General features: G+C 47.5%; 1 protein-coding gene, 3 non-coding genes and 1 pseudogene across 4 annotated transcripts; 1 reads left to right on the top strand and 4 right to left on the bottom strand.

Annotated features, from left to right (window-relative positions):
• The first annotated feature begins 4,174 nt into the window (after nt 1-4,174).
• Nucleotides 4,175-43,474, top strand: LOC140197402 (zinc-binding protein A33-like). The gene is made up of 6 exons (XM_072257359.1): nt 4,175-4,590; nt 33,816-33,911; nt 35,685-35,918; nt 40,742-40,764; nt 41,719-41,831; nt 42,788-43,474. Exons 1-6 carry the CDS (start codon nt 4,192-4,194, stop codon nt 43,333-43,335), a joined length of 1,413 nt encoding a protein of 470 aa, XP_072113460.1. The 5' UTR covers nt 4,175-4,191; the 3' UTR covers nt 43,336-43,474.
• Nucleotides 43,475-47,142: 3,668 nt separating this feature from the next.
• LOC140198497 (U1 spliceosomal RNA) lies at nt 47,143-47,306 on the bottom strand. Its single transcript, XR_011886165.1, has one exon. It is a non-coding gene; the product is annotated as a U1 spliceosomal RNA (small nuclear RNA).
• A 2,816-nt stretch (nt 47,307-50,122) lies between these two features.
• On the bottom strand, nt 50,123-50,286 carry LOC140198508 (U1 spliceosomal RNA). Its single transcript, XR_011886176.1, has one exon. It is a non-coding gene; the product is annotated as a U1 spliceosomal RNA (small nuclear RNA).
• Nucleotides 50,287-55,468: 5,182 nt separating this feature from the next.
• Nucleotides 55,469-55,632, bottom strand: LOC140198509 (U1 spliceosomal RNA). The gene has a single exon (XR_011886177.1). It is a non-coding gene; the product is annotated as a U1 spliceosomal RNA (small nuclear RNA).
• A 5,195-nt stretch (nt 55,633-60,827) lies between these two features.
• LOC140198518 (U1 spliceosomal RNA) lies at nt 60,828-60,965 on the bottom strand (annotated as a pseudogene).
• Nucleotides 60,966-71,832: the final 10,867 nt, after the last annotated feature.

Below are 71,832 nucleotides of genomic sequence, written 5' to 3' on the forward strand. Positions count from 1 at the left end.
GCTGGGGGGGGGGGGGGGGGCTGGGGGCATTGACATTGGATTCGTTGTCTTTTCAGGGAATTTGGAGGATTTTGTGGAGACAGCGTCGGCGAGATGCTTCTCAGATCAGCACTACAGTACCTAGAGTTAGTTTAGTACTGGATATTCAACAGTTAATAAACCCAACGCCTGAAGCTCCACCCCCATCTCAGCTCCCTACTTTCTCACTGCTGCCCTCTGGTGAGAAGACAGTGAATAACAAGGAACGAGCCCTGAATACAACTCAGCTTCCGATACTGTTCAACCAAGACCTTAAGCATTCCTTTGATAGGGTCTTTCCTGTGCATTATCCAATCCTTTCTGTGGCTTTAACTGAGTACCGCATTTCCCAAGCAGAATGGTACCTCAGACGTACAATCCAGTTCACAAAGACAACCAAGACATCCAGAAAATATAAAACACTCTTATTCATTCAACTTCACCACTATTAACTAAAATGGGAAGAGAGTTACAGAACAAGTCTATTTTAAATAAATAAGTGATATATTTAACTCAAATCAAGCTATACCTCTATCTCAGCTGAAGTCTCTGCCTTGCCTGAAGAGAATCAATCCATCGCCATTCTTACTCCTTCACTGTGCCTTTACATGTGCTTCTAGCTGCTGTAATGCTTCTATTTAAGATCCACAGAGGAAGGCAGGAGAGCCTGGGTAACAGAGGAGCAGTGGCCTATGTGACTATCAGTGCTCTCCCTACGGGTATTTAGTCTCACAGGCCTGTGCTATTGGCTCTGTACACTGACAACTCCTTTTGCAAGTGGAAATTCTCCCAGTTCAAAATATTGTTTCCCACAAACGAATTTCCATCAAATGTCTTGGTTTGTAATTTTACTTTTTATTTCAAAATATCATAAGATTTGTGCAATGCAGAACCTTCAAGCCAATGAAGCCTGAAAGCACACACTCAACAATTCAGGAACAGCTTCTTTCTCCTCTGCCACCCGACTTCTGAATGGCCATTGAACCCATGAACTACTACTACTACCAGGTCGATTCAGGCCTAGGGGTCCGGCGTCGGGCACGATGACCCATTAACCCACGAATACTACCTCACTACTTCTTTTTCTCTTTTTGCACGACTTAGTTAATTTAACTTTTTATATATATATACTTACAGTAATTTACAAATTGTATTATTATGTATTGGATTCTACTGCCGCTTCATAACAACAAGTTTCATGACACCAGTTTCCTCAGTGCTTTTCAATGGATGTGTTTACTGCTGAGGTTGAAAGGTTTGTTGATTAGTAAGGGGGGAAGGCAGGAGAATAGAGCTGAGACGGACAATCGATCAGCCATGATGGAATGGCAGAGTGGACAGTGAACCGAATAGCCTAATTCTGCTCCTATGTCCTCCCACATCCCAATGATTCAAAGGATTCAGAGTATGCTTAGATTCATCCAAATTTGCTCTTGGTTTAGTTGCACTCTGGAGGTTCCATTTTACTACATTAAATGTAAACATTACGTTAAACCATTACCTTCCATATCCAGGATGCACACCAGCCCCTGAGGACCTACTGGTCCTAGAAGGCCTCCAATGTACCAACAGACACTCTCTCACTCTCTCCAGGGACACTGGGGCATGGACATACCTTAGGAAATGACACGAGATGAGATGAGGTCTCTGTTGGTCATGGTCAACCATGGACGTTGCATCTTAGCTGTCTAGATATGCAAGCCTGGGCAGTACAATATGGAGAGCAAGCTGTTGCCCATGTAGCAAGCTCCCCCTCTCCAGGCATCTGATGAACCCAAAGGAACAGCAGAGACCAATACGGTTTGGCACCAGTAGCATCACAGGAGTTGTCAGTCAGCATTGAGCTCAACACAGGACTGCCTTAGAGACTCCAGCTCCAGATGTTTCCCTGGGGTTTACTCCTGAAGCCTTCCCCATAAGTGGGTATGGCCGCAAGCCAGCGGAGGTTTGAGATCCGAGTTTTCCTTCTCCTAGATCTGCTGCCAACCACAGCTAACAAGCCCCATCTGCCCGAAGCCACTGGCTTTAAGACGCTTTTACCCCTTCTCCTGTCAGTAGAAATGGCTCCACCGTCTTAGTAGCTAAGCCACATGTGAAGGTCAGGAGCTGGACTTGGTTGTCAGAGGCTATTGGGTCGTACACCATTGGGATCATTTAATAGGCAGTGGGAGCTTGTCCCCACTACCACTCCCGGCTGTAACAACCTTAAGGAACCATACATCCTCGGCAGAGAGGGAGGAAGTGCTGTCCCTGTTCCAGGAGAGTGTGGTGGGACGGTGTAGAAGGAACTTCACTCTTTGTTCAGCCTGTGCTGTCCCTGCTCTGAGAGTGTGTGATGAGGCAGTGAGAAAGGAGCTTCAGTCTGTGCCTCTCCCTGCCCCAGCAGAGCTTAATGGGACTGTATAGAGCAGGGGTTCCCAAACTGTGGTCTATGGACGCCTTGGTTAATGGTGAGGCTCCAAAGCATAAAAATGTGGTTGGGAACCCCCGGTGTGGAGGGAATTTATGACCATGTGAGTTTCCTCTGAGTGTTCTGGTTTCCTCCCACAGTCCAAAGATGTACAGTCAGGGAACAATGAGTTGTGGGCAGGCCGCATTGATGTCAGAAGCATGGTGACACTTGAGGGCTGCCAGTAAATCCTCACTGATTTCATGTGATGCAAACAATGTATTTTGCTGTATGTTACAATGTGAAAAATAAAGTTAATCTTATAATCTTACCTTCTTGTATCTTATCATACACTGTTCTTCATTTCTAACCCATGTTGTCTCTATCCAGGGAGAGAGTGACAGGAAAGTGCAGAAGGAACTTCACTCTGTGTCTAACCCGTACCGTCTCTGCCCTGGGAGTGTGTGAGGGACAGTGTGGAGGGAACTTCACTCTGTGTCTAACCCGTACCGTCTCTGCCCTGGGAATGTGTGATGGGACAGTGTGGAGGGAGCTTCACTCTGTGTCTAACCCGTACTGTCTCTGCCCTGGGAGTGTGTGATGGGACAGTGTGGAGGGAGCTTCACTCTGTGTCCAACCCATGCAGTCCCTGCCCTGGGAGTGTGTGATGGGACAGTGTGGAGGGAGCTTCACTCTGTGTCTAACCCATGCAGTCCCTGCCCTGGGAGTGTGTGATGGGACAGTGTGGAGGGAGCTTCACTCTGTGTTTAACCTGTACCGTCTCTGCCCTGGGAGTGTGTGAGGGACAGTGTGGAGGGAGCTTCACCCTGTGTCTAACCCGTCTCGTCTCTGCCCTGGGAGTGTGTGATGGGACAGTGTGGAGGGAGCTTCACACTGTGTCTAACCCGTACCGTCTCTGCCCTGGGAGTGTGTGATGGGACAGTGTGGAGGGAGCTTCACTCTGTGTTTAACCCGTACCGTCTCTGCCCTGGGAGTGTGTGATGGGACAATGTGGAGGGAGCTTCACTCTGTGTCCAACCCATGCAGTCCCTGCCCTGGGAGTGTGTGATGGGACAGTGTGGAGGGAGCTTCACTCTGTGTTTAACCTGTACCGTCTCTGCCCTGGGAGTGTGTGAGGGACAGTGTGGAGGGAGCTTCACCCTGTGTCTAACCCGTCTCGTCTCTGCCCTGGGAGTGTGTGATGGGACAGTGTGGAGGGAGCTTCACACTGTGTCTAACCCGTACCGTCTCTGCCCTGGGAGTGTGTGATGGGACAGTGTGGAGGGAGCTTCACCCTGTGTCTAACCCATGCAGTCCCTGCCCTGGGAGTGTGTGATGGGACAGTGTGGAGGGAGCTTCACCCTGTGTCTAACCCATGCAGTCCCTGCCCTGGGAGTGTGTGATGGGACAGTGTGGAGGGAGCTTCACCCTGTGTCTAACCCATACCGTCTCTGCCCTGGGAGTGTGTGAGGGACAGTGTGGAGGGAGCTTCACTCTGTGTTTAACCTGTGCTGTCCTTGCCCTGGGAGTGTGTGACGGGATAGTACTGAAGGATCCTCCGTGTGCTGGGTGCTTTGACCAGATGTGCATTTTGTTCCCCAGCTTACTGCCCTCAGCTGAAACACTTGCTAACTGATTGGCCCAGAGGGTTCCCTTTGCGCGCTGTATCACTGACCACCCCGTTGAACTGTAATACTGAAAGCAGGAAGTGAAGCATCTAAAAATACAGTCCTGGACGAGTGCAGTGTGGTTAAATTGAACAGGAGCTGCAGCAAGAGGGGCAAATGGCTGAGAGACTGAGCCAGAGCTTGTGCTGTGGTGTCTGCATGCAGACCTACATTGAGCCCGTGACCCTGGACTGCGGACACAACTTCTGCAGACCCTGTGTCCTGGGGCTGTGGGCCGGCCAGGAGGGCACCGTCCCGTGCCCTCAGTGCAGCCAGACGTTCCCCAGGAGGGAGCTGAAGACTAACCAGCTGCTGGCCACCTTGGTGACCAGCCTGGATGTCCTGCGACTGGACCTGGAACCTGCAATGACTGGACAGAGGTGCCCTTCCCACTGGGCACAGCCAATGCTCTTCTGCCCCAAGGATCTTGCGCTGGTGTGTCCCAGCTGCTTGGCACAGGATCCGGATGGAAGGAAATCCCTAATGCCTCCGGAGGAAGCCTACACCTTCTGCCAGGTAGGGAGACTTGGATCTCAGAGGTAGCTTGCCAAAGCTTCGGGGTTACTCCGGAACCAGAAGGAGCTTGTGCTTTTGTTTGTTGTCAGGGACATGGGGGTCACTGGCAAGGCTAGTATTTGATCCACGTCCCTGACTGTGCCTAAGAAGGTGGAGGTAGTGAGGGGAAAAGAAAAGGGCTGAGTGGCCTTCACAGTATTGTTCGGGAGGGAGCTCCAGACTGAGAACTCAGTGTTGGTGATCTTTTCCCGAAGCAGTGTGGTATGCGTATGGAGACAGTGGTGTACCCCCTGTGGCTGTTGCCATGGAGACAGAGGTGTGGGGATTTCCTGTCTGTTACCAGTGACCAGCTGTAAAGTGCCCACGTTTGCCGAACGACACGAAACTAGATGAGAGGGCATGCAGAGCTGAGGACATTTGGACTCTGAAATCCCAGGGCCCTGCACTTTGACAAGAGGAATCCGTATTCATATTGGGATTTTATTTATCATAGAAACCAACAGAAATGAAACCGCTTGCACCAAGAACCAACACAATCTAATGCTGCGCTGGGGGAAGCTCACAAGTGTCACCACAGGTTTGGGCGCCAACATAGCAGACCCACAATGTTCAGCAGAACAGCAGCAACAAAAGAAACCCCTTTCCTCCCTCCCACCCAGCCCTGTCCTTTAACCCCAAGACAGGCCACCTGTGGGCCTGCTGCCTGTTAGGCTCATGGACACACGGATATCTAAAGGCAGCTTATTTCTAAAAGGAGAGATTATTGCAAATACATGAAGTGCAGAGGGATCCAGGTGATCGTGTGCACACACTGGAAGAGGTTAGAGGGCAGGTATTGTCACAAGTGGCCAACAAAATCAGACCTGTATTTTTTGGAGTTTTATCAGATGAGGAGCGAACTTATTCAGTTGCATAAGATCCAAATGGGGCTTGAGAAGGAAGGAAGCAAGATGTGTCCACAGTGAAAGTGGTTCAAACGGGGGTGGGTTGGGGGGGGGGGTTGGGACAAGGTTCGTGGATTTTCATTTAAAGCTGAGATGAAGGTAGTGAATCTCTGGAACTGTCTGCCCCAGTGGGGTGTGGAAGGTAAACCTTTGTGAAAGTTCAAAAAGAAAAGAGATGAGTATTGGAAAGATTGGGGAATTGCGAGCTATGGAGAAATGGCACAAAGAAGGAGGTGAGGAAGGGGCAGGTCAACAAAGATAATTTTGCTACGTGGACTTGATGTTGGTTTATTATTGTCACATGGGCATCAGGTTTAATATCACTGGCATATGTTGGTGAAATTTGTCAACTTTGTGGCAACAATACCATGCAATACAAACAAGAAAAAAAGCGTAATTACGGTAAGTATATGTATATTGAATAGTTAAATTAAGTAAGTAGTGCGAAAGTGGAAATAGTAAGTAGTGAGGTAGTGTTCATTTAGAGAACAGATGGCGGAGGGGAAGGAGCTGTTCCTGAATCGCTGTGTGTGAGCCTTCAGGCTTCCTAACCTCCTTCCTGACAGTAACAATGAGAGGAGGCCATGTCCTGGGTGGTGAATTGAATCGATTGTGAGGGTACGCATGGACAGAGGTACAGTGAAAAACTTGCCTTGCACACTGCTCACGCCGATCAGATCATTACACGGCGTATTGAGGTAGCACAAGCTAAAACAATAGCAGAATGCAGGATGAAGTGTAACAAGGACAGAGAAAATGCGCTCCAGGTGGACAATAAGGTGCAAGGTAGATTGTGAGGTCAAGACTCCAACCTATCATACTAGGGAAATATTTAATAGCCTTTTAAGAGTGGGAAGGAGTTGTCCTTGAGCATAGTGGTATGTGCTTTCAGACTTCTGTATTTTCTGCCCAATGGAAGAGGAGAGAAGTGAAAATGTCACAGGGTGGGTGGGGACCTTGACTATGCTGGCTGCCTTACCAAGGCAGTGAGAAGTGTAGACAAGAGTCCATGGAGGGGAGGCTGGTTTCTGAGGCTGATTTTTGTTTAGAGCTGTGTCTACACCTCTCTGCTCAGCATGAGGACAGGTGAGAATGTGAGAGCCACTGCCTCTTAGAAAAGAGGATGAGAGGTGACCTGATACAGGTGTATAAGATGATGAGAGGCATTGATCGTGTGGATAGTCAGAGGCTTTTTCCCAGGTCTGAAATAGTTTCCACAAGAGGACACAGGTTTAAGATGCTAGGGAGTAGGTACAGAGGAGATGTCGGGTAAGTTTTTTACTCGTAGAGTGGTGAGTGCGTGGAATGGGCTGCCAGCAATGGTGGTGGAGGCGGATATGACAGGGTCTTTTAAGAGACTTTTGGATAGGTACATGGAGCTTAGAAAAATAGAGGGCTATAGGTAAGCCTGGTGATTTCTAAGGTAAGGACATGTTTGGCACAACTTTGTGGGTTGAAGGGCCTGTATTGTGCTGTAGGTTTTCTATGTCTATGCTTCTGAACAATGAGGCTGAATTTTAGAAGAGATATCCTACCAGTGCAGGATCAGCCCTGACCACTGTGTGACATCAGCAGTGACCAGGGCGTGGGTTAATCAGCCACTGCTAATCATGGGAGGGAGGAGAATCAGGGTGGGAGTTGAGTGGGAGCCTTTAGGGGAAATAAGTTGCAGGGGTATTGGTCAGTGATTGGGGTGGTTGGAATTGCCCTTCCGGGAGCTGGCATGGACAGGATGGGTTGAATGGCCTCTCGCTTCAGAGCAGGTGCAAGAGACAGTGAGGAGTGGGAGGAGGGATCAGTGGGACTGGACAACGTGCAAGGTTTGAGGCAGCTGGAGGGAAGGCGAGAAACCAGGACTGGTCTGCTGTGGTGGAACTGGAAGACCAACAGGAAATACATGACAGGCAATGCCTAGCACAGGAAATCCTTTAACTGATGACTATATTTTACCATTGAGGAGTTATTGAAAAGGCGATGCCTCAATAAGGAGCACCCGTGATTAAGGACCCCACCATACAGGGCGTGCCTTTCTCTCACTGCTACCATCAGGGAGGAAATACAGGAGCCTGAGGACACACACTTAACTTTTTAGTAACAGCTTCTTCCCCTCTGCTATCGGATTCCGGAATGCCCGTTAACCCACGAACACTGCTTTACTATTTTGCAGATCACAAACGCAAGAGATTCTGCAGTTGCTGGAAATCACACTTTTTGCACTACTTTTTAAAAAATATTTCTTATTGTAACTTACAGTAACTCTTTAGACACTCAAAGTGCTGGAAGAACTCAGCAGGTCAGGCAGTATCAATGCAAAGGAATAAAGAGTCGACGTTTTGGGCCGAGACCCTTCATCGGGACTCCTGTCTCAAGGGTTTCAGACCAAAACGTCGACTCTTTATTCCTTTCCATCGATGCTGCCTGACCTGCAGAGTTCTTCCAGCATTTTATGTGTGTTACTCTGTAGTTCCAGCATCTGCAGAATCTTGTGTTTATAGCAGTCTTTTTACGTCTCGCACTGTATTGCTGCTGTAAATTTTCACAATATATAGTCTACCCGATTCTGATCTGTACCACATTTAGTCAAAGCTCCATAGGGGTGTTGAACATGAAAGTGAGCCCTTCAGCTTATTGAGTCCTTGTTGAGCATCAAGTATCTGTTTTTATGTTAATCCCATTTCATTCTCCCCATATTCCCACTAACTGACCCCCAAACAATCTAGGTGCTAAGGGACAATTTACAGCAGCCAATCAACCGACTGACTAACATCTCAGAGGGAACTGGAGCAACTGGGGGGAAGTCCCAGTGGTCACAGGGAGAATGTGCAGACTCCACACCCAGAGGCTGGGATTGAACCAGCATTGCCAGGACCGTGAGGCATTGGCTCCTCCTCTTCTGCCACCCTGCTTGCCAAGCAAGAGGCGCTGCTCCCTGTGACACTGCAGCCTAGTATGTAGCTCCCTCACTGTGTCATGGACCCCATTCCTCAATTCACAGACTGGGTCATGTACCAGCACGGTGCCTACATCTGGGCTAACTGCCCCTCGAACTCAGTCTGCGACTGGAACGAGGGTTCGTCCTGCCAACTGTGGCTCACCCATCACACCACATAAACCAGTATTCCCTCTATGGGTGCTGTCTCGATGCTTCTTGCTGCCTCAGTAAAGAATCCAGCATAATCAAAGACCCCATCCACCATGGACATTCTCCCTTCTGCCCTCTCCCAAGGCTTGTTCTACCTCAATGCATTGTGTAATGATTTGATCTGTATGAACAGAATGCATGACAACCTTTTCTCTGTATCTTGGTACGTGTGACAATAATAACCCAATACGACTAACCAGTGCCCAGCAGGTAGGGGAAGTTTCCCAGATGTGTTCCAGTGTCCAAAACTCAGACTCCAACTCACCACCTCAGGCTGCGGACACTTTTGGTTGATATCACACAAGAGTATTGCACTGAGTTCTGGTTACGCCATTTCCACTGAAATGCAGCACAGAGCGTCATAGGAAGTCATTCCTGCTTGTGGCCATCAAACTTTATTATTTTTGTGGCCAATAGGCTGGTCCTGGACTTATTTCCTGGTATAATTTTACATATTACTATTTAATTATTTATGGTTTTATTACCATTTATTATTTATGGTGCAACTGTAACAAAAACCAGTTTCCCCCGGGATCAATAAAGTATGACTATGAAATGAATTGTGGGCTTTGGAGGGGGGGGCAGAAGAGACTTACCAGGATGTTTCCTGGATTAGAGGTTGGACAAATTGTTGCCATTTTTCTCTGAAATGAGAATCAGGTTTCTCAACACTGATATGTCATGAGATTTGTTGTTTTGCAGCAGCAATACAATGCAATACATGAAATACTGTAAGTTACATTAAGATATACATAAATATAATGCAAACACAGCAAAATTGTGAGGTGCTGTTCATGGGTTCATGAACTGTTCATAAATCTGATGGCAGAGGAGAAGAAGCTGTTCCTACAATGTCCTTTCGGGCTCCTGTACCACCTTCCTGACAGTAAAATGAGAAGAAGGCATTTCCCAGGTGGTGAGCGACCTTAATGATGGACGTTGCTTTTTTGAGACATCACCTTTTGAAGATGTCCTTGACAGAAGAAGTCCATCGCACCCACAATGGAGCTGGCTCACTTTACAACTCTCTGCAGCTTTGAAGCCCGAGGGGAGAACCTGTCAGATTATGAGAGGCATTTATGGAGACAAATGTCAAATTCTAGAGGGCACAGTCTTAAGGTAAGGGGGGGGAATAATTAAAGAAGATATGCAGGTCAAGTTTTCTTTGTATCATCAAGCTTTATATCAGTCAGGTTCAGGAAGACGTGGAGTATTGCATTCGAACCTGGATGCCCTATTAAAGCTCAATGAGGAAGCTTGGATTAAAGGTGATGAGCTGTAAGAGGAAGTTGGACAAACTTGCGTCGCTTTCTCTGGTATGCCAGTGGCTAAGGGGATAGAGACAGAGATTTATAAGATCATCAGAGGCATAGATAGAGTGGGCAGCCGGTATCCAAGGTCAACACGTCTAACACGACAGGGCATGCATTTAAGGCGAGTGTGGTAGATGGGGCAAGGATTTTTATGTAGGCCGAGTGGTGCCTTGAACCTGCTGCCAGGGATGGTGATGGAGGCAGATGCTACAGAGATGTTTAAGGGGTCTTACAAAGACGCATGAATGTGCAAAAATGAAGGAGTATGGACAGTGTGTAGCCACAAAGGATTGGCTTAGTTCAATGTCTAATTACTAACTTAATTAGTTCAGCTTATCACCACTCACTACAGAGCCTTTCCTGTGCTGTACTGTTCTATGTTCTAGATAGGATCACCATGCAGTACAATGCTTTCCATCAGCTCCCCACATACTCAAGTTACAAAAAGTACCACCTGTTCTGTTAACAAGTTATTTAAACTCAATAACAAACGATCTTCTGTTACGAATCGAGCTTCAGGATATCTGCTTCAGCTAAACGTCTGTGATAGCTTACAAATTTAGAGCAAAGCCCTTCGAATGGAGAAGAGCATGACCTCTCCAAACACATCGTCTCAGACCTTTCATCAAGTCAAAAATAAACAAGTATATTTATTCCTGTGGTATTTCAGTTGAACATTAAGCCATACTAACGCTCTTGCTTTTGCTTCTGCAAATTGCCTTTCTCACAGTCCATATACTGTAGACACTCAAGTGTGTGGTAGAAGAAGCTCTGCTGAAACTTCAGATTACATTCCCACAGGAACACACACACAGTGCTGAGGAACGCAGCAGGTTAGGTATCTTCTGGAGAGGAATAGTCAATGCTTCAGGCCGAGGCTCTGCATCAGGACTGGAAGACCCTCTGAGATCTCTGCTGCTCTCTGAACGTTCAGTCATGTGCTCCTTCACCAATCACCTTCCAGCATGTATTTTCACACCCCCACCAACAACATTCTGATTCTGGCTTCTTCCCCTTCTCCAGTCCTTATGAAAGGTCTTGGCCTGAGACATCGACTGTTCATAGATGCTGCCTGACCTGCTAAGTTCCTCCGGCATTTTCTGCGTGTTAGTCTGGATCTCCTGATCTGCAGAAGCTGTTGTGCTTTAGCTTACAGTCCCAGGTAGGACTGTGGAATTGTGGAATGGCGACAACACGAAAGACCATAGTACCCATTTAGTGCTGGCTGGCTCCTTTAGCACAGCATCTCACCTGTTACCTTCTGGCTCCTTGCAAACTTCTGAAAGAAGAGTAGACGTAAGTTATGAGACCACTGACAGTAACTCCAGTTACCAGTTCTGGCTGGTTTCCGAATTAACCAGGAACAGGTGGTGGAGAGGAACCGAGGCCTGGGGCAGATCAGCCATTATCAGACAGGGCAGTGGGGCAAGCTTGAGGGGCTGACTAGCCTTTTCTTGCACCTTGCATATTTGTTTGCCATTGCGAGTGGAATCAATGAGATGAGAAAAAATAAATATAGCAGCAGAGAAATAAATACTTGCAATGAAATCGCTGCAGTATATGGCAAGGATTATTGCGTAGCACTTTTCATGAGCTCAGGATCTCAAAGCTAGTGATTTTTTTTGTGTAGTCACCCTGTGACACAGTAGATATATTGTGCACCCTTGCACTGCGCCGTTCTGACTTATGAAAGACTATTTAATGTAACATTTTCCAGGAAGACTTCCCTTCCATAAACTAGGGAATTGCAGAAGACCTATGGAGAATGCTGGAAGCACTCAGCAGGTCAGGGGCGTCTACGGTGAGGAAAACTGGATCTAGGTTTCGTAGCCTCATGGAGACTGTAATGCTATCACAGTGCTAGCAATCTTTAATCAGAGTTTGATTCCTGCCACAGTCACGGGGAGTTTGTATGTTCTCCCCATGGCTGCAGGGGTTTCCTCCTCGTTCTCCAGTCTCCCTAACGTATGGTTAACGTTCGTGAGCTGTGGGCATGCTACGCTGGTGCCAGAATCACTGTGAAGCTTGCAGTCTCTCCCCAGTACAATCCTCAGAGAACATTGGTCATTGACATAGAGCAATGCATTTTACAGAATGTCTCAATGTACATCTAACATGTAAAGCTCACCTTTGAACATTTAATCTCTTTGATCTTCTTCTCCAAATAGTAGCTGTAGCTCATTCTTGCCTGTGTCCAGACCCACAGATTCCAGAGCCCAGAGCTCTGACAGGACTGACAATGAACGTACAGGGCGTTTTTGACCACATCCAAAAGGGGTGAAGAGAACATGGTCTCCCATTACACTGATTGCTTGACTTTTCTCTTGGGAGAAGTTCAAAGTCCAAAGTAAATTTATTATCAAAGTCCACATCTGTCAGCCTGCGATTTGTTTTCTTGCGGTAACACTCTGTAAGTCCAAGAACAATAAAAGAGTCAATGAAAGACCACACCCAACAGGGCAGACAAACAACCAATGTGCAAAAAACTGTGCAAGTACAAAAGAGAGAAAATAATAATAATAAATAATTAAACAATAAATATGGAGAACATGAGATGAAGTTAATTCCTCCTGCATCTTTTATCCTCTCCTGCCCTTCTATCATTCAAATTCAAAGTGGAATATGTACAGGTACATGCATGACATTGATAAACTTGTCTGCATCGGCATTACAGACATTGTATAACTATCATTCACAAAAAATAAATGAATTAACCACAATTTTTACGAGAAAGGACATAATTAGAATTCTAAAAATCCCCATGTTAGTGCAAAGTGATCAAAGTCAGCGTGTTGCTAAACTGTAGTGATTATGGTTTTCTCAGCTGGTTCAAGAACCAAATTGTTGAAGGGAACTGTCTGTTCTTGATCCTGCTGGTGACCATGTTGGCACCATCCCTCTCCTTCTCTCCGCCATTGCAACAGAACGTTAATTCCACTCTCAACTCTTCCCCAATCCAGAAAAAGTAGACAGCTGTTGTGCATCCTGCTGGGTGTATCAGACATTTGCTGATGTCAGAGCAAAAGGAATCTCATTTGGAGGAAGTTTTTGGGTAGCATTTCCTGTTCTCAGTTCCTTTCCTGACAGCTGTGCCTCAGTCGTGGTTGCCAGGGACGGTTCAGATGGCTGTTCATTCTCATCCCACTCCAGATAGACCCTTTAAGTTGAGCAGTGCACCACAGGCTGAATTGCAAAGGATTCAGTAGGTACATTTAATGTCAGAGAAATGTATACAATATACATCCTAAAATGCTTTTTCTTCGCAACCGTCCACGAAAACAGAGGAGTGTCCCTAAAGAATGAATGACAGTTAAATGTTAAAACCCCAAAGACCCCCAGCACCCCTTCCTCTCATGCGTAAGTGGCAGCGAGCAACAATCCCCCCCTCCCTCCGCTGCCAAAAAAACAAACATCGGCACCTGCCACTGCAGAGGCGTATCTACGGAAAATAGCACCTATGGCAAGCACTGAAATTGTGCCCCTGTCCAACATCTGACACCCATCTTTTAGATAACTTTACCATAATATTAGCTCAAAAATACAAGTCAAGCTCATTAATCTTTTAATTAACAAATTATGGCACTACATGAAAATTATTACTGCACCTTCCTTGCTTTCACTGATGCAAATTGCTCTATGATGTGACCAAAGTCAGTTTTTTCGGTTTCTTCTCCTTCTACACTCAGCAGAGCAAGATCACAGAGTCTGCCTTGACCCATGGAGGCTCTCAAATATGAAAGTATTAGTTTTAACTTGCTGAATGATCCCTCACAGCTGGCGATGGAAACTGCGATGGTTAGCACTATCTGAATAGCAATGCGAAGATTGGGGAAGATGCTCTCATCTCCATACTGAACAATAAATTCAAGAAGTTCTTCAGGTCTTGATATTTTCATGTTGACCTGCCTTGATACAAACATTCTGCAATCCAAAATTTCTTCATATAGCTGCTGTCCATCAACATCAGAGCTGTACAATTCACCCAAATTTTTGCACTTCTTCTTTAGGTCTTTACTGTTGATGCCGTAACACAGTCCCTCGACATCAAGAAGGAACCCAAACTTGGCATCAGTGTCATGCAAAGGAGCAAATCTTTCATCCATTTCTCTGTGAAGATGGTCGAGTGTTCCCTTCATGACTCTTTCCATTTCCTCCTTAGCTGTTAACCCAGCGTCTCTCGAGTTCTCATCAGCCATTCGTTTCTTTCGTCTCTGATGTCTTTCAACTTCAATATTCTATTCTTGACAGAGACCAACTCCTTCTTTGAGTGACTTACTGTCCAACACTTCTCTTTCATCATAAAAATGATCTCGGAGGGCTTCTAAATCCAGGGCAGCATCATGGAGGTTCACCCTAGGATCCTGCAGCCTCTTTTGAATACGGTCGATGCGAATGAGTACTTTGTTCCAAAATCCAAGCAAAATCAGAAAATCGTAACTCAACATGCGTTTGTACAGCTGCCTTGTGTCACTTCTTGTTTCACTGGTCTCGTTTTCATTGTCTATCATGTCCTGGAGAACCTGAAGTATCTCCTCAAGGTACTTGTTGATGGGCTTCACTGCTTCTGTCCTTGCACTCCACCCGGTTTCCGACTCCGACTTAACAACCACAGGCACGGCGTTTTTGAGTTTTTCCCAGTGTTGTTTTGAACGAGAGTAAAACACGTAGAGAGCTTCATGGTTCCAAAAAACATGACCATCATTGTATCCTGCTTGGCTGCATGCACACCCACCAAGTTCAGTGAGTGACTGTTGCAATTCACAAACACTGCCAGGTTGTTTTTCTCACTTATTCTTTGATGAACACCACTCCTGTGTCCAGCCATCACAGCAGTGTTGTCATAGCACTGTGACCGACAATCTTGTAGCTCCATTTCATCCATTTCATCCTTCTCTAGCTGTCTCAAGATGTCTTCAACCAAGCTCTCAGCATCCTTCTGGCTCATCTGGATAAAACCAAGGAAGGACTCTAACACGGACTGTTTTCCTCTCAAAATCAACTTCCACATACTTCACTACTTCTGACATCTGCTTACTGTGTGCCTGATCAGGAGTCGAGTCGACATGAGACCATAGTACTTGGCTTTACGAATGCTTCTCAGTAAACTCTGGCGAACAGTGGATGCCATCATGTGGATGAATTCGTTCTGGACACCTGGTGGAAGATCAGATGTGGATCCAGGATGACTTTTCAAATGAGTGAGGTGTTCTAAACACAAAATACTCTGCAGATGCTGGGGTCAAAGCATTACGCACAACACGCTGGAGGAACTCAGCAGGTTGGGCAGTATCCGTGGAAACGATCAGTCAATGTTTCGGGCCGAGACCTTCATCAGGACTGAAGAGGGAGGGGGCAGGGGCCCTGTAAAGAAGGTGAGGGGAGGGTCGGAAGGAGAAGGCTGGTAGGTTCCAGGTGAAAAACCAGTAAGGGGAAAGATCAAGGGGTGGGGGAGGGGAGGCAGGGAGGTGGGAGGCAGGAAAGGTGAAGAAGGAATAGGGGAAAACACAATGGGTAGTAGAAGGAGGCGGGACCATGAGGGAGGTGATAGGCAGCTGGGGGAGGGGGCAGAGTGAAACTGGGATGGGGGAAGGGAGGGGGAGGGAATTACCGGAAGTTGGAGAATTCAATGTTCATACCAAGGGGCTGGAGACTACCCAGACGGTATATGAGGTGTTGCTCCTCCAACCTGAGTTTGGCCTCATCATGGTAATAGAGGAGGCCATGTACGGACGTATCCGAATGGGAATGTGAAGCAGAGTTGAAGTGGGTGGCTACTGGGAGACCCTGTTTGTTGTGGCGGACGGAGCGGAGGTGCTCAATGAAGCAGTCCCCCAATCTGCGTTGGGTTTCACCGATGTAGGGGAGGCCGCACCAGGAGCACCAGATGCAATAGATGACCCCAACAGTCTCACAAGTGCAGTGTTGCCTCACCTGGAAGGACTGTTTGGGGCCCTGAATGGTGGCAAGAGAGGAGGTGTAGGGACAGGTGTAGCACTTCCGCTTACAGGGATAAGTGCCGGGTGGGAGATCCATGGGGAGGGTCGTGTGGACCAGGGTATCACGGAGGGGACGATCCCTGCGGAAGGCGGAGAAGGGTGGAGAGGGAAAGATGTGCTTAGTGGTGGGGTCCTGTTGAAGGTGGCGGAAGTTGCAGAGGATAATGTGCTGGATCCAGAGGCTGGTGGGGTGGTAGGTGAGGACAAGGGGAACTCCGTCCCTGTTGTGGTGACGGGAGGATTGGGTGAGGGACGAAGTGCGGGAAATGGAGGAGATGCGGGTGAGGGCATCATTGATGATGGCAGAAGGGAGACCACGATCCTTAAAGAAAGGGAACATTTGAGATGTCCTGGAATGGAAAGCCTCATCCTGGGAGCAGATACAGCAGAGACGGAGGAACTGGGAATAGGGAATAGCATTTTTAAGTGAGGTGTCCTTTTATGACAGGGTCAAAGATGGCCATTAGTTTCAGTAAGCCAAGGAAGTTTCCCAGATTGGAGTCATCGTCTAGCTGAAATGACTCCCTGTGTCCTCGCAAAGCCAGGTTCTGAGTCGCAAGGAATTTTATGCAGGAAGGATTCTCGTCAAGATATCACACCACTTCTGCTTTTCCTTCTCAATCTGTGACTGAAATACCGCATCAATAACTCCTCTGTTTTCAGCTAAATTTCTTTCCATTTCTTTCCACTGTGTGAAGCATTCCCGATGATTCTTGGCATTTTCATGAACACTAATCCTTTCAGGTGCTTTCCACTGGTTGAATCCACTTTCCTGCTCCAGTGAGGATTGATGGTCTGACCGGGAATAGAGAAGACAACAGATACAAAATGCAGACTTTTTAGAAGGGGAATAGACCAGCCATGAGCGAGTCACTTCCTCACCACAACTATTTCCCAATTTCCTCTTGAACTAAGTTTTGTTCATTGAGCAGTTATTTATTGGTAGAAAAGGCCCCTCCCTGTTCTGGAAATACTTCGAACCCAGATTTATTATTTCTGTTCTCAATGCGTCAGGCAGAATTGCTTTTCCAGTATTCTTGTCGAACTTCAGAAGTCCAATGTCATGCTGTTCAATCACTTCTGGTATGATAGTTCGAGGCTCTTTGACACCGTCCAGTTCACTAAGTTCAGTGTCATCAAGTTCAATTTCATCAGGTAAAATCTCGTCAATAAACTGAACATTATCATCACCACCATCGTCTTCCCCTCCTGTCATGTCCACGTTCTCTGTGGCTGCCTCATTCTTAATCTCGTCATACTCGAATTTATCTGACTTGACTCCCTCCTCGACTTGTGACACATTTGTACTTGATCCACCTTCAGATTCTAACAAACTTGTAGCTGGTGCAGGCGACTCCATGGATCGTGTCAAACTACTTGTTCCGGGCTTTTCAAAGAAGGGCATGAAGAACTTGCTTGACTTCTTGGCTTCCTCCGCCTCCAACTTTCGTCTCTTCCGTCCTTCAGCTCCACTTTCCTTCTTCTTCGTGAAGAAAGGTTTCATGGTCTTCTTACACAGTGCTCTGAAATAAGGCCATCCTAGTGCTTCTCACCATGATAATCAAAGACAGATCATTCATCTGAAGAAAATTCTTTTTTCACTATCCGAGGATGGCTTGTCTTACTTTAATAGAAACTGCTCAGTGGCTCCCCCTTCAAGTGGCACCCAGGGCACGTGCCATACCTGCCGTACCTTAGATACGCCACTGCACTACAGAGCACTCAAGCGTGAGCAAAGCAACAGCAAAGACACAGACTTGCAGATATCCCAAAGACTATTTGTTCACCCGGCATTCGACATACCAGAGGTTTCCCCGGGTGCTCGTTTCCACCCACATCCTAAAGGCATGCTGGGTGGTGAATTGAGGGCACAAGATATCCTGCAGATGCTGGAAATCTTGTGCAATGCACACAAAATGCTGGAGCAACTCATCAAGGCGACTCCATCGACTGCTTATTCCCCTCTACAGATGCTACTTGACCTTCTGGTTGCTGGGTTAATTGGCCACTGCAAATTTCCCCTAGCGTGTGGGTGGGTGGAAGAGAAATCAGGGAACACTTGATGGGGAAATAGCTTGGCAGGATCTAAGTAGGGGAATGGGCTTTTACCAAGAGCCAGCATAGACTCAATGGGCCGAATAGTTTCCTTATCAGTTGCAAGGAAGTATGGGTTGTGTAAGTTGTTCCAAGGGGTTGAGAGGATCAGTAACACATACAGGAAGCTAAGGGGAGAATGCAACTGATAGGATTGATCAGAGTCAGCAGCAAGTCAATGGGCTGAATGGCCCCGTTTTATATCATAAGGGAAAATGTCTGGTGAACACCCCTTTCCCTGTGTTTGGACATGAAAGGATCTCCTGACTTTCAGAGCAGGGATCTCCCTGGACATTCATTCCAGCAACAGGTTAGGCTGCACCTGCAGTATTGCATTCAATTCTGGTTGCCCTATTATCGGACGCATGTGGAGGATCTGGAGAGGGTGCTGAAGAGGTTTAGCGGGATGCAGCCTGGATTGGATAGAATAAGTTATAAGGAGAGGTGGAACAAGCTTGGGTTGTTTTCTTTGGTGTGGTGGACACTGAGGGGAATCCTGACAGAGGTTTGTAAGATTATGAGAAGCATAGATAGACAGCCAGCATCCAAATATCTAATACTAGAGGGCATTCATTTAAGGTCAGGGGAGGGGGCAAGTTCAAAGGAGGTGTGTGGGACAAGTATTTTTTTTACACAGGTAGTGGTGGTTGCCTGGAATGTACTGCCAGGGTAATGGTAGAGGTATGTATATAAGCAAGAGGCACATGAACGTCCAGAAGATGGAGGGGTATGGACATTGTGTAGGAGGAAGGGATTAGTTCAGTTAGGTAGTTAATTTTTAGATTGCCACAATATCATGGGCCAATGGGCTTATTCTTGTTCTAACCTACTCTAGGTTCTTATCAAATCAACCTTCCCAGAAAGAAGAGTAAACCCTCACTCCTCCCTAACACAGGAGGTGCTGATCTCTATCCAGCACTTGCCATTTTTTGGTCTGGAGATCCAGCGGGGTCCTCAGGAATCTCACTGTGTCTTGGCCAGGTTTCCTACAGCACCACCAATGACACTGTTATGGGATAAGTTAGGGCAGCGGCGAAGTTTTAAGAACAAAATTCACAGAAAACCGTGGATGGGAGATTAAAAACGGGCTTCTGATGAACGTTCACATTCATTACTTCTCTCTCTGCAGATGCTGACTAACCTCCTGAGTGATTCAGGTATCAACATAAGAAATTCTGTAGATGCTGGAAACCCAGAGCAACACACACAAAATCAGCAAGTCAGGCAGCATTTATGGAGGGGAATAAACAGTCGATCTTTCACATCAGATTATTTTCTTTATATTTTATTTAGAGATATGGCAGTGTAATGGGCCCTCTGAAGAAGATTAGTGTGCAAACTTAAAGCATGCGGTATTGGGGGAATGGTATTGATGTGGATAGAGAATTGGTTGGCAGACAGGAAGCAAAGAGTGGGAATAAATGGGATCTTTTCATAATGGTAGGCAGTGGCTAGTGGGGTACCGCAAGGCTCAGTGCTGGGAGCCCACTTGCTTAAAATATATATTAATGACTTAGACGAGGGAATTAAATGCAGCATCTCCAAGTTTACGGATGACACGAAGCTGGGCGGCAGTGTTAGCTGTGAGGAGGATGCTAAGAGGATGCAGGGTGACTTGGATGTGTTAGGTGAGTGGGCAAATTCATGGCAGATGCAATTTAATGTGGATAAATGTGAGGTTACCCACTTTGGTGGCAAGAACAGGAAAACAGACTATTATCTGAATGGTGGCCGATTTGGAAAAGGGGAGATGCAACGAGACCTGGGTGTCATTATACACCAGTCATTGAAAGTGGGCATGCAGGTACAGCAGGCAGTGAAAAAGGCGAATGGTATGCTGGCATTTATAGCAAGAGGATTCGAGTACAGGAGCAGGGAGGTACTACTGCAGTTGTACAAGGCCTTGGTGAGACCACAACTTGAGTATTGTGTGCAGTTTTGGTCCCCTAATCTGAGGAAAGACATCCTTGCCATAGAGGGAGTACAAAGAAGGTTCACCAGATTGATTCCTGGGATGGCAGGACTTTCATATGATGAAAGACTGGATCGACTAGGCTTATACTCTCTGGAATTTAGAAGATAGAGGGGAGATCTGATTGAAACATATAAAATTCTAAAGGAAGTGGACAGGCTAGATGCAGGAAGATTGTTCCTGATGTTGGGGAAGTCCAGAACGAGGGGTCACAGTTTGAGGATAAAGGGGAAGCCTTTTAGGACCAAGATGAGGAAAAACTTCTTCATAGAACCATAGAACCATAGAAACTACAGCACAGAAACAGGCCCTTTGGCCCTTCTTGGCTGTGCCGAACCATTTTCTGCCTAGTCCCACTAACCTGCACACAGAACATATCCCTCCATACACCTCCCATCCATGTATCTGTCCAATTTATTCTTAAATGTTAAAAAAGAACCCGCATTTACCACCTCGTCTGGCAGTTCATTCCATACTCCCACCACTCTCTGTGTGAAGAAGCCCCCCCTAATGTTCCCTTTAAACTTTTCCCCCCTCACCCTTAACCCATGTCCTCTGGTTTTTTTCTCCCCTTGCCTCAGTGGAAAAAGCCTGCTTGCATTCACTCTATCTATACCCATCATAATTTTATATACCTCTATCAAATCTCCCTTCATTCTTCTACGCTCCAGGGAATAAAGTCCTAACCTATTCAATCTTTCTCTGTAACTGAGTTTCTCAGGTCCCAGCAACATCCTTGTAAACCTTCTCTGCACTCTTTCAACCTTATTTATATCCTTCCTGTAACTTGGTGACCAAAACTGAACACAATACTCCAGATTCGGCCTCACCAATGCCTTATACAACCTCATCATAACATTCCAGCTCTTATACTCAATACCTTGATTAATAAAGGCCAATGTACCAAAAGCTCTCTTTACGACCCTATCTACCTGTGACGACACTTTTAGGGAATTTTGTATCTGTATTCCCAGATCCCTCTGTTCCACTGCACTCCTCAGTGCCTTACCATTTACCCTGTATGTTCTACCTTGGTTTGTCCTTCCAACGTGCAATACCTCACACTTGTCAGTATTAAACTCCATCTGCCATTTTTCAGCCCATTTTTCCAGCTGGTCCAAGTCCCTCTGCAGGCTCTGAAAACCTTCCTCACTGTCTACTACACCTCCAATCTTTGTATCATCAGCAAACATGCTGATCCAATTTACCACATTATCATCCAGATCATTGATATAGATGACAAATAACAATGGACCCAGCACTGATCCCTGTGGCACACCACTAGTCACAGGCCTCCACTCAGAGAAGCAATTCTCTACTACCACTCTTTGGCTTCTTCCATTGAGCCAATGTCTAATCCAATTTACCACCTCTCCATGTATACCTAGCGACTGAATTTTCCTAACTAACCTCCCATGCGGGACCTTGTCAACGGCCTTACTGAAGTCCAGGTAGACAATATCCACTGCCTTCCCTTCATCCACTTTCCTGGTAACCTCCTCGAAAAACTCCAACAGATTGGTCAAACATGACCTACCACACACAAAGCCATGTTGACTCTCCCTAATAAGCTCCTGTCTATCCAAATGCTTGTAGATTCTGTCTCTTAGTACTCCCTCCATTAACTTACCTGCTACTGACGTTAAACTCACCAGCCTATAATTTCCCGGATTACTTTTCGATCCTTTTTTAAACAACGGAACAACATGAGCCACTCTCCAATCCTCCGGCACTTCACCCGTAGACAGCGACATTTTAAATATTTCTGCCAGGGCCCCTGCAATTTCAACACTAGTCTCCTTCAAGGTCCGAGGGAACACTCTGTCAGGTCCTGGGGATTTATCCACTTTAATTTTCCTCTAGACAGCAAGCACCTCCTCCTTTTCAATCTGTACAGTTTCCATGGTCTCACTACTTGATTCCCTTAATTCCATAGATTTCATGCCAGCTTCCTTAGTAAATACAGACGCAAAAAACTCATTTAAGATCTCCCCCATTTCCTTTGGTTCCACACAAAGCCGACCACTCTGATCTTCAAGAGGACCAATTTTATCCCTTACAATCCTTTTGCTCTTAATATACTTGTAAAAGCTCTTTGGATTATCCTTCACTTCGACTGCCAAGGCAACCTCATGTCTTCTTTTTGCCCTCCTGATTTCTTTCTTAAGTATTTTCTTGCACTTCTTATACTCCTCAAGCACCTGATTTACCCCCTGTTTCCTATACATTTCATACAACTCCCTCTTCTTCTTTATCAGAGTTGCAATATCCCTTGAGAACCAAGGTTCCTTATTCCTATTCAATTGGCCTTTAATCCTGACAGGAACATACAAACTCTGCACTCTCAAAATTTCCCCTTTGAAGGCTTCCCAGCTACCAATCACATCATTGCCAGAGAACAACCTGTCCCAATCCACGCTTTTTAGATCCTTTCTCATTTCTTCAAATTTGGCCTTCTTCCAGTTCAGAACCTCAACCCTAGGACCAGATCCATCCTTGTTCATGATCAAATAGAAACTAATGGTGTTATGATCACTGGAACCAAAGTGCTCCCCTACACAGACTTCTGTCACTTGCCCTAACTCGTTTCCTAACAGGAGATCCAATATTGCATCCTCTCTAGTTGGTCCCTCTATATACTGATTTAGAAAACTTTCCTGAACACATTTTACAAACTCTAAACCATCTAGACCCCTAACAGTATGGGAGTCCCAATCAATGTATGGAAAATTAAAATCCCCTACCACCACAACTTTATGTTTCCTGCAGTTGCCTGCTATCTCTCTGCAGATTTGCTCTTTCAAGTCTCGTTGACTATTGGGTGGTCTGTAATACAATCCCACTAATGTGGCCATACCTTTCCTGTTTCTCAGCTCCACCCATAAGGACTCAGTAGACAAGCCCTCTAATCTGTCCTGCCTGAGCACTGCTGTAATATTTTCCCTAACAAGCAATGCTACTCCCCCACCTTTCATTCCTCTGCCTCGATCACATCTGAAACATCGGAACCCTGGAATATTAAGCTGCCAGTCCTGCCCCTCCTGTAGCCAAGTTTCACTAATTGCTACAACATCATAATTCCATGTGTCAATCCACGCCCTCAACTCATCCGCCTTCCCCGCAATACTCCTAGCATTGAAATATATACACCTCAGAAGATTTTTACCACCACTCACAACCTTTCTATCAGCAGATTTGCTTAAACTTTCAATATCATTTATTTTTTTCCCCAGCCGCACTGTCAGCTCTGGCACTCTGGTTCCCATCCCCCTGCAAATCTAGTTTAAAGCCTCCCCAATAGCACTAACAAGCCTCCCTGAAAGGATATTGGTCCCCCTGTGGTTCAAGTGTAACCCATCTCTCTTGTACAGGTCCCACCTGCCCCAGAAGAGGTCCCAATGATCCTGAAATCTGAAACCCTGCCCCCTACACCAGTTCCTCAGCCACTTGTTCCTCCTCCAGAGCATCCTATTCCTACCCTCACTGGCACCTAGCACAGGTAGCAATCCTGAGATTACCACCCTTGAGGTCCTGCTTTTCAACTTCCTACCAAGCTCTCTATACTCACTCTCCAGGACCACCTCACTCTTCCTTGCTATGTCATTGGTACTGATGTGCACCACGACATCTGGCTGGTCACCCTCCCACTTCAGAATGTCATGCAATCAATCAGGGACATCCTTGACCCTGGCACCCGGGAGGCAGCAAACCATCCTGGATTCTCTGTCACGACCACAGAACCACAGAGAGTGGTGAATCTGTGGAATTCTCTGCCACAGGAAACAGTTAAGGCCAGTTCATTGGCTATATTTAAGAGGGAGTTAGATATGGCCCTTGTGGTTAAAGGGATCAGGGGATATGGAGAGAAGGCAGGTGCAGGGTTCTGAGTTGGATGATCAGCCATGATCGTACTGAATGGCGGTGCAGGCTCGAAGGGCCGAATGGCCTACTCCTGCACTTATTTTCTATGTTTCTAAGAGCTGGAGTAGGTTAAAATGGTAGCACAACATTGTGGGCCGAAGGTCCAGTACTGTAGTTTAGTTCTATGTTCTACCCCTTACCGACACACAAGATATAATTTGCCACAGAAAATTAACTGTCCACTTTATTATTCTCCTTTCCCACATTTCTTCTGGAGTGGTTTGTAATTTCTCAGACTCAGACTAAGTTAATCCATAATCCCCCACCCACAGGGTCAGTCAGTGAAACAAAACAATTTCAAGTTTTGTTTTCTTCTGAAAAGGACTTCAGATTACTTGAATTTTGCAGGCGATTATTAATGTGCTCACCTAAAGAGAGCGGGGCTAATTTCTTTCAAAGGGCCAGCACCGAGACTGAATGGCCTCCTCCTGTCCGGTAGGATCCGGTGTGACTGGATTTTCCGGGGACGTGATGGCAGTTCGAATCGGAACTGCTGAGGACTCCCGGTAAAAGCCTGCACCGGAGCAACAATTTCACACCTCTGGCGGTATCCCCGGACATCCAGGACCGATGGAACAGCTTCCTGCGTCCCCGGTGGTTACTCCGGGAAGGCGCCTGCTGATCCTGCTGGCTGGACTGATCCACGGTCCGTGATTGTATTTGACACAGGGGCGAGGAACGACCAAGACGGAACGAAACAAACCCCAAGAGGCCTGCGAGAAACATAGAAAGTTTGAGATAATTTAAATGTCTTTGAAGGATGTGTTCTCATTCACTAACTTTAAAAACTTTTTAACAACTTGATTAATCTGAATTGTTTTGATTGCTTGCAAACATCAGAATGTGAGCAAAAGTACCAAGTGATGCACTTTGGGACGTTAAATAGACCATAAGATATAGGAACAGAATTAGGCCACTTGGCCCGTCGAGTCTGCGCCCCCCCCCCCCAATTCCATCATGGCCCATTTATTATCCCTCTCAACAGCATTCCCCTGCCTTTGACGCCCTAACTAATTAGCATTCTATCAAGCTCCACTTTAAATGTGCCTAATGACTTGGCCTCCACAACCGTCAATGGCAATGATTTCCTCTGATTCACCATTCTCCGCTGAAAGAAATGCAGGGCCCAGGTGAGGGCTGTAGAACAGAGAGACTTTGGGGTACAACACTGAAAGCATCAGCACAGGTAGAAAAAGGGGTGGATTGCTTGCCTTGATTGGACAGGGCACTGAGCACAAGAGTCAGGTGTCATGTTACAGCTGTGTAGGAGGTTTGGCAAAACCACATCTGGAATATTGCTTGCAGTTCTGGTTACCATGATATAAGAAGGATATACTTAAGTTAGAGAGGGTGCCAGGTCACCATAACAAAAAGGATGTGATTAACTTCAAAGTTCAAAGTAAATCCATTATCAAAGTACATATATGTCACCATATACAACTCCGAGCTTTGTTTCCTTGTGGGCATACACAGTAAATTCAAGAAACACAATAGGATCATTGAAAGACTGCACTGTAGGGACAGACAACAAATGTGCAAATACAAAAGAGGATAAAGAAAAATATATAAAAATTAAGCAATAAGTTAGAGAGAGTGCCAGAAAGATTCACAAGGATATTACTGGGACTCAAGGGATTGAGATACAAGGACATAAAAGCCAAAGAGAGGGCATATAATAGAGCAAAAAATTAATGGGCAGTTAGAGGATTGGGAAACTTTTATAAACCAACTAAAAAGGTTATTAAGGAAGGAAAGATGGAATATGAAGGTAAGCTAACCAATAATCTTAAAGAGGATACCAAAAGTTTCTTCAGATACATAAAGTGTAAAAGAGAGCCAAGAATGTATATCAAACCACTAGAAAGTTAGTAACGGGGGACAAGGAAATGGTGGACGAACTGAGGAAGTGATTTGCATCTGTCTTCACTGTGAAAGACACTAGCAGTATGCCAGAAGTTTGAGAGTGTCAGGGGGGCTGAAGTGCCTAACATTGCCATTACTAGGGAGAGGGTTCTTGGGGAAACTGAAATTTCTGAAGGTAGATAAATCACCTGGTCCAGATGGTGTACACTCCAGAGTTTTTGAAGGAGGTGGCTAAAGAGACTGTGGAGCATTAGTAATGATCTTTCATGAATCACTCGGCTCTGGAATGGTTCCAGAAGAATGGAAAACTGTAAATGCCACTCCACTGTTCAAGAAGGGAGAAAGGCAGAAGAAAGGAAACTACAGTTAGTCTGACCTCAGTGGTTGGGAAGATGTTGGAGTCAATTATTAAGGAGGAGATCTCAGGGTACTTGGAGGCACATGATAAAATAGGCTGTGGTCAGCATGGGTTCCTCCAGGTAAAATCTTACCTGACAAATCCATTGGAATTTTTTGAAGAAATAACAAGCAGGATAGACAAAGGAGAATTCGTTGATTTGTACTTGGATATTCAGAAGGCCTTTCACAAGTTGCCACACATGAGGCTGCTTATCAAGTTAAGTGTCCAATGGTATTACAGGAAAGATACCAGCCTGGATAAAGCAGTGTCTGATTGGCAGGAGGAAAAGAGTAGGAATGAAGGGCTCCTTTTCTGGTTGACTGCTGGTGACTTCCACAGGGTACTGTGTTGGGACCACTTCTTTTTGCGTTATATATCGATGACAGTTGACGGAATTGGTGGCTTTTTAGCAAAGGTTGCAGACAATATGAAGATAGGTGGAAGAGCAGGTGGTTTTGAGGAAGTAGAGAGGCTACAGAAGAACTTTGACGATTAGGAGAATAGGCAAAGAAATGGCAGATGGAATACAGTGTCAGGAAATGCACTTCAGTAGAAGAAATAAAAAGATAGACAATTTTCTAAATGGAGAGAAAATTCAAAATCTGAGGTGCTTGGGAGTCCTTGTGCAGGTTTCCTTAAAGGTTAATTTGCACATTGAATCTATGGTGAGGAAGGCAAATGCAATGTTAGCATTCATTTCAAGAGGACTAGAATATAAATGCAAGGATGTAATGTTGAGGCTTTAAAACACACTTGGAGTATTGTGAGCAGCATGGGACTCCTTATCTAAGAAAGGAAGTGCTGACATTGGAGAAGGTTCAAAGGAGGTTTATGAAAATGATTCCATGATTGAAAGGCTTATCATATGAAGTGTTTGATAGCTCTGGGCCTGTACTCACTGGAATTCAGAAGAGTGAGGGGTGACCTCATCAAAACCTATCAAATTTTGAAAGCCTTCAAAAGAGTGGATGTGAAGAGGATGTTTCCTATGGTGGGAGAGACTGACCAGACACATCCTCAGAATAGAGGGATGTCCATTTAGAATGGAGATTATGAGGAATTTCTTTTAGCCAGAGAGTGGTGAATGTGTGGAATTCATTGCCACAGGCGGCTGTGGAGGCCAAGTCATTGAATATATTTAAGCCAGAGGTTAATAGATTCTTGAATAGTCAGGGAATGAAGAGATATGAGGTGAAGGCAGGAGACTGGGGCTGAGAGGGAAAAGCATCAGCCATGGTGAAATGGAGGAGCAGACTCGATGGGCCAAATTCTGCTCCTGTATCTTATGGTCTTATGGATGGATTGGATGGGCTGAGACTACTTATCATGGAGCAAGGGATTCTGAAGGATAACCTTATGGAGGTTCATAAAATCACCAGAGCATCGATTATTTGAAAGATTACAGTCTAGGATCTGAATCAAAGGATGTCCTTTTAGAACAGAGGTGAGGAGGAATTTCTTTAACCAGAGGCTGGTGTATCTGTGGAATTCATTGCCTCAGATGGCTGTAGAGGCTCAGTCATTGGGTATATTTAAAGTGGAGGTTGATACTTCTTGATTGGTAAGGGTGTCAAAAGTTATGGGGAGAAGGCAGGAGAATGGGCTGTGAAGGATAGTAAATCAGCCATGATGGAATGGTGGAGCAAACTCAATTGGCTGAAATTCTGCTCCTATGTCTTATGGGCTTATGGTCAATGATATTCAGTCACTCTGATTGTTTCATGATTTTGACAGCCAGCTAAGTTTTTGGGGCCGCTGTCAACGACTTTAATGATATCAAATTGTTTGGTATCCCAGCGTTCAGAAATGCTGATGGTTTGCCATCACCATTTCCCAAATTTCATTTGGATTGACCAGTTTCACTGGAAAGTATTTTATACTGTAGCATTACAAATTAAAAATGGAGTGAATTTATAGCATAATAGGATATTGATATCCAATAGTCTGGAAGATCTACTAGTCTAGCATCACGGAATCTGAGGGTGATCAATTGTTTTAGTTTTACTGGACCAAAAACGCTTCTGAGTTCTCCTTTTAACAAGTAACTATTTTGTGAGGGGTGATTCAGAGGAGGTTCACTGGGATGGTCCTGTGACCCAAGTGATTTCCCAATGAAGAGAACTAAACAGTTGAGAATCTGCTCACTGGAGAAGTGACGGCAACATGGAAGATTGTTGGAAACGAGACAGGGTAGATGCCCGGAGGATATTTCCTCTCTGGGAGAGTCCTGAGCCAGAGGGCACAGTCCCAGAATAACAGAGGATAAAAGGTGGGTGAATTCCTTGTCTCTGGGTGTTCTGAGTCTTTGGAACTCCTTGGCATGGAGAGATTTGGGAGCAGAGACCCCTGTTCCCCTGGCTGTACTTCAGGCAGAGATAGAGTGGTTTCTTGTCCGGAGGAACTGAGGGTGATGGTGAGAGAGCAGAGGAGTGGACTTGCAGAACATCAGGTCCACCACAGTCCCACTGGGAGGTAGCGCATATTCGAGACGGCTAACTGGCCTCCTGTTCCCAGTCCTGATGGTCCTAACGGGCTGGTTTCACTGAACTGTTCGGTGTACATGGGGGGATGGATTGGGTTGGAGTGCGTGGGTAGGTCCCAGCAAGCACAGGCAGCTCAATAGGATATCTCAGGCTCCTTGTCTGTGAGCTGATCGACTTGGACTGCCGCCCATCCCCCAGCTGAGCGGGTGAGAACCAGACTGAGGCAGAGGAATGGCGGAAATGGTCAGACTGTGGGGAGCTTTACTAAAACAGATGATAAGAGTAAGCCACTTCCTCCCTGCGTGCTGGACTGTGAGAACAAAGGCACGTATCTCTTGGTATCTCAAGACATCTCAGAGCGAGTTACTCCTTGGTTAAGTGCCTTTGTTACTGATAAACAGTCACTGCTAGAAGCATTCTGGAGTGACATTGTTCTGTCTGAGCAAACTCCTGCAGGATCCCGTGCCTCCCACCGAGAGCAAAAGTGGACCACTCACCTCCCCTCCCCCACCCCGCCAATCTCTATTTTAATTCAAAAATGAACCTCATTCTTTAAAGACAAATATGTGCAAGTACAAAGAACACAGTATATTCATAGCACAGTCTATACACTCACAGTGTACTGGATGAGTACGTTCCATGAACCATATAAGGCACCATTGCTGCTCGCACAGCCTCCTGGGATCATACAAACCAAATGTTTGAGAGGTTTCTACTCCAGATCCAGCCCATCAGTGATCAGAGGCAGAAGTACTCTAGACTGTGGTCCTTCACCTCCCCCCAGCCCCCAACTGTGCCTTTGCTTTGCTTTGCATGAGTTGCTCTGAGCTACAGTGCTTCCCTCAGTGTGTAGCCGATAGTCTGGAATGTGCTAGTTAGCAGCACTCCCTCATGGACATCTCACTGTGCTGGGAGACCAATAGGTGTCGGGCAGGCCAAAAGACACCCTTCACTGAGGTGATGGCTTCCAGCAGCTCCTGATGTCTGTCCCGGTGTGTGTTCTCAGGTGCGGCTCACAGATCAGACTAAATTCCACCCAGACGCTTGGTAGTGACTGCCATGGTTCAGTCGTGGCTCTGAGCGCAGGTACTTACCCTCCCTAGGCTGAAGGTGTGACCGTACAGGAGAGAGATGGTGGAGATTCACGATGGTGCTCATGGGATGGATGGTTTCATCTGCAATGAAGGATTAGATAGACTGCATTAGTTTTCCTTAGATTGATGGGGGTGGGCCTGATTGACAGACACAATATTGTGAGGGGGTAGGTAGTAGGAAACTTCTTCCCGTTACAGAGGTGTCAGAACTATAGCAGATAGTAAGGTAAAGAAAGGATCCTAAAGGAATTCTTGCACCCAAAAGGGGTTGGAATCTGAGGGGCTGGTGGATACAGAAACTCTCACAGCATTTGAGAAATGTCTCTGCATGTACTTGAATAGCCAAGGTGTAGAAGGCTACAAACCAACCGCTGGTATGCAGGATTAGTCTACATGGGCCCTAAGAGATCTTTAAAGATTAGCTTCAGTCGTACATCAAAACATAAAGTGAAATAGATTGTTTGTGTCAAGGGCGAGCTTCTGGTGACAGGATAGCATGCTCGCAACCCACGTGGTCAGGGGAAGAACATAAATAAACTCCTTACAGACAGTGGTGGGAATTGAACCCCGATCTTACAGCTGTGCTGTAAAGTGTTATGCTAACGACTAACCTGATGGTCAGCACAGCCATGATAGGCTGAAGGGCCTCTTCCTGTGTTGTTAGACTCTGACTGAATGATTCTAAGCCTACAGCTTCTAAGCTAGGCCATTTCAATGCCAATAAACCTCAACATAGTCTCTAACAGTGACAGAGTTATTTCCAGTGTCTTACTCAACCCTGTCCAGGGTTGAACTAAAATAGAAAATGCTACAAACAGGATGGAGCATCTGTGGAAGGAGAAACAGAGTTAACATTTCAAGTCAATGGAAAGTTCTGGCAAAGGGCCCTTGACCTGGAATGGTAACTCTGTTTCCTCTTCCAGGGATGCTGCCTGATCTGCTGAGAGCTTCCAGCCTTTTCTGTTTTTGCGTCAGAATGCCAACATCTGCAGTCTTTTTTTTTAACGGTTGTTTAACAAGACAGGCTGAGTTTAATTTTATCGGGGCTGAGGATGCAATGGGAATTTGTGACTGGAGGATAGAGTTGTGGTTAGCACAATGCTTTACAGTACCAGCGACCCAGGTTCAATTCCTGCTGCTGCCTGTAAGGGGTTTGTACCTTCTCCCTGTGTTGAAGTGGGTTCTCCCCACAGTCCTACAGTCCAGAGATGTACTGGTTGGTAGGTTAACAAGTCATTGTAAATTGTCTCATGACTAGGCAAGGGGGGGCGCATTCCGTGCTGTACCTCAATAAAGAAAAAATAAGATAATCAGAAGATTTTCTTCCTAGGTGAAGGGTCTAAAAGTAGACTAGGTTAGGGTAGGGGAGGGGGTCTGAAGAAGAGTTGTTTTCACTGAATGGAACAGATTGCCCCTCTGGATGGTGGATGCATTGGATCTCACAACACTGAAGAATCATCGCGATTGGCATTTGAATCACCACAGCATTGAAGGTTTGTACCAAGTGCTGGAAAATGGGGCTGGTATAGGTGGGTACCTGATGGCTGGCAAAGACTCTGATTCTGTACTTTATCAATAGGTGGAGAAATGTACACAATGTACACCTTGAAATTATTTTTCTTTGTAAGCATCCACGAAAACAGAGGAGTGCCCCAAAGAATGAATGACAGTTAAATGTTAGAACCCCAGGGCCACCCCCCAGCTGCCCCCTCCAACTCATAAGCAGCAATAAAGTGACAACCCCCCCCCCAACAGCAAAAAAAGCATCTACACCCTCCACGGAGCACTCAAGCGTGCAGCAAAACATCAATAAAGACACAGACTTACAGTACCCCAAAGACTACTCATTCACCCAGTAATTCGACAATGAAAATAGGGGTTGAATAATAACATGGTCCAACCTTGGCTAAGAAGAGAAGATGGGATTAGAACAAACAAAAAGGTTTATAATACTACAAAAGAAGCCCAAGATGTAGAATTTTGCGAAAAGAGAATGGAGACATTGGTAAGGAAATGGAAGGCAGAATCTAAGAGCAAGTAGGAAGAAACATAGATACAGACTGCAACTATTTCTATGGTAAATTAGTGAATTGGTTTGCTATTGTTACTTGTACCAAGGTATGCAGAATACTGTGTTAAAGTCACAGAGAATGTATAATGTGCAAAAAGGGGAATGCACAGCAAAATGGAATTGAGTCCCTTGTACATGCTGGAGAAATTACAGACTCAAATGAGGAAATGTGAGAGGTCAAAACAAATATTTAGCTTCTGCCTCCATAGAAGAAGAAATAAAAATCATGCTGGGAATAGTGGAAAATTACAGGTTTGAACATGTTCAACACGCAGTTATAAATGGGACATTAAGCTTGACAAACCTGTTTCAGTGTTTTGGGGTAGTGACTGGCAGAATAGGTAAGGGGGAACAAGTTGGCATGGATTTTTGGAGAATCAGAAAGTTTTCAGTCAGGTACCACACAAGATATTATTGAGCAGCCTGAGAGATGGAGTTAAATACTGGTATGTATTGAGGATCGGTTAATGGAGAGAAAACAGAGGAGTCAGATACATTGGACAGGGGAAAGTAGGGAGTGGTGGGCAGTGGATTTGGTTCATAATCAACATCAATGAACAGGATTGGAGGGCCAAGTGTACTATCTCCAAGTTTGCTGATAATTTGAAGCTAGGTGGCAGTGAGAACCCATCAGAGGGATGCAGAAGTGTTTCAGTAGGATATGGACAGGTTAAATGAATGGGCAAGGACCTGACATATGGAAGGCAACGTGAAGAAGTGTGAATGCATGCATCTTGGTAAAAGCAAAGTGGAATATTCTTTAACTGGTGATGTGTTGGGCGTTCAGAGAATCAGGGGTGTTCCCATTCAACTCTTCAAGGTCAATATTCAATTACAAAGAGTAATTATACTTTTTAAAGGAATTAAGTAAATCAGGCTTAATTACGAGAGGATTTGAACATAAAAATGTCCTTTTGCAATGCCCAGAGACTAATGAGAGTGCACCAGATGTGTTGTGAAAAGGGCTCAGATCCCTATCGAAGGATGGATAGAGGAAGATTGATTCTGGGATGAAGGGGGTGGGGTTGCTCTTTGAGGAAACTGAGCCTACACTTTCTTGCAACACACACAAAATGCTGGAGGAACTTAGCAGGTGAGGCAGCATCTACAGGAAAAAGTAAATGGGTGACGTTTCAGTCCTTATGAACGGTCTCGGCCTGAAAAGTCAACTGTTTACTCTTTTCCATGGACGTTTCCTGACCTGCTGAGTTCCTCCAAAATTTTGTGTGTGTTACTTTGGACTTCCAGTATCTGCAGATTTCGTTGTCTTCGTGCTACACTTTCTTGCATTCTGCAGGAGAGGAAATAACATTGAAACATAGAAAATTCTCAGGATGAAACAAGGAAGCTGGCTTCCCTAGCTGAGCAGTCAAGGACCAAAGTACACTGAATATAAATGGCTGAGCATTCAGTATAGAGGTAACATAAATACCTTCATACAGAGGGCAGAGGGACTTTAGGAATTCACTGTTCAGTCACCAAGCGTGTTCAAGACAGACATTTTCTGGAGATTAAGGTAATCAGGCGACATGGGGAATGATGCACATTGTCAGCCATGATCTCGCTGAATGGCATAGCAATGTTTGAGGGGCCGAAGGGCCTACTCCTGGTCCTGTTCTTTATGTTCTTTTGCACAATATTGAGGTGTAAACAGATCAAATAGTTTTGAATGTTGAAGAGGTTCCAATGGGCCCAGGTAGAACTCCTCCATCACATTCTAGGGCATAGGGTCGATGTGAAGCAAAGACAAGTTGGTGAAACCGGGGTCCTGGCCAGATCTGCTCTAGCTGGTTCGAGGAGCTTGCCCAAAGACTGTATGACCTTCTCTCTCTCCCTGTGAGATCGTGGGAACCCAGGTCCCTGGCCAGCCCTTGCCTTCAGATGGAATCCTGCTATGCCCACGTACTGACCCGGCAATGTGCTTTCTCAAAGGCAAAGCTGGAGAACTCGGCTGCTTTCCTGGAGAAGAGACTGTTGGAGTACCGGATGGTGGAGTGCAGCCAGGGCTCCCGGATCTCTGAGACGCAGGTGAGAACATTACCTATCATGGGGGAGTGGAGCTCAGGATATCCCATCAGGGACACCACTGGTCCCCATCAATCACTGCATTGGATCCCATCCCTCCCCCAAGTCACCCGTGACTACTGTCCTGCACTGAATCCCAGCCACTCACCCTACCTGCCCCGTGATCCTTGAACCAGATCGCCCCATCTCCACCCCCGCACCACTGCTCACAGTCTCGCATTGGATCCCATATATCTATCTCAATCCTATCATCTCCCCTCCTCAATCTCTGTCTCACACTGGAGCTGCCCCACCCAGACTCCTGCTCACCGCCCTACACTATAATAGTACACCCACAATCTCCACTCACCCCCCCCCCCACCTCCCCGACCTAACTCTCGCGGGCCCCTGGCTGATCTCCCCTTCATATGAGCCCTGCCGTGTCTCCCGCGGACCGCCTCCACCGAAAGGACGTTTTGGCAGTGCTGGCAGATTTCTGCCTCAGAAGCAGCCAGCACTGGATGCTGTTGTCAGCCTCTCTTCCCCCTTCGCATCCACCTTCTCCCACAGGTTAGCTGTGACGGGACGCCAGCCGTGCCTCCTCTCGTGGCCGCACATCCCTGAGTTTAACGGCCTGGAACTGAGGGAAGTGTTTGGCTGCTATGCCGCGGGAAGGGGACGTCACTGGGGGATTGGCTTGGGATCCCTGTGGAGTATATCACTAGTGATGGACCGCGGGAAGCTGGAGAGGGAAGGGTGAGGGTGGATGGGTGGGATGTGGTCAGCAGGCTACTGGAGACTCCGAGCGAAAGAGGAACGCATTCAGCGGGAAAACATCTGCAAAATATTGGGTAAAGGTTTCACTTCTGTAGGATCGCCGGCCCTTTAAGCCGCAGAGTTTTTCCGCACCGTGGTTCTGTGGGAGGCCGGGCAGTCTTTCTTATTTTAGTGCACAACACGATCCCACGGCGCGCCAACGAGCGATGGTGTCGATCAATGGTTGAAGTTTCGTCCCCAGTTCTCCGCCGGCCGCTGGTGCATGGGTTCATGGGGGAGTTGGAGCGGGACAATGTCTCCTCTGAGAGCCGTGCGAGAGGGGAGGAGGAGTTATGGAAGGTCATTTGTGGCACTGAGACCTTCCTGCTGAAACGTGGGTAGTTACTCCAGCCCGAGGACTGGGACTGGTGCGTTCAGACAGGATTCGAGAATCAGTTCCCGGGCGGGGAGTCTTAGACTCAGCTCGAGGTTATGGACCAGTACCTAGACTGGGACACTGCTCTCAGCCGGGGTTTGGGAGTCTTTTCTGGGACCGGGACCCTTGCACTCTGCTTGGGGTTTGAGGATTAAGTCCGGGTCTGTTATCTCGACAATGAACTCCCTGCTTCTCAGGCAAAGAGGGTCCTGCTGCCACCTGGCGGTGGAGCAATATTTGACAACGTTTAGTCAGACAGTCTCTGAGAGATAAGAGAGAGAGAGATTCCTATTAGATTCCCTCCCCCTTCTCCAGCCCTGTATATCTTTCATCGATCAACTTCCCTGTCCTTTACTTCACTCGTCCCCCTCCCAGTTTCACCCATCACCTTGTGTTTCTTCCTCGCCCACCCTCCCCCACCCGACCTTTTAACTCTGTCTCCTCAGCTTTTTTTTTCCAGTTCTGTTGAAGGGTTTTGGCCTGAAATGTCTACTTTTCATCTATGAAAACATCTCTTGTTCATAGATGATGCCTGACCTGCTGAGTTCCTCCAGCCTTTTGTGTGTGTTGCGTCTATTAATTCGTCCTGCCTCTTTCCCACTCAGGAATTGGCAAAGAACCTCGAAGAGAACATCGAAGCACAATTCTCCAAGATGCACCAATTCCTGTGGGAGCAGGAGACGAAGCTGAGTGAGCGGCTGACCAAGGAGTCCCAGGAACTGGTTCAGTCTCTGGAGGGGAACCTCACGCTGGTCTCCAAGAGGACCACCTCCATCGAGAAGCTCATTGCAGAGATACGTTGGCTGATCAACACCGAGGACCGAGATAGGCTCCTGACGGTGAGACACAGTTCATGCAGGGAGATCCCGAGCAATGGTTTCCATGAACCCCTTGCTTAATGGTATTGGTCCATGGCATAGAAAGTTTGGGATTCCCTGATCCAGAGGGAATGGCTAGCATGTATATTTAGAGGGGAGGAGATTGAATGAAGTTAATTAGGGTCTTCATAGATTACACCACTTGGGAACTGGCCATTTGGCCCATCTAGTAAAGGCATCCATTAGTCTTGCGAGACCATGGATCTGCACCTGGAAAGTCTTCACTCTCCAGGCCGAAGGCCTGGGCAAGGTTGTATGGAAGACCAGCAGCTGCCCATGCTGCAAGTCTCCCCTCTCCACGACACCAATATTGTCCAAGGGCTTGGCACCAGTGTCGTCACAGAGCAATGTGTGATTAAGTCCTTGCTCAAGGACACAACACGTTCCCTCGGTTGGGGCTTGAACTCATGACCTTCCAGTCGCTAGTTCAATGCCTCAACCACTTGGCCACGTGCCCATCTAATATGTGTTAACCATCAAGCACCCATTCATGCCAATTACACTTTTCCTTCAGATTCTGATCCTCACCGACAAAGAGCCAACAATTTACAGCAACCACTTAACCTGCTGACCCAAACCAGAATCAACATCGAAATCTGGCCAATTATAACTGACATGTCTTTTGTGGCAGCAGTATAGTTCAAGACATAGAAATTACTGTAAGTTATGAAACTAGGTAAGTAAATAGTGCAGAGGAGAAGGAGCCAGAATGATGGAGAGGAAGAAGCTGTTCCTGAATCATTGAATATGAGTCTTCAGGCTCCTGTGCTTCCTCCTCCATGATAATAATGAGAAGAGGCATGTCCAAGAGGGTGAGGGTCCTTTGTGATGGATGCCATATATGTTTTGGAAGTGGGAAGAAATCAGAGCACCCAGGGAAAATGGTTGGAAGTTTATAAAATTGTGCGTGATGTAGATAGGGCAGATAGTCAGAGTATATTTTTTTTCTCCAGTGCAAAGGGCATAATTAAAAATGAGAGGAGGAACGTTTATGAGGGATAAGTAGGGCAAATTTTCAACGTGAGAGTGTGGGTGTCTGGAATGAGCTGCCAGTAGCCATGGTGGGAGCAGATACAAAAGAGATGTTTAATGCGCTTTAGTGAAGGGAATGGATTACAATCATATGCCCCCCAGCATGCAGAAGCTGGAAGAATATGCACTGGCATGCAGAGGAAATTGCGCAGCATGTTCAGGCCGGACATCGTGGGCTGAAGGGCCTGTTCCTGTTCTAGGACCATACGGTCACATGGAGAAACAGGCAAACCCCACACAGACAGCCACCAAGATCCGGTCTGAACCCAGGTCACTGGAGCTGTTAGGCAGAAGCTTTGCCCACTGTACCCTTTTCTTTCTTCCATGGCCTTCTAACAGAGGTGTAAGTAATAGGGGGTGATTGAGAGTTGGCATTGGGCCTCAGCGAGGTAGAGGTTAGAACACCAGACTACTACAGCACCACCCCCCCTCCTTATCTGCGGCTTGATAGTGAGGTTAGGATTAGTGCAGAGGGAGTGGAGAGCAGAACATTCGGAAGGGGTGAGTTTGGAATTGGAGAGAGGAGTGCTGAAGTTGAGACAGTTGATGTCCCATTGGTAGTTGGCAATGAAAAGGTCCAGGAGAGGCAGAGACCAGGGCGGGGTGTCCAGGAACAGAAGGAGGTTTGAAGATGGGCGAAGGGGTCATCGGTGCGGGATGGAGAGTCCTTGCCAAAGAGACAGGCTCGGTGGCGGAAGAAGAGCTCAGCGTCATGGCAGGCGCAGAACTCTCAGAGGTGTGGGTGCAGGGAACAAAGATGAGGCCCACTTCTCTCAATCATCATCCCCTTTTCTTAATTCCTCCATCTCTGCTGTATCTGCTCTCAGGATGAGGCTTTTCCTTCTATAATGAAGGAGATGTCCTCTTTCTTCAAAGAAAGGGGCTTCCCTTCCTCCACCATCAGCACTGCCTTCAACTGCCCTCTTCCATTTCACACACACCTGCTCTCACTCCTTCTTCCTGTGACCCTATCAAGGATAGGGTTGTCTTGTCCTCACCTACCACCCCACCAGCCTCTGTGTCCAGCGGATCTCAAATGGGATCCCACCACCAAGCAGATCTTTCCCTCCTCCCCACAACTCTCTGCTTTCTGCCGGGATCACTCCCTAAGCGACTGTCTTGTCCATTTCCTCCTCCCCACTGATCTTCCTCTTGCACGCGGAACAAGTACTACAGCTGTTCCTACACCTCCTCCATTCAGAGCCCCAACAGTCCTTCCAGGTGAGGCGACACTTCACCTGTGAGTCTGATGGGGTCCTATACTGTGTCCAGTGTTCCTGATGTGGCCTCCTGTATATCAGTGAGACCCGACGTAGATTGGGAAACAGCTTCACAGCGCACCTACATTCAGTGCCAGAAGAAGCAGGATCTCTCACTGGTCACCCATTTAAAATCCATTTCCATTCCAATATGTCTATCCGTAGCCTCCTATAGTGGTGCGATGAGGCCACACCCAGGTTGGAACAGAAATACCATCTGGTTAGCCTCCAACCTGATGAAATGAACATCGATTTATAAAACTTCTGGTAATGCCCCCCCCCCCCATCAGTCCCCATCCCCTGTTCCCTCTTTCTCCTTATCTCCTTGCCTGCCCATCATCTCCCTCTGGTGCTCCTTCCCCCCTTTCTTTTGTCCAATGCCTTAATAAGAATATAAGAACATAAGAAATAGGAGCAGGAGTAGGCCATCTGGCCCATCGAGCCTGCCGCACCATTCAATAAGATCATGGCCGATCTGTCCATAAAATCAGCTCCATCTCCTTCTCTCCTCTCCTATAGCACTCCCCCTTCTCCAGCCCCGAATCTCTTTCACCAATCAACTATCTCAGCTCTTTGCTTCACCCCTCCCCCTCCCCCTCCCAATTTCATCTATCACCTTGTGTTTTTCCCTCCCCTCCCCACACCTTTTAACTCTACTCCTCATCTTTTTCTTCTCCAGTCCTGCTGAAGGGCCTCAGTCTGAAGCATCGACTGTACTTTTTTCCATCTACGCTATAGGCTTGGCTTGCTGAATTCCTGCAGCGTTTCCTGTGTGTTGTTGCTCTGATTTCTGGCATCTGCAGGTTTTCTCTTGTTTGTGATCTAATAAGTCCACCACTTACCTACGGCAGTGCTATTTCCCTGCACAAACCTCATAATATCTGGAAATCTATCAAGATGTTTACTGAATGTATTCAGTGACTGAAACTCTTGGTAGAAATTTCCAAATAATCTCCAGTCACAATGTCAAGACATTTCTTCTTGACTGTCCTGAATGTCTGACACCCTATCCATGGCATTACTTTGAGATTGTGAACTCTGGCTTTAAATACCCCAACTAGCAGAAACGTTCTCCCTGCATCTACCTGAAAAGCCCTGCAAGGGTTTTGTAGATTTAAAAGCTTGAAGTAAATTTATTTTCAAAGTACATATATGCCTCCATATACAGCCCTGAGATTCATTTTCTTGTGGGCTTACTCAATAAATCCATAATAGAATAATAACAATATTAACAATGAAAGTCTGCACCAACACAGGCATTCAACCAGTATGTAAAAATTAACAAACTGTGCAAATACAAAAAGAAAGAAAAATTTTAATCATAAATAAATAAGCAGTAAGTATCGAGAACATGAGACGAAGAGCCCCTGTAAATGAATCCATTGGCTGTGGGAACATTTCAATGATGGGTCAATTGAAGTTGAGTGAAATCTCTTTGGTTCAGGAACCTGATGGTTGAGGGGTAGTAACTGCTCTGGAACCTGTTGGCGTGAGTCCTGAGGCGGCTTTACCTTCTTCCTGATTGCAGCAGGGTAGATTGTAGACAGCAGGAAGAAAGTACGGGAGAGTTTACTGCAAACTTTTCGAGTGAGTATGGTCCTAGTCTGCTTTAATTTCTCTCAGAGGACCATTCCCTGCCCCAGACATCAACCTGCTGAACTTTTGCCACCATTCTACTCATCAGGGGTAAATCCTTCCTCTCCTGTGGAGGTCAGACCATAAGACATTGGAGCAGAATTATGCTATTTGTCCCATCTAATCTGCTGCTCCATTTAATCAAGGTTGATTTATTTTCCTTCTCAATGCCATTCTTCAGCCTTCTACCCATAACCTTTGATGCCTTTACTAATTAAGTACCTATCCAACTCTGCTTTAAATATGTCCATTGACTTGTCTTCCACAGCTGTCTGAGTCAACGGATTTACCACTCTTGGCTAAAGAAATTCTTGTTCATTTCTGTTCTAATGGGACGTCCTTAAATTCTGAGGTTGTGTCCCCTTTCGCACTATTGGGAACATCCTGTCCACGTCCACTCTATCTAGGCCTTTGATATTCGGTAGGTTTCAAAGCGAGTGCGGGCCCAGAGCCATCAAACACTCCTCACTGGACACTCAGGGTACGGTCTCACCAGCACCCTGTCTAGTTTGACCAAGGAGTCTCTACTCTTGCTTTCAAGGCTGTTAGAAAGGGGTGGGTGGTGCTAAAGAGTGAAAAGCTTCCTCAGGGACATGACGGTAGGCTCATCGGCCGCTGTTAAACTCCCCACAATCCCCAACCCCAAGTGCAGGTAGGTGCTAAATGAATGAAAGATGATGTTCATGTCAGAGAGAGTAAGTGTTTGCAGAAGAATAAGAGAATTGCGTACGCACTCCTCCCGGGCTGCCGTGTATTTGTATGGGTGTGCGGGGAAGGGCGGAAGGAAGGGGTGGGCGTGACTTCGCACTAAAGGTGAACACTTGGATCATTAATTGTGCTTGGTTTTGATTTCTTTAGGAAATCAAGAGCATCATTCAAAGGTGAGTTTCCTCGCCGTAGCTGTGTTTCCAAATCAAAGCGGAGCAGTTTGGCTCAATCAGCGAGGCGAATGTGACAAGCAGGAAGCGTGTGTGTGTGTGTGTGTGTGTGTGTGTGTGTGTGTGTGTGTGTGTGTGTGTGTGTGTGTGTGTGTGTGTGTGTGTGTGTGTGTGTGTGTGTGTGTGTGTGTATACATGTATATGTGTGTGAACATATGAGAGAATGATAGCGTGTGCACGGGAGCACACGGGGTCGGGGCAAGTCTATATGTACAGATGGTAGCGTGCTGAAGTTTGAGAGGAGAGTTAACTCACTGAATGATTGTGTGAGTGTAGTTTTAAATCTGAGTGCGTGCTTTCGTCATCACGCACATAGACACTCACACTTATACACATACTATAACAAAAGATTACCCTGAAACGTATCAAGCCACAAACTAAAATAACATCGGCAGACGCATATTTTGGCACAGTTTCTCAGGTACATGCCATTCACTCGTTTTCACACACACGTGCATCATGTACATTCACATTTTGTCACTTTCTCACCGCACACACAAATACGATCACACACGCGTGCACCAACACTATCTCGTATACATGACATTTATTTAACACTCTTCTGTCGACTTGTTCAACCATGTCCCCTCCCAAACACATATACGGTCAAACGCGCCCTCTCCTATACTAACACACACTCACAGTGGTGCTCTTCCACGTGAACACAATCTTGCACCTTCACGCATGTTCTTACTGACACTTACGGGAAACAATAGCACGTGCACAGTCGCCCACATGTAACACACATAATCTCAATCACACTCACACACGTAATGCTTCACGCTCGCACTCTCAAATGAAGAACCTTTGTTGCACACGTGGCCACCCGCGCGTGCACGATCACAACGAGCTCTGCGCGCGCGACGGTGCTTCTGACTGCGATCACTGCCGTTTCAGGAGCGACCTGCACCGGGAGCCGGTGCTCCAGCCGCCCGAGATGAGCATCGGTGAGTTCCGTGGCCCGTTGCAGTACGCGGCGTGGAAACAGATGTTAAACGTCGTCAGCCCAGGTGAGGTCCCGAGGCCGTGGTCCTGACACCCCTCCCGTTCCCTGAGACCGACACTCATCATCCGCTCACCTGGACCGATATCCCCTCCACCCGGATACCCCCACACCTCAGCACTACCCCAAGATAACCTCCCCTCCTATCTTACGCCGCATCCTCCAGCTCCCCTTCCCGTGGCACCTCTTTGGAGACTCACAACTCCCCGGGATCCTATTCTCGCCATTGGGATCTCTGATTCCACCGGATCTGCCGGCCGATCAGTATTCTAAAATTCTCTCGCCTCCTCACTCCGAAATCCTGTTCATCGGCGCCCCTCACCTGTTCTGCTTCCAACATTCAAACCCTGTCCTCCGGCACCCCGCTGCCTCACTCGGTGAATCCCTCGCCCCCTTTCCTACCTAACCCTACCCTTACCACCACCAACTTCCCTACCACAGCAAACCCTGAGGAGACACTTCCCCCTGTTCTCCGATACCACTCATCACCACACCTACCGCCCCTCCCCCGACCCACTACTTCGCCAACGCCCCATTCCTACCAATCCTACCCTCCCCTGACACCACCCCGTCCGAAAATCCCACATATTCCCCACTTGCACTCCGCTGAGAATTACCCATTACCGACCCAACCACTCTCCCATGACCGTCTTCCTCCGACGGCCTGTATCGCCTCTCAGGTGTCCGCCTCTATTCTCCCCGGTAGATTTCAGATCGCCTTCCCGTCTCTCCTCGGAACTGCCTCACTGTTAAAGCTCAGGAACCCCAGTCTTACTCCCACCATTCCCATCCCTCCGCACCCCTTGCTGGAGCTCCCCTGTCACGTCCCTCTCTCTTACTTCACCTCTCCCTTCCTCCTCTTGTCCCTCCTTCCCCTTGCATCATTCTCCTTGCCCCCACACCTCCCCCTTTGCTCTACCCACTGTTGCTCCCTCGTTGACCCTCCCCTTCTCCCCCACCCAGTTCCGGCGCCTCTGACTCTGGACCCGGAGACGGCTAGTCCCTCTCTCATCCTGTCCAAGGACCACACTATGGTGAAGAGGCGGATCAAGCTGCGGCAGGTGCCCGAGAGCGGCCGGAGGTTCACCTTCTGCGCGGCCGCGCTGACCACGGAGGGTTTCGCCTCGGGGACCCACTACTGGGAAGTGGACGTGGAGGCTTCGACCGCCTGGATCGTCGGCGCCGCCAAAGAGACAGCGGAGCGCACCGAAGACGTGCTGTTGACACCCGATAACGGCTTCTGGACGGTCAGACTGTGGAATGACAGGGTGCATTGTCCCCGGAATGGGCTGGCATCGGCCCACTCGTGCGCCAACGCCAAGCCCGAGCGGATCGGGATCTTCCTGGACTACGAAAGGGGGCAGCTCTCCTTCTACGACGCCGGCGACATGTCGCATCTCTGTACCTTCTTCGAACGCTTCTCAGAGAGGCTCTACCCCTTTGTCTTCCCTCTCGCCAGCTTGGAAACGGCGGAGACTGAGGTGCTCCGGCTTTTCCACCTGCGGCTGTGAGATTGGGGGAAAGGCGGTGAGCTGCCATCCCAAGGAATAATGATTCTTCGGCCCGGGTAGTGAGGATGGGAAGGAGAGGGGTTGCTGTCCCGCGGAGTAACCTTTTTCTGGGATGCGTATGCAAAACCGATTGGCACAACAGGCTTGGCGTTGGGGGGTGGGGGGGGGCGTGGGGGAGGGAGGTTCAGCCGGAGGGGATTATGAATGGGGAAGCGGATGTATAGAAACTTCAGGGAGAAGAGGGTCAGCTGAGTAAATGACAAAAGGAACTTAGGGTGGAATGTACTATAGTCAACCACATTGGCATAGAAGCAGAACGTTTTTTAACGGACGAAAATGCGTTTGTCCAGAGGAATCTTGGTGTTCTTGTACATCAGTCACTGAAAGCAAGCATGTAAGTACAGCAGGCAGTGAAGAAAGCTAATGGCATGCTGGCCTTCATAACAAAGGGAATGGAGATTAAGAGCAAAGAGGTCCTTCTGCAGCTGTACAGGGCCCTGGTGAGACCACACCTGGAGTATTGTGTGCAGTTTTGGTCTCCAAATTTGAGGAAGGACATTCTTGCTATTGAGGGAGTGCACGAGGTTAATTCCCGGGATGGCGGGACTGTCATATGTCGAAAGATTGGAGCGACTGTGCTTGTATAACTCTGAAATTTAGAAGGCTGAGAGGGGATCTTATTGAAACATATAAGATTATTAAGGGATTGGACACGCTGGAGGCAGGAAGTATGTTCCCGCTGTTGGGTGAGTCCAGAACCAGGGGCCACAGTTTAAGAATAAGGGGTAGGCCATTTAGAACGGAGTTGAGGAAAAACATTTTCACCCAGAGAGTTGTTGATATATGGAATGCTCTGCCCCAAAAGGCTGTGGAGGCCAAGTCTCTGGATGCTTTCAAGAAAGAGATGGATAGAGCTCTTAAAGATAGCGGAATCAAAGGTTATGGGGATAAGGCAGGAACTGGGTACTGATTGTGGATGATCAGCCATGATCACAGTGAATGGCGGTGCTGGCTTGAAGGGCCGAATGGCCTACTCCTGCACCTATTGTCTATTGTCTATTGGAATTTCAAAGGGGAAATCGTCTATTCGTCGAGAAAGCAAGGAGATTTGAGTGTGTGATCACGGTGCCTTACTGGAGTTGCCTAGATTCTTGGGGATCTCATCTCCAGAGAGGGAACGCAGCGAAGAGACCGGATCCAGGGATGGTGGGTTTGCTAAATGAAGATTGTATAGACAGGGACTGCAGTCTCTACAGAGATAAAGATTAAAGATGAGGTTTACTTGTCACAAGTACATCGACACATGCAGTGAAATGCGTCGTTTGCGTCAAATCAGATCAGGGAGAATTGCTCTCTGGCCAGCCGGCAAATGTCGCTAACAGAGCGTGACCGCAACATATTAACCCTAACCCTAACCCGTAAGTCTTTGCGACGTGCGAGTAAACCGGAGTACTCGGAGGAAACCTACGCGGTCAGAAGGAGAACATACACACAGCGGCGGGAATTGAAACCCGATCTCACAGAGGGGACTGTAAAGCATTGTGCTGACCGTTAAAGGTGCGTCCTTTCACAGCTCGGGTCAACGAGAGCAGATCGCATGGAAACGTATAAAATCCTTACAGAGTTCAACAGGCTGGGTAGGGAGGACATTTTCCCTGTCTGAGAAGTCTAGAACCCCAAAGGTCACGGTCTCAGATCAATGGAGAGACTATTCCTCTCCATCACCGTTGGACTCATTTATTCTCAGCTTCTTGTAACGTCTAGTGGGGACATTCCTCCCTCCAAACGTAGGTATGGCCACAGCAGAGTTCTTTGCCGATTAATTCACACACCAGGGAAGAACCCAGTTCAAATCCCAGTGGAAAGTCACTGGATCCCCACTGCTCTCCAGCACCCTTCCTGTAGTCACTCAGTTCAACCTCCTGGCCCGCTCTTAACCCCTACCATTTTCCGTGCTTCTTTTTTCATTTGGACCCTGGCTGCTCCTTAAGGTGCAAAACGCAGTCAATAGAATCACACGCAGCACATATAGTACCGTCAAGTACATACAGTCACAAAATAATATTCGCTCAGGCTCCTGAATTGCTTGGCCTGGCGATGAACAGGTTGATACGAAGCGCAAGGTGCATGTTCGTGTAAGGCAGCATAATGTTACAGGCATTATTGTAATAAAACTATTTTCAAATGTCACCTTTTGATGTTAATGTAATTACTTTTCGAAATTAGACTTCATTCCCAAGACATAGTTAAACTATCTAGAGGTTATTGTCTTCATTGACTGAACAAACCTATCGTGACAGACGCTTATCAACTGAATGTACGTTTGTAATTTCCAGATTATTAACTGAGATTTTTTTGCAGCCATATTTTATTCATGATATTTACGGTAAATGGAATCGCCTGCAAGCCTTTCTCTATATTGAACCGCCGATTCATACACTCTCCTACAAGGTGTCAGCGCAACTAATGTTTCACCTTTGAGCATAGTATTGGCGACATGTTAAACTCCACAGCTGTTGTGGTGAAATTGAAGCTGGATTTCTGGATTGTTAAAGCAAGCTGGGACATTGTTCGTAGCCTTCCCTTCAAACAGGCCGGGCTCGGTTCTCTCTCGGCATTAAAATGCGATGCTGCAAAGATGAACTTTATTATTTCCCGTCTCCTTTGTTCCCCAAGCGCCTTAAAGCCGTCCAATTTTCTCTCTCACCCCCCCCCCCCCACCCCTATCCGCATGTTGTGAACAGGATCCCAGTTTCCATTTTGAGCAGCAACGGGATTGTCAGCAAGCATTCGTCACTCGATGAAACTCTGCAAAGGTAAAGAGCAGGGATTGCGCATCTACCTACTGTGTTAAAAGCAAAGAATGAAAGTTGTCAAGGAAAGCAAGGAAATTGAATGGAAAGCAAGAACACTTCAGTTAAATGAAATAGTCCCAGTGTTGTGCACATACGCTCTGTCCGTCAGAGAAAGCAGGGTCTCCCAGTGGCCACACATTTTAATTCCACATCCCATTCCCATTCTGACATGTCTATTCACGGCCTCCTCTACTGTCAAGATGAAGCTACACTGAGGTTGGAGGATCAACACCTTATATTCCGTCTGGGTAGCCTCCAACCTGATGGCATGAACATTGACTTCTCCAACTTCCGCTAATGCCCCACTTCCCCCTCGTACCCCATCCCTTATTTATTTATTTATTTATTTATTTATTAGATCCCCTTTCTTTCTCTCTCTTTATTCTCCCCCTGTCCCTCTCACTATATCTTCCTCGAATGCTCCCCTTCTCCTTTCTTTCTCGCTAGGCCTCCCGTCCCATGATCCTCTCCCTTCTCCAGCCTGGTATCCCTTTTGCCAATCAACTCTACCCTCCCCTTCCTGCCTTCTCCTATCATTTCGGATCTCCCTCTCCCCTTGCCCCTCCCCATCCTACTTTCAAATATCTTACTAGTTAGTCCTGACGAAGGATCTCGGCCCGAAACGTCGCCTGTACCTCTTCCTATAGATGCTGCCTGGCCTGCTGCGTTCACCAGTATTTTGAGTGTGTTGCCTGAATTTCCAGCATCTGCAGATTTCCTAGTGTTTACATAATGTTAGTTTTAACTTTAAAGTGACAGAAGAAGGTGAGTCAAAGCAAAATTGCTCTGAGTAGCAGAGAAGCTCATTGCAGAATAGATTGAGAAGTCAGAAGGAGAGAGGACAATTGGAGAAAGAAAACGATTCAGTAAAAAGCACCAGCAGAATTGGCTCTAGAATTGCTGAGTTAACTTAAGCCTAAACGAAGCTGATTTCTATTGTTCAAGACATTACCAGGGGAGAGCGCGAACGCAGTCCCCCACTACCACAAATTATGCAGTCGAGTATCCCGCATTTGGGGATATCGCAGGCGTCAGCACACCCGAAGTGCAATGGGATAGCCTCGTCCTGGAACCTCGGCCTTCCTGATCACCGATGGTTCCCTGCCAGGTAAGTATGTTTGATCAGTGCTCCACGTGACTATCCAATCTTAAACGTTACTCTTTAAATTAAAGGCGACGCTACGTTTTGGAGATCCATTTTCGATAAGTTTGCATTATCTTTTCAATAAGACAAAAATGTAGGTTCATTCTCACTTTCTGTTCTTCTTGAGCAGCTACTGTATTTTTTGAGCGATAATTTTCTGGAAATATTCATTTGCATATTTGCCATACATGGAAGAAGCGCCACTATTCGGGGTATGTTGCTATTCTGAAATTGACCACGAGGTGTCACTGCAGATGCAAAAAGGAGACGGCGGCTGAAGGCTCAAAAATTCATGTTTAGTCATAGTCATAGTCATACTTTATTGATCCCGGGGGAAATTGTTTTTCGTTACAGTTGCACCATAAATAATAAATAGTAATAGAACCATAAATAGTTAAATAGTAATATGTAAATTATGCCATTAAATTATGAAATAAATCCAGGACCAGCCAATTGGTGGGCTTGCTAAATGAGATTGTATAGATAGGAATTGCAGACTGTATAGAGATAAAGATTAAAGATGAGATTTATTTATCACAGGTACATGGGCACCTACAGTGAAATGCGTCGTTCTGTTAAATCACACCACAGAGGATTTTTCTGAAGGCAGCCGGCAAATGTCGCTGCGTTCCGTTTCTAGAAGAGCATGTCCACAACATCCCAACCCTAACCCGTGCGTCATTGCGACGTGCGAAGGAACCGGAACGCGCGGAGGAAATCTACGAGGTCTCAAGGAGAACATACAAACTCCTTACAGACAGCAGAGGGAATTAAAACGAGATCTCACAGAAGGGGCTGCAAAGCTTTGTGCTAACCGTTAAAGCTGAGCCATTTAGCAGCTCAGGAGATCACACGGAAACGTTTAAAATTCTTACAGAGTTCAACAAGCTGGGTAAGGAGGACATTTTCCCTGTCGGAGAAGTCTAGAACCAAGGGTCACGGTCTCAGATCAATGGAGAGACTAATCCTCTCCATCACCGTTGGACTCATTTATTCTCAGCTTCTTGTAACGTCTACTGGTGACATTTGTCCCTCCAAACATAGGCATGGCCACAGCAGAGTTCTTTCCCGATTAATTCACACACCAGGGAAGAATCCAGTTCGAATCCCAGTGGAAACGCACAGGATCCCCACTGCTGTCCAGCACCCTCCCTGTTGTCACTCAGTCCAACCTCCTGGTCCACTCTTAACCCCTACCATTCCCACTCTGCTTTTTTTTCCATCTCGTCACTGGCTGCTCCCGTTCCTTCAGAGGAACTTCCTCCTCGATTGTCTTCAAACCTTGGGTTCCCACAAGGATTTAACAGCCTCCTCTCCAGCTGCATGATCCCGAGCAGGTGTCTGTAACACTCGCACTGGGTGGGCAAGACAGCCTTCAGGACCCACACTGCCAAACGCAGAGGCTGCCGTTGATTCTCCCTTATCCGCTGTCCCCGATCACTCTTACATTGCTTTACCATGGCGCTATGCTCAGATTCGTCATCGTCGTTGTAGTCACTACCCTCATCCACGAGGGCAGGGCGGAAGTTCGTGCAACAGCACTTTTCCAGAACCGTGCAACTGAGAGTGGCAGCTGCTACTGTGGAACTGCGCCCACAGAATCACTGGCGATAAAGTGAAATGAAGAGTTTTCAGGGAAACTGTCAGGTGTCGTGTGTAGTAAGGGAAGTGTGCGACTATGCAGTAACACGGAGAGAAACGAGGAGCCGGAAGGAAGGAGAAGAACTGGAGAAAGAAAGTAACACAGCAAAAGTAGACAGCAGGAATTCTGCAGATGCTGGACATTCAAGCAGCAAAAGTTGCTGGTGAACGCAGCAGGTCAGGCAGCATCTCTAGCAAGAGGTACAGTCGACGTTTCAGGCCGAGACCCTTCGTCAGGACTAACTGAAGGAAGAGCTAGTAAGAGATTTCAAAGTGGGAGGGGGAGGGGAGATCCAAAATGATAGGAGAAGACAGGAGGGGGAGGGATGGAGCCAAGAGCTGGACAGGTGATTGGCAAAGGGGATATGAGAGGATCATGGGACAGGAGGTCCCGGGAGAAAGACAAGGTGGGGGGGGGGGAACCCAGAGGATTGGCAAGGGGTATAGTCAGAGGGACAGAGGGAGAAAAAGGAGCGTGAGAGAAAGAATGTGTGTATAAAAATAAATAACGGATGGGGTACCGGGGGGGGGGGGGCATTAGCGGAGGTTAGAGAAGCCGATGTTCATGCCATCAGGTTGGAGGCTACCCAGTCGGAATATTAGGTGTTGTTCCTCCAACCTGAGTGTGGCTTCATCTTGACAGCAGCCCGAGCGTTGGGAATCGCATGAAAACCCAATCAGCGCTCCACCACTGCATCAGCGCGAATCCGTCTCCGCCCTCGTCCTGTGTTCCGATAAGAACATCCGGTATAGCCGCGCTCTAATAAGAACGCCTGGTCTCAGCCAAAAGGCCGAGAAGCGCCGGGATCGCCAAGTCCTGGAACCTTCCCCCTACAGAACACTGACGATTCCCTACCAGTTTAGGCCGTGGATAGACATGTCAGAATGGGAATGGGATGTGGAATTAAACTGTGTGGCCATTGGGAGATCCTGCTTTCTCTGGCGGACCGAGCGTAGGTGTTCAGCAAAACGGTCTCCCAGTCTGCATCGGGTCTCGCCAATATATAGAAGGCCACATCGGGAGCACCGGACGCAGTATATCACCCCAACCGTCTCGGTATTCAACATGATCAGTTCGCAGGTTCACAGACTATTGAGTCATTTGAAGCGGAACCACAGCTTTAATTCTATCTTTGATGACTTTTTTCAGGGGAGAGCGCGAACGCAGTCCCCCACTACCACAAATTATGCAGTCGAGTATCCCGCATTTGGGGATATCGCAGGCGTCAGCACACCCGATGTGCAATGGGATAGCCTCGTCCTGGAACCTCGGCCCTCCTGATCACCGATGGTTCCCTGCCAGGTAAGTATGTCTAATTAGACCTCCACGTGACAATCCAATCATAAACAATCCCCTTTCAGTTAAGGTGACACTCCAATTCGGGAGATCCATTTCCTGTAATTCTGCATTATCTTTTTAAGAAGAAAACGTAGACATTTATTCTTACTCTCCGTTCTTCTTCAGCAGCAACTGTAATTTCCTTGGGATGATTTGTAGGATGTGCTTATTTGTATATTTGCCATACATGGAATCGTTGTATGTTGCTATTCTGAAAGTGACCACAAGGTGTCAGTGAAGACGCAGAAAGTCTGGAAGGCTCATATAGCCACGTTTCGGGTATAACCCTTAAGATCAGAGGTAACAGTAGCTGATTGAATACAACTCAGGATTTACAATGACATAATTTATTTCAATATGGTGAATCTGACACTAAGTTACGCTTCGGCGTCTTTGAATGTTCAAGCACCTTTTCTGGGACAAAAAATGCGGAAGGATGATCTCAAATCTTCTGGAGACAATAGATCCCACTTGCACCCAAAATTGATATGACAACTCTTTGAGTGCATAAATGTCCCAACAGTCAATAGGTCAGCTATGCATGTGACCATGTTGGATGCGCTAGACTAAATGACAATATCAGTCTGGTCTGAAAGCATCCTTGAACTTGGTCAGAATGATGCTAAGCAATTCAACTCTAAACAATAGCTACTGGATTTGATCCAGAACAGTTAGCTGAAGTATTAGGTTTGTCTGAGACAGATGAAACTCTTGTTGGGTTTCAAGCCGGGTACAGGTATCAATTGTAACCGACGTTTCCTTGACATACTCTGCCATAGTCATCAGGGATGTTCCCCGAGCCTCTCTAGTCCGGTGCTATTTAAACCCTGGTCGTGCGTCCCTTCTGATTTGTGAGTCCTCATTCAGAGAAGTTTCCACTCTCCCCTCCAGCTTACAGTCGAATTTTGCAGACCAATGAATGTAACTCCCTCATTGATACCAAAACACAGCTTTGTTCATGTAACTTCACATATCTCCCGGTGAACCTGAGCGGTTTAAAGGGAGCAGAGAATTTCCAAGCTCTCTAGACCCTGGTGTTCCGGCTCCCAACCCAGACCCCAGCTGTTCGCTGCAGCGTGGTTCACATTTCAGTCTAATGAGTGATGCAGAAACTGGACTGTCGGGAGATCCGGACAATCCGATGCCAGGTTGGTGTTTTACTGGGGACCGTAAGACGTAGGAGTAAAATTAGGCTATTCGACCAATCGAGACTAACCCGACATTCGGTCATGACTGATTTATTATCCCTCTCAACCTCAATCCCCTGCCATCTCCCCGAGGTCCGTTGTTATGACTTCTGAGGTAATTATAACCGTGCCCAGTGCCCAGTGTCTCAGGAGACGCTCAGGGTGTTGGGCACAGGCCAGCTTTGTTTAGTGTGTTGGTGGTTGGGAGAATCCGACAGCAGACACCAGATCCCAGTCTGGAGGTCAGAACGGGGGGTCACCGTGCAGTCACCGGGCACAGATGCCAGCTTCAGGAAGAATGTCAATACCTCTGGGGCCTGCGGGGGCAGAGGACAGAGGGGAGGGTGTGCTGTGGGAGGCAGAGGGAGTCCTTTAGCGAGATTTGGTGCTGTAGTGTTGATGTATTGGTTTGTGTATGTGAGGAAGGGCGGCAGGAGGGTTGGGGTGGCGGGGGTTGGGGTTACTCGCACTAAAGGTGAATACTTGGAGCATTAATCGTGCTCGATTTTAATTTATGTGGGAAATCAACAACATCGTTCAAAAAAGCCATAGCTGTGTTTCCAAATCGAAGTGAAACAGTTTGGCTCAATCAGTGAGGCGAATGTGACGAGCAGGAAGCGTGAGTTTGTGTGTGTACGTGTGTGTGTGTGAACATACGAAAGTGTGACTGCGTGAGCGGGAGCAGAGTGCATGTACAGCCGGCAGCGTGCTGAAGTTCGGGAGCGGATGTAACTCACTGAATGATTGTGCGAGTGCAGTTTTACGTCTGAATGTGTGCGGTCGTCATTACGTACATTGATACTCACACTTATGCACATACTATAACATTAACAAAATATTACCCAGAAACGTATCCAGCTACTAACTAATATTACATGTGCAGACACTTATGTTGGTACAGATTCTCAAATACATATACATACATGCCATTCTCTCACTTCCAAACACACGTGCACCATTTAGTCACATGGTGTCACTATTCCACCCACTCCACACAAACACAAACACGATCACATACGTGTGCAGCTACACTGCCGCGTATACATGGTCTTTATTTAACCCTCAAGGCTCGTGACAGCCTTTAATAATAATAAATAATCGACTTGTTCAACCATAATTCTCTGTCCAACTGAGATACGGTCAAACGCGCCCTCTCCTTTACTAGCACACACTCACAGTCGTGCTCTTCCACGTGAATCCTTCACGTGCGCAGTTATGCTCGTATCGTAACCCATCACGGCTTCTGCACGGAGACCCCAGTCTTATTCACACCATTCTCCCCCTGGCTTGCCGGCCTTTCCCTGTCCCGTCTCTCACTCCCTTACTTCACCTCCCGCTTCCTCCTCTTGCCCTCTCCTTCCCCTTGTATCACCCTCCTTGCCCCCTCACCCTCCGCCCTTTGCTCCACCCCCTGCCGCTCCTCCGATGACCCTCCCTTTCTCCCCAACACAGTTCCGGCGCCTCTGACTCTGCACCCGGAGACGGCGAGCCCCTACCTCATCCTGTCCAAGGACCACACTATGGTGAAGACGCGGATCAAGCTGCGGCAAATGCCCGAGAGCGGCCGGAGGCTCACCTTGTGCGCGGCCGCGCTAACCACGGATGACTTCGCCTCCGGAACCCACTACTGGGGCGTGAATTTTTTGGCCGCCTGGATCGTCGGCGCTCCCAAAGAGACGGCGGTGCGCACGGAGGACGTGCGTTGACACCCGATAACGGCTTCTGGACGGTCAGGCTGTGGAACAACGGGGTGCATTGTCCCCGGGATGGGCTGGCATCGCCCACTTGTGCGCCGACACCAAGCCCAAGCGGATCGGATCTTCCTGGACTACGAAAGGGGGCAGCTCGCCTTCTACGACGCCGGCGACATGTCGCACCTCTGTACCTTCTTTGATCAGAGACGCTCTACCCTCTCGCCAGCCTAGAAACGGCGGAGACGGCGGTGCTCCGGCTTTTCTACCTGCGGCTGTGAGATTGGGGGAAAGGTGGTGAGCTGCCCTCCCGATGAATAATGATTCTCTAGACCGGGTAGGGGATGGGAGAGGGTTACTATCCCGCGGAATAACCTTTCTCTGGGTAGCATTTGCAAAACCAGTTGGCACAACAGGTTTAGGCGGGCGTGGGGGAGGTAGGTTCAGCCGGTACGGATTATGAATGGGACAGCGGATGTAAAGAAACTCCAGGGAGGAAAAGGGCCATTTGAGTGAATGACAAAAGGAGCATAGTGTGGAAAATACTGAAGTCAACCACATTGGCAACGACGTAGAGTATTTTTTAAATGGTGGCGACGTTGAAAGGGATCAGACTGGCTTGTCCAGAGAAACTGACAAGATTTTCAGAAGGGAAATCGTTTATCAGACGAGCTGGCAAGGAGATTGGAGTGTGGGATCACGGTGCCTAACTGGAATTACCCACAGTCTTGGAGATCTCATCTCCATAGGGAACTCAACGAACAGACCGGATTCAGAGATGGTGGGCTTGCTAAATGAGATTGTATAGACAGGAATTGCAGACTCTATAGAGATAAAGATTAAGGATGAGATTTATTTACCACAGGTACATGGGCACCTACAGTGAAATGCGTCGTTCTGTTAAATCACATCAGAGAGGATTGTTCTCAAGGCAGCCGGCAAATGTCGCTGCGTTCCGTTTCTAAAAGAGCATATCCAGAACATCCTAACCCTAACCCGTGCGTCATTGCGACGTGCGAAGAAACCGGAACACGCGGAGGAAACCTACGAGGTCACAAGGAGAACGTACAAACTCGTTACAGACAGCAGCGTGAATTGAAACGAGATCTCACAGAGGGGGCTGCAAAGCATTGTGCTAACCGTTAAAGCTGAGCCATTTAGCAGCTCAGGGGAACGAGAGGAGATGACATGGAAACATATAAAATCCTTACAGAGTTCAACAAGCTGGGTAAGGAGGACATTTTGCCTGTCTGAGAAATCTAGAACCAAGGGTCACGGTCTCAGATCAATGGAGAGACTCATTTATTCTCAGCTTCTTGTAATGTCTACTGGGGACATTTCTCCCTCCAAACGTAGGTATGGCCACAGCAGAGTTCTTTGCCGATTAATTCACACACCAGGGAAGAATCCAGCTCGAATCCCAGTGGAAACTCACAGGATCCCCACTGCTGTCCAGCACCCTCCCTGTTTTCACTCAGTCCAACCTCCTGGTCCCCTCTGAACCCCTCCCATTCCCACTCTGCTTTTTTTTCATCTCGTCACTGGCTGCTCCCGTTCCTTCAGAGGAACTTCCTCCTCGATTGTCTTGAAACCTTGGGTTCCCACAAGGATTTAACAGCTTCCTCTCCTGCTGCATGATCCCGAGCAGGTGTCTGTAACACTCGCACTGCGTGGGCAAGACAGCCTTCAGGACCTGCACTGCCAAACGCAGAGGCTGCCGTTCATTCTCCCTTACCCGCTGTCCCCGATCTATCTTACATTGCTTTACCATGGCGCTGTACTCAGATTCCTCATCGTCGTTGCAGTCGCTACCCTCATCCACTAGGGTAGGGAGGAAGTTCGTGCAACAGACTTTTCCAGAACCGTGCAACTGAGAGTGGCAGCTGCTACTGTGGAACTGCGCCCACAGAATCACTGGCGATAAAGAGCCCGTAGCTAAAGTGAAATGAATAGTTTTGAGGGAAACTATCAGGGTCTGGTGTAGTAAGGGAAGTCTGCGACTGAGCCGGAAGGAACGAGAAGAATTGTAAAAAAAAAGTAACAGAGCAAGCTGTGTAGATAGCAACACACATCAAAATTGCTGGTGAACGCTTTCTCGGAGACGGAGACCGCGAAAAAGAGCTGTGTAGATACATCTATTGATGCTTCCGGACACATCTTCAGTGATGTTCCTGGAAGCTGTGTTCAGTATTCAACATTATCAGCTCCCTGGACTGCAGAGTGCTGAGTTATTTGAAGAGGAAGCAGAACTTCAATTCTATTTTTCACGACATTACCAGGGGAGAGCGCGAACGCAGTCCCCCACTACCACAAATTATGCAGTCGAGTATCCCGCATTTGGGGATATCGCAGGCGTCAGCACACCCGATGTGCAATGGGATAGCCTCGTCCTGGAACCTCGGCCCTCCTGATCACCGATGGTTCCCTGCCAGGTAAGTATGTCTAATTAGACCTCCACGTGACAATCCAATCATAAACAATCCCCTTTCAGTTAAGGTGACACTCCAATTCGGGAGATCCATTTCCTGTAATTCTGCATTATCTTTTTAAGAAGAAAACGTAGACGTTTATTCTTACTCTCCGTTCTTCTTCAGCAGCAACTGTAATTTTCTTGGGATACTTTGTGGGATGTGCTTATTTGTATATTTGCCATACATGGAATCGTTGTATGTTGCTATTCTGAAAGTGACCACAAGGTGTCAGTGAAGACGCAGAAAGTCTGGAAGGCTCATATAGCCACGTTTCGGCTGTAACCCTTAAGATCAGAGGTAACAGTAGCTGATTGAATACAACTCAGGATTTACAATGACATAATTTATTTCAATATGGTGAATCTGACACTAAGTTACGCTTCGGCGTCTTTGAATGTTCAAGCACCTTTTCTGGGACAAAAAATGCGGAAGGATGATCTCAAATCTTCTGGAGACAATAGATCCCACTTGCACCCAAAATTGATATGACAACTCTTTGAGTGCATAAATATCCCAACAGTCAATAGGTCAGCTATGCATGTGACCATGTTGGATGCGCTAGACTAAATGACAATGTCAGTCTGGTCTGAAAGCATCCTTGAACTTGGTCAGAATGATGCTAAGCAATTCAACTCTAAACAATAGCCACTGGGTTTGATCCAGAACAGTTAGCTGAAGCATTAGGTTTGTCTGAGACAGATGAAACTCTTGTTGGGTTTCAAGCCGGGTACAGGTATCAATTGTAACCGACGTTTCCTTGACATACTCTGCCATAGTCATCAGGGATGTTCCCCGAGCCTCTCTAGTCCGGTGCTATTTAAACCCTGGTCGTGCGTCCCTTCTGATTTGTGAGTCCTCATTCAGAGAAGTTTCCATTCTCCCCTCTAGTTTACAGTCGAATTTTGCAGACCAATGAATGTAACTCCCTCATTGATACCAAAACACAGCTTTGTTCATGTAACTTCACATATCTCCCGTTGACCCTGAGCGGTTTAAAGGGAACAGGGAATTTCCAAGCTCTCTAGGCCCTGGTGTTCCCGCTCCCAACCCAGACCCCAGCTGTTCGCTGCAGCGTGGTTCACATTTCAGTCTAATGAGTGATGCAGAAACTGGACTGTCGGGAGATCCGGACAATCCGATGCCAGGTTGGTGTTTTACTGGGGACCGTAAGACGTAGGAGTAAAATTAGGCTATTCGACCAATCGAGACTAACCCGACATTCGGTCATGACTGATTTATTATCCCTCTCAACCTTAATCCCCTGCCATCTCCCCGAGGTCCGTTGTTATGACTTCTGAGGTAATTATAACCGTGCCCAGTGCCCAGTGTCTCAGGAGACGCTCAGGGTGTTGGGCACAGACCAGCTTTGTTTAGTGTGTTGGTGGTTGGGAGAATCCGACAGCAGACACCAGATCCCAGTCTGGAGGTCAGAACGGGGGGTCACCGTGCAGTCACCGGGCACAGATGCCAGCTTCAGGAAGAATGTCAATACCTCTGGGGCCTGCGGGGGCAGAGGACAGAGGGGAGGGTGTGCTGTGGGAGGCAGAGGGAGTCCTTTAGCGAGATTTGGTGCTGTAGTGTTGATGTATTGGTTTGTGTATGTGAGGAAGGGCGGCAGGAGGGTTGGGGTGGCGGGGGTTGGGGTTACTCGCACTAAAGGTGAATACTTGGAGCATTAATCGTGCTCGATTTTGATTTATGTGGGAAATCAACAACATCGTTCAAAAAGGTGAGATTGCGCGCCGTAGCTGTGTTTCCAAATCGAAGTGAAACAGTTTGGCTCAATCAGTGAGGCGAATGTGACGAGCAGGAAGCGTGAGTTTGTGTGTGTACGTGTGTGTGTGTGAACATACGAAAGTGTGACTGCGTGAGCGGGAGCAGAGTGCATGTACAGCCGGCAGCGTGCTGAAGTTCGGGAGCGGATGTAACTCACTGAATGATTGTGTGAGTGCAGTTTTACGTCTGAATGTGTGCGGTCGTCATTACGTACATTGATACTCACACTTATGCACATACTATAACATTAACAAAATATTACCCAGAAACGTATCCAGCTACTAACTAATATTACATGTGCAGACACTTATGTTGGTACAGATTCTCAAATACATATACATACATGCCATTCTCTCACGTCCAAACACACGTGCACCATTTAGTCACATGGTGTCACTATTCCACCCACTCCACACAAACACAAACACGATCACATACGTGTGCAGCTACACTGCCGCGTATACATGGTCTTTATTTAACCCTCAAGGCTCGTGACAGCCTTTAATAATAATAAATAATCGACTTGTTCAACCATATCCTCTGTCCAACTGAGATACATCAAACGCGCCCTCTCCTTTACTAGCACACACTCACAGTTGTGCTCTTCCACGTGAATCCTTCACGTGCGCAGTTATGCTCGTATCGTAACCCCATCACGGCTTCTGCACGGAGACCCCAGTCTTATTCACACCATTCTCCCCCTGGCTTGCCGGCCTTTCCCTGTCCCGTCTCTCACTCCCTTACTTCACCTCCCGCTTCCTCCTCTTGCCCTCTCCTTCCCCTTGTATCACCCTCCTTGCCCCCTCGCCCTCCGCCCTTTGCTCCACCCCCTGCCGCTCCTCCGTTGACCCTCCCTTTTTCCCCCACACAGTTCCGGCGCCTCTGACTCTGCACCCGGAGACGGCGAGCCCCTACCTCATCCTGTCCAAGGACCACACTATGGTGAAGACGCGGATCAAGCTGCAGCAAATGCCCGAGAGCGGCTGGAGGGTCACCTTGTGCGCGGCCGCGCTAACCACGGATGACTTCGCCTCTGGAACCCACTACTGGGGCGTGAATTTTTTGGCCGCCTGGATCGTCGGCGCTCCCAAAGAGACGGCGGTGCGCACGGAGGACGTGCGTTGACACCCGATAACGGCTTCTGGACGGTCAGGCTGTGGAACAACGGGGTGCATTGTCCCCGGGATGGGCTGGCATCGCCCACTTGTGCGCCGACACCAAGCCCAAGCGGATCGGATCTTCCTGGACTACGAAAGGGGGCAGCTCGCCTTCTACGACGCCGGCGACATGTCGCACCTCTGTACCTTCTTTGATCAGAGACGCTCTACCCTCTCGCCAGCCTAGAAACGGCGGAGACGGCGGTGCTCCGGCTTTTCCACCTGCGGCTGTGAGATTGGGGGAAAGGTGGTGAGCTGCCCTCCCGATGAATAATGATTCTCTAGACCGGGTAGGGGATGGGAGAGGGTTACTATCCCGCGGAATAACCTTTCTCTGGGATGCATTTGCAAAACCAGTTGGCACAACAGGTTTAGGCGGGCGTGGGGGAGATAGGTTCAGCCGGTACGGATTATGAATGGGACAGCGGATGTAAAGAAACTCCAGGGAGGAAAAGGGCCATTTGAGTGAGTGACAAAACGAGCATAGTGTGGAATATACAGAACTCAACCACATTTGCAACGACGTAGAATATTTTTTAAATGGTGGCGACATTGAAAGGGATCAGACTGGCTTGTCCAGAGAAACTGACAAGATTTTCAGAAGGGAAATCGTTTATCAGACGAGCTGGCAAGGAGATTGGAGTGTGGGATCACGGTGCCTAACTGGAATTACCCACAGTCTTGGAGATCTCATCTCCATAGGGAACTCAACGAACAGACCGGATCCAGGGATGGTGGGCTTGCTAAATGAGATTGTATAGACAGGAATTGCAGACTCTATAGAGATAAAGATTAAGGATGAGATTTATTTATCACTGGTACATGGGCACCTACAGTGAAATGCGTCGTTCTGTTAATTCACATCAGAGAGGATTGTTCTCAAGGCAGCCGGCAAATGTCGCTGCGTTCCGTTTCTAAAAGAGCATGTCCAGAACATCCTAACCCTAACCCGTGCGTCATTGCGACGTGCGAAGAAACCGGAACACGCGGAGAGAAACCTACGAGGTCACAAGGAGAACTTACAAACTCGTTACAGACAGCAGCGTGAATTGAAACGAGATCTCACAGAGGGGGCTGCAAAGCATTGTGCTAACCGTTAAAGCTGAGCCATTTAGCAGCTCAGGGGAACGAGAGGAGATGACATGGAAACATATAAAATCCTTACAGAGTACAACAAGCTGGGTAAGGAGGACATTTTGCCTGTCTGAGAAATCTAGAACCAAGGGTCACGGTCTCAGATCAATGGAGAGACTCATTTATTCTCAGCTTCTTGTAATGTCTACTGGGGACATTTCTCCCTCCAAACGTAGGTATGGCCACAGCAGAGTTCTTTGCCGATTAATTCACACACCAGGGAAGAATCCAGCTCGAATCCCAATGGAAATTCACAGGATCACCACTGCTGTCCAGCACCCTCCCTGTTTTCACTCAGTCCAACCTCCTGGTCCCCTCTTAACCCCTCCCATTCCCACTCTGCTTTTTTTTCATCTCGTCACTGGCTGCTCCCGTTCCTTCAGAGGAACTTCCTCCTCGATTGTCTTGAAACCTTGGGTTCCCACAAGGATTTAACAGCTTCCTCTCCTGCTGCATGATCCCGAGCAGGTGTCTGTAACACTCGCACTGCGTGGGCAAGACAGTCTTCTGGACCCACACTGCCAAACGCAGAGGCTGCCGTTCATTCTCCCCTACCCGCTGTCCTCGATCACTCTTACATTGCTTTATCATGGCGCTGTACTCAGATTCCTCATCGTCGTTGCAGTCGCTACCCTCATCCACTAGGGTAGGGAGGAAGTTCGTGCAACAGACTTTTCCAGAACCGTGCAACTGAGAGTGGCAGCTGCTACTGTGGAACTGCGCCCATAGAATCACTGGCGATAAAGAGCCCGTAGCTAAAGTGAAATGAATAGTTTTGAGGGAAACTATCAGGGTCTGGTGTAGTAAGGGAAGTCTGCGACTGAGCCGGAAGGAACGAAAAGAATTGCAAAAAAAAAAGTAACAGAGCAAGCTGTGTAGATAGCAACACACATCAAAATTGCTGGTGAACGCTTTCTCGGAGACGGAGACCGCGAAAAAGAGCTGTGTAGATACATCTATTGATGCTTCCGGACACATCTTCAGTGATGTTCCTGGAAGCTGTGTTCAGTATTCAACATTATCAGCTCCCAGGACTGCAGAGTGCTGAGTTACTTGAAGTGGAAGCAGAACTTCAATTCTATTTTTCACGACATTACCAGGGGAGAGCGCGAACGCAGTCCCCCACTACCACAAATTATGCAGTCGAGTATCCCGCATTTGGGGATATCGCAGGCGTCAGCACACCCGATGTGCAATGGGATAGCCTCGTCCTGGAACCTCGGCCTTGTTTTTTTCCCCCAAAAATACTTTATTCAGAAATATTACAAAATAAAAATAATTACATACAAGAAAGGAAAACCATTCGTTGACTGTGAGTCCTTATTCAATACAGTTATTAACAATAAAATTTTTGCGTTGACTCTCTGTTCATTTACAAATGAAAGATGTTTACAGTAAATCATGCGTTTACTCTCAACCCTTGGTCAAGAGTTAAGACTTATTAGCAACTAAAATTTTCAACAATAAAGGCAGGCAATGGCTCTAATACTTTCCCAAATTAACAATTGCACCCACTCCTTGGGCACCATGTTGATTATCTGTCCACACCGTTGGTGAGGGTCGGTCTCCTCCCCACCCAACCTCTCCCCCTCCTACGGGTGATGAACGTTAAACTGTGGTCCTTCCCCACCGGGCCTTCGCGGTGGCCGCACCAAGTTTGAGTGCATCCCTCAGAACGTACTCACGGAATCCTCGGTAACGCAGCTGCTGCGCATGAATCTTAGTACTGTCCCTTCCATTCTCTTCCACACCTTCTTTGCGAACCCACAGTGTGCAAAGAGGTGAGCCACCGACTCCACCCCATTACAGTCCTCCCTTGGGCAACGGGGTGTGGAGGAACCGTTCCGGGCGTACAGGAGGGATCTGACTGGGAGGGCCTCTCTCACCGCCAGCCAGGCTAGGTCTTTGTGCCTGTTGGTGAGATCTGGCGATGAGACATTTTGCCAGATGAACTGGACGGTCTGCTCAGGGAACCACGCCACTGTGTCCATCACGTCCTTCTCCTGCAGTGCCTGCAGGACACTACGTGCCGACCACTGCCTGATGGCCCTGTGGTCAAATGCGTTGGTCTTGAAGAATTTTTCTACGAAGGACAGGTAAGGGGGCAACGACCAGCTGACGGGGGCGTTGCGCGGGAGTGGGGCCAGACCCATCCTTCGTAGCCAGGGCGACAGGTAGAACCTGGGCACATAGTAGTACTTTGTGCCCACGTATCTGGGATCCACGCACAACCTGATGCAGCCACACACGAAGCTGGCCATCAGGGTGAGGGCGACATTGGGGACGTTCTTGCCCCCATTGTCCAGGGACTTGTGCATGGCGGTCCGTCTCACCCGCTCCATCTTGGATCCCCAGACGAATCTGAAGACAGCCCGGGTGATTTCCGAGCTGTAGGAGCGGGGGACGGGCCAGACCTGCCAAGTATAGCAGCCCTGAGAGCACCTCACACCTGATGACCAGGTTCTTGCCCATTATCGACAGGGAGCGCCCTCCCCACAGTCCCAGTTTCTGTTTCACCTTAGCAGTCCGCTCTTGCCAGTTCTTGTTGCACGCCTCGGCCCCTCCGAACCAGATCCCCAACACCTTCATGTGGTCAGACCTGATGGTGAAGGGGACGCTGGTTCGGTCTGGCCAGTTGCCGAAGAGCATGGCTTCGCTCTTCGTGCGGTTAAGCCTGGCCCCCGTCGCTAGCCCGAACTGTTCGCAGATGCTGATCAGCCTGCGAACTGACCTCGGATCAGAGCAGAAGACGGTGGCGTCGTCCATGTACAGGGAGGCTTTCACTTGGGTCCCTCCACTGCCTGGCAGCGTCACCCCTCTTATGCCCTCATCCCTCCTGATGGCCTCGGCAAAGGGCTCTATACAGCAGACAAACAAGACAGGGGAGAGGGGACAGCCCTGCCTGACTCCAGACCTGATGGGGAAGCTGTCTGTTTCCCACCCGTTGACCTGGACTGCACTACGGATGTCTGTGTGGAGCAGTCTGATCCAATTCCGGATTCCCTCCCCAAATCCCATTTTGGAGAGCACGTCCGCCATGTACGTGTGCGATATCCTGTCGAAAGCTTTCTCCTGGTCCGAGCTGACCAGGCAGGCGTCCACCCCCCTGTCCTGCACGTAGACGATGGTGTCCCTCAGCAGCGTGAGGCTGTCTGAGATCTTCCTGCCCGGTACAGCACAGGTTTGGTCCGGGTGGATCATCTGTCCCAGAGCAGACCTGACCCTGTTGGCGATAGCCTTGGACAGGATCTTGTAATCCACATTCAGGAGAGAGATGGGTCTCCAATTCCTAATGTCCTCCCTTTCCCCCTTCTACTTGTAGATGAGGGTGATGATGCCCTTCCTCATGGACTCTGACATACTGCCGGCCAGAAACATAGCGTTGTACACTTCCAGCAGGTCTGGGCCCATCCAGTTCCACAGAGCCGAGTACAACTCAGCCGGTAGGCCGTCGCCTCCGGGAATCTTACCCGACCGAAAGGAACGGATGGAGCCTGTCAGCTCGTCCAGGGTCAGTAGCTGAGCCAGACTCTCCCGCTTACCGTCGTCTAAGACCTGCGTGATAGACGACAGGAAGTCGCGGGAGGCTGTGGATTCTGTATCCTTTTCGTCGTACAGACCGGCATAGAAGGACTTGCAGATCCTCAGTATGTCGGTCTGCGAGGACGGGACTTTTTTTTTCTCCAAAAATACTTTATTCAGAAATGTTACAAAATAAAAATAATTACATACAGGAAAAGAAAACCATTCGTTGACTGTGAGTCCTTATTCAATACAGTTATTAACAATAAAATTTTGCGTTGACTCTGTTCATTTACAAATGAAAGATGTTTACAGTAAATCATGCGTTTACTCTCAACTCTTGGTCAAGTGTTAAGACTTATTAACAATCAAAATTTTCAACAATAAAGGCAGGCAATGGCTCTAATACTTTCCCAAATTAACAATTCCACCCACTCCTTGGGCACCATGTTGATTATCTGTCCACACCGCTGATGAGGGTAGGTCTCCTCCCCACCCAACCTCTCCCCCTCCTACGGGTGATGAATGTTAAACTGTGGCCCTTCCCCACCGGGCCTTCGCGGTGGCTGCACCAAGTTTGAGTGCATCCCTCAGAACGTACTCCTGCAGACGAGAGTGTGCCAGTCGGCAGCATTCAGTCACGGACATCTCCGTCAGCTGGCAGACCATCAAGTTTCGGGCCGACCAAAGAGCGTCTTTCACCGAATTGATGATCTGCTAGCAGCACCGGATGTTGGTCTCCGTGTGCGTCCCCGGGAACAGCCCGTAGATCACGGAGTCCTCGGTAACGCAGCTGCTGGGCATGAATCTTATTACTGTCCCTTCCATTCTCTTCCACACCTTCTTTGCGAACCCACAGTGTGCAAAGAGGTGAGCCACCGACTCCACCCCATGAGCCATCCTCTTCCTTAAGGTAGTTTTTTTTTTCCAAAAATACTTTATTCAGAAATATTACACAATAAAAATAATTACATACAGAAAAAGAAAACCATTCGTTGACTGTGAGTCCTTATTCAATTTTTTTTAATTTCAAAATATACTTTATTCAAAAATAAATATATACAATAAACCATTCAATAACTTTTCATCCTTTACATACGTTTCCATTATACTCAGTAAAATACCCGTGTTTATAGCCACCCACGTGGCACTCCAGTAGTTAGCATCTCATTGTTGAGGGGTATACTCCCCGCCCACCGACCTCTCCCACTCCCACGGGTGGAGAAACCTATACTGTGGTCCTTCCCCACCGGGCCCTTGCGGTGGCTGCACCAAGTTTCAGTGCGTCCCTCAGCACGTACTCCTGCAGCCGAGAGTGTGCCAGTCGGCAGCGTTCTCCCACGGACATCTCCATGTGCTGGTAGATCATCAAGTTTCGGGCTGACCAAAGAGCGTCTTTCACCGAGTTGATGATCTGCCAGCAGCACCGGATGTTGGTCTCCGTGTGCGTCCCCGGGAACAGCCCGTAGATCAGAGAGTCCTCTGTCACGCAGCTGCTGGGGATGAAACGTGACACTAGCCCGTCCATCCTCCTCCACACCCTCTTTGCGAACTGGCAGTGTGCAAAGAGGTGGGTCACAGACTCCTCCTCACTGCAGTCCTCCCGTGGGCAGTGGGGTGCGGAGATGACGTTCCGGGCGTACAGGAGGGCTCTGACTGGGAGGGCCCCTCTCACCGCCAACCAGGCGAGGTCTTGGTGCCTGTTGGTGAGATCTGGCGATGAGGCATTTTGCCAGATGAACTGGACAGTCTGCTCAGGGAACCACCCCACTGTGTCCATCACGTCCTTCTCCTGCAGTGCCTGCAGGACACTTCGTGCCGACCACTGCCTAATGGCCTTGTGGTCAAAGGCGTTCTCCTGGAAGAACTTTGCTACGTGGGATAGGTATGCCGGCAACGACCAGCTGACTGGGGCGTTGCGTGGGAGTGGGGCCAGACCCATCCTTCGCAGCCAGGGCGACAAGTAGAACCTGGGCACATAGTGGTACTTGGTGCCCACATACCTGGGCTCTACACACAACCTGATGCAGCCACATACGAAGCTGGCCATCAGGGTGAGGGCGACATTGGGGACGTTCTTGCCCCCGTTGTCCAGGGACTTGTGCATGGCGGTCCGTCTCACCCGCTATTAACAATAAAATTTTTTTTTTTTATATTTCAAAATATAAATTTTGCGTTGATCACAGAGATGCTACTGTCTACCTCTTGGAAGAAGAGAGGTGAGCACGTTCCTCTTTAAATTAAAGGTGACAAACATTTCGGGAGCTCCATTTCCTGTAATTCTGCATTATATTTTTACGAAGAAGAAAACTGAGAACTTGATTCTTTCTTTCAGTTCTTATTGAACAGCAGCTGTAATTTTTTTGCGATAATTTAGTGGAAGTGCTCAGTTGCATATTTACCATATTTGGAAGGAACGCCACTATTCGCTGTATAGCCATTGTTCCTTTTCTCAAATTGACCACGAGGTGTCAGTGCAGACGCAAGTATGAGACAACAGAACTGGAAGGCTCCTAATGTCACGTTTAGGGTATAAGATCAGAGGTAACTCTAGCTGATTGAATATAATTCAGGATTTACAATGATATAATTTATTTCAATATTATCAGTCTGACAATGCCTCCACTAAGTTACATATCTGCATGTTCAAACACCTTTGTGGGACAAAACAATTCACAAAGATAATCTCAAACCTTCTGGGGAGAGAGATCCCACTGGCACCCAGAACTGACATGCCAACTCTCAGAGTACACAAGTATCCCAACTGTTGGTATAGCTACGCCTGTGACCATGTTTGTTGTAACTTGGTCAGAATGGTGCAAAACAATTTAGCCCATGCTACTGGGCTTGATCCTGGCGAATTAACATACACCATTGTCTTAAGTTTGGTAGACGTAGATGAGAACACCTTATGGTCACCACTTTATTCTATTATTCTATTATGGATTTACTGAGTATGCCTGCAAGAAAATGAATATCTGGTTTGTATATGGTGGCATATATGAACAGAATAAATTTAATTTGAACTAAGTAAATCATTTCTGTAGATCAGCCAACCTCCTGCTGTGGGCCAGCCAGCAGGCTCTGCTCTGTAGAGGGTACAGTACTCTTTACCTGCAAAGGTATCCTTTTAACTTCACACTGATTACTGTTTGCAATTAACATTAAAAATTGAAGACTATTTTTCCTTTGAATTGCTTTCTGATACATTGATAGAATTCTGTGATTCCTGAGATCCCTAACACTTGCCATTTGGATGACATGACCAACTGGTAGTTGTTTCTCCACATTTTCACCAAACCAGCCTCCCCTCCACGGTCTCTGTCTACACTTCTCACTGCCTCTGTAGAGCAGTCAGCAGAATCAATGATACGCCACACATCCCAGATGTTCCCTCTTCTCCCCTCTCTCATTGTGCAAGAGACATGAAAACCTAAAAGCTCATACACCAGGCTCGAGGACAGTTTCTATCTCGCTGTTATAAGACTACTAAATGGATCCTCAGTATAATAAGACAGACACATGCCTTCACAATTTACCTTGTCACACCTTATCATTTACCTGCACTGTGTTTCCTCTGTAGCTATTTCACTTTATTCTGCACTCTGTTATTGTTTTACCTTATTCTGTGCATTATATAATGATCTGACCTGTATGAATAGTATGCAAGACAATTTTTTACTGTATCTTGGTACATATGACAATCATAAACCAATTCCATACTACCTTAAGACACATCACAATTTCTAGCTTAGCGTTGTATCTGGACTTTTTCTGTGGTGGATCACCAAGGCACCTTTTGTCGAAAGCCAAACTAATTCCAAACGCTTTGTAGAGAAAATGCTAACAGGTTTACAGGTTGAATCTGTGGTAAAGAATGCAAATGCAATATAACCTCCTGGGAGAGGGGAGAAGATGGCGGTGCGGCGGAAGCGCGCGCGGCCACTTCGGTGATGACATCTGTTATCTGTCGAGTAGGGGACCATGCGCAATTCTGATATGATGGAGACAGACGTGAGAGCACGGAGGAACATCTAGAGAATTTCTGAAATGCCTGCTTTGCTGCCGCTGCTACTGTATGGTAACCGGAATCTCCGGAGCTGAAGGCCTCGAAATCCTCGGCTTTGCGTGTTTTAGCGGCTGGGGAGAGGTCGAAGGCACTTGGGAGGCTGTATCAGAGGGGTTGCTTGGAAGCTCAGAGTTTTCGGACAGATGGACTCAGTGTCAGCTGTGGTCGGCTGCCTCCAAGGTATCGGCAAGTTGACGGTGCCTGGAGGTTTATGGCAGGGAGTTCCTCCCTTTTGTCGCCTGCTATCGGGGACTCGAGAGTCAATCAACTCGGGACTTTGAGACTTTTTTTTACTGAGCCCATGATCTGTTCTTCATCAAGTTATGGTATTGTTTTCCACTGCTGTAACTATATGTTATAAATATGTGGTTCTCTCAGTGTTAGTCTTTGGTCTGTCCTGTTTTCTGTGATATCACTCTGGAGAAACATTGTATCATTTCTTAATGCATGTATGCATTTCTAAATGACAATAAAAGTGGACTGAGTGTTCTCATAATCTAATAATCTAATTTTAAGGGGAATAGAATATAAAAGCATGGAGATAATGCTGAGCCTTTATAAGGCACTAGTCAACCCAAAAAGTCAAAGAAGAGTACAAGGTAATGAGGGCCCAATGCCAGGCTAACAAGCCACAGACTAAATGAAAAATGTACAAAGGCATCAGAGTACCATCGAAAAAACAAATCTATTAAATTTAACATCTGCAGGCAACTGACAATGTCCCGCATGGAATGTTAGTCAAGAAGGTTCTGTCGCTTGGAATTCAAGATGAGATGGTAAATTGGATTAAACATTGGCTCTGTGGGAGAAGACAGAGAGGGTAGTAGATAATCGCCTCTTTGCTTGGGAGCCTGTGACTAGTGAGTGCCACAGGGATCGTTGTTGGGTCTTCTGTCTTTTTGCACTTAAATCAATGATCTGGACGATAATGTGGTTAAATGCAAGTTTGCGGAGGACACCCAGATTTGGGGTGTAGTGGACTGCAAGGAGGTCTATCATAGCTTGCAGAGGGGTCTGCATCAGCTGGAAAAATGGGTTGAGAAATGGCAGATGGATTTAATGCAGACAAGTGCGAGGTTTGCACTTTGGTAGGACCAACGAGGGTAGCTCGTAAGGCACTGATAGAACAAAAGGATCTGGGAATACAGGCCTATAATTCATTGAAAGTGATATCAACATAAATCAAAGTATTGTTCTCTGGAGATGGGATGTTATGTTGAAGTCGTATAAAACATTGGTGAAGCCAGTTTGGAATATTATGTGCTGTTTTGGTCTTGCACCTTCAGGAAACATGTAAACAAGGTTGAAATGGTACAGAGAAAATTTACAAGAATGTTGCTGGGTCTGGAGGACCTGAGTTATAAGGAAAGATTGAATAGCTTAGGATGGTATTCCTTAGAATCTAGAAGATTGAGAGGAAATTTGATAGTTACACAAAATGTCAATGATTTGGACTATGAGATTAATGGATTTGTGGCTAAATTTGCCAATGATAAAAAGATAGGTGGAGGATCAGATAGTGTTGAGGAAACAGAGAGTCTGCAGAGAGACTTAGATAGTTTAGGGGAATGAGCAAGGAAGTGGCAAATGAATGGACAGACTATTATTTAGATGGGGAGAGAATTAAAAATGCAGAGATGCAAAAAGACTTGGGAGTCCTTGTGCAGGATATCCTAAAGGTTAACCTCCAGGTTGAGTTGGTGGTGCAGAAGGCGAATGAAATGTTGGCATTCATTGCTAGAGGTATAGAATATAAGAGCAGCGATGTGATGTTGAGCCTCTATAAAGCACTCGTGAGACCACACTTGAAGTATTGTGTGCAGTTGTGGGCTACTTATTTTAGAAAGGATTTGCTGACATTGGAGAGGGTTCAGAGAAGGTTCATGAGAATGATTCCAGGAATGAAAGGGTTACCGTATGGGGAACATCTGGTGGGTCTTGGGCTGTATTCCCCGGAGTTCAGGAGAATGGGGGAGGGGGCGGAATCTCATAGAAACATTCTGAATGTTTAAAGGCCTGAGCAGATTAGATATGGCAAAGTTATTTCCCATGGTAGGGGAGTCTAGGACAAGAGGGCGCAACATCAGAATTGAAGGACATTCATTTAGAACAGAGATGCAGAGAAATTACTTTAGTCAGAGGGTGGTAAATCTGTGGAAGTTGTTGCCATGAGCAGCTGTGGAGGCCAAGTTATTGTGTGTTTTCAAGGCAGAGAAAGATAGGTTCTTGATTAGCCAGGGCATCAAAGGGTATGGGGTGAAGGCAGGGGAGTGGGGATGACTGGAAGAATTGTGTAGGGTTCTCAGTAATATTAGCTGGACTGTTAACTGTTAATTGCTTATTACAAAACGGCTTTTCTGAAGTGTTATAATAAAATGGCTTCTCGTACTGTTAACAGCTGAGTAAGGGGTTCTCTGTGGCAGCATGTTTGGGTTATAATTAGTGATAATGGAAATTGTATTCGTTTTCTAGCCAATGGAAGTCATGTTCTGCTATCTCGTATGTGTGTGCTGAGCTGAGGATCGCGGGCTTTTTCGGGAGGAGAGAGGGGAAGACGGACTCCCCCCCCCCCCCCCGGTTCCGGGGCAGCAAATACCGGACCCTGGTGTTTCGGAGGGTGGCTGAAGTCTCGGAAGGACGTTGTGGATGGAATCGGAGGCGTGAGCTCCAACGTATTAAAATATTATGTGCACAACATGGATAAATTTACTTATTTGGCGCCTTTTCTTTTAGTTGTTTCTATTAACCCATCATTACGAATTGCTATGAAGTGTATTTTGTTAATCGCACTTTGTCTATTGTTTGATACTGGTGTTGCTGCTGATATTTGGGGGGTCTCACACCGTATCCGCACCAAGCGTTTACACTGTTTGGTGGGGGTCGACGGCTATTCACCCTAGACAACGGGAGTCAGGTGGGGTTGGAGAGGTTACATTGTGGGTTGCTTGTCCACGATCTGAATTCTGTAGGATACGGTGAAAGTCGCCCGTTTAAATTAGAAGAGATGGACTCGGATAAGATTGAACTGTGGTGTGAGATCGAGGAAGTATCGGTTAATCATGCCTGTGTATTAAGTGGGGTAGATATGCGTACCTCAGACGATGTGTTAATTCAATGTTTGAGTACAGTCAGAGCTATCGGTAAACTTGAAATTGTAAGCAGAAAGGTTGGTAAAACGGGGGACTCAGCCTTTGTGCTTATACAGACGGGTGCTGACGTCAAGGAGTTGGGACTGCCGCCGTGTATCGGTGACCTCGGTCACGGAGGAAGGGTCTAAAGAGACACCAGAGCAGTGCCCAACGCTGGGGGCGGAGATTTTAGAGAGCGGGTCAAATCGTTTTTGAAGGATGAAAGAAGGGAGTGGTCGGATTTGGAGAATGTAATTAGTTCTCATTCCCCACGGACGGAAGGGGGAGGGCTCTGAGTTGGCCTCATCCATTAACTCCCTGGTGAACAGGGCGGTGGGTCTGTGTCAGATGTTAAGGATTTTCTCAGGGAAGACCCCCATCGCCGAAGGGGAGGATGATTATGAGATTTGGATAGAACATGCCTCTCAGTTGCTCGGTGAGTGGCAGTGTTCTGAGGAGGAGAAGCGGCAAAGATTGGGAGAAGGTTTGAGACGGGTGGCAGCTGAGGTGGTAAAAGGGGTGAAAGCTAACCAGCCATTGGCTTATTGGAAGGAGTGTCTGGAAGCATTAGAGGAGGCTTTTGGGCTGATGGGGGACACGGTGCAGCTTTTAGGAGGAATTCAGAATTTGCGTCAGGAGAAAGGGGAAAAGCTTTCTGAGTATCTTTTCCGGCTATAGCACAGGCTAAATTGCTTGAGGCGCCGGGGGGGCATTTCGGGGAATGAGATAGATTCTGATAAGGATCGACCAGGTAGCCAGGGGAGGGCAGAGACGATGTGATCGCTACGAGCCTCTGGCAGTCCCGTAGAGCACATCCCTCCCGTCTTTTGTTCAGTTGCTCAGGGAGGTGAGGGAGGAGGAGGACGAATTGGAAGCAGAAGAGGGCTCCGTTAACAAGGTACAGTCATCGGTAGTAGTTCCTTGTGGTGAAATGACTGGGGGAGACATTTCCACGCAGGAGACACATAAGGGCGTCACGGCAGGTGGGGTCCCTCCGCGGGAGGGGACTCGTGGAGAAGGCCCCTCCCTGAAGGGACGGACGGCAATGAGGCCAGGCGGAAGCCGGGGTCCCGCGAGGCGAGGCGTGTGCTATAACCGCGGGGAAGAGGGGTACTTCAGGCGGCAATGTGAACGACAGGGAGCCCCTCGGAGGGAGAGTCCACGGGTGTCTCAGCAGGAAGGGGGGGGGGGGGGGGTCGGGAAGCTTAGAAGAGCTTCAGTGAGGGAACGGACTGGAGTCTCTGCCAAAATACGTTCCCAACAATGGGCTGCGGGACCCTCGAGATGAAAAGACCCTATCTCAGAAGGATTGGTGGGACCCCAATCCAGCGTGTCGATACGGATAGAGGGGATAGATGCAAAGGCCATACTCGACACTGGGTC

The sequence above is a fragment of the Mobula birostris genome, chromosome 5 (genome assembly GCF_030028105.1).
Source record: "Mobula birostris isolate sMobBir1 chromosome 5, sMobBir1.hap1, whole genome shotgun sequence".
Taxonomy (NCBI): domain Eukaryota; kingdom Metazoa; phylum Chordata; class Chondrichthyes; order Myliobatiformes; family Myliobatidae; genus Mobula; species Mobula birostris.

Excerpts from the sequence above, each read along its gene's own strand:
- LOC140197402 (XM_072257359.1), top strand. The coding sequence starts at position 4,192 with ATGGCTGAGAGACTGAGCCAGAGCTTGTGCTGTGGTGTCTGCATGCAG. Across the intron at positions 35,919-40,741 it reads ACCGAGATAGGCTCCTGACG|GAAATCAAGAGCATCATTCA; the intron begins GTGAGACACAGT and ends TGATTTCTTTAG. Across the intron at positions 40,765-41,718 it reads ATCAAGAGCATCATTCAAAG|GAGCGACCTGCACCGGGAGC; the intron begins GTGAGTTTCCTC and ends CTGCCGTTTCAG.